Below are 72089 nucleotides of genomic sequence, written 5' to 3' on the forward strand. Positions count from 1 at the left end.
ATATAATTCTATTCTAAAAGTATAGGGCAAATTCTCCCTGAATCTTTTTCTCTAACTTGGAAAAAATTAGAACACTTTAAGACCTGTTCCATGGAATTCGAAGTCTATATAACATTTTCATGATACTTATACCGTATTCTAATATTTGTCAAATTTTCTTATATATTCACTGATATATTGCTGTTAACGAAAATATTGCAAATTTTAAATTTTGCATTGAAGGAAGGCTATATGTAATTACTTCCAATGGTTAAGAAAATCCCTCTCGCCACTTTAAGATAATTGCTCAAAGGAGTAGGCCCAGTAAGACCCCTTTTTGGCCCCGAAATATAGCAGTTTTACAAAATTGTTAAAATGTAAATTTTTAGCTATTTATTGGAAAGAAGAATACTTCTGTTACATAAATGTGGGCTGTTTTTGACAATACAATGCACATGTATCGGGTACTAGCATCATTAAGTCATGCTAAATTACTGAAATCTTCGAAATTTTAGCATTTTGGTTAATTTTTAGACGGTTTCCGTCTGAAATGGAAGTGGCCGCATTTGTGTTCATTCTTAATATTTAAATGTAAGTTGTATTTGATGATAAAACATAACATATATAAAGGTTGAGAATGAACACGGATGCGGCCACTTTCATTTTTGACAAAAACCATCTGAAAAGTGACATATTATGGCATATTTGATAGATTTTTCATATTTAAGCTTGAATTTGAGCGTCTTTATTGACTAAATCAGTTCAAATCTTTTACATAAACTAATTGAATCGACTAAAGTAGACACTTAAGTGTTTAAAAAGTGTCCAACATCTTTCATCAGATGAACCTGAATTTTGAGGCCAAAATCGACCCTTACCGGACCTACTCCTTTGTCTAAAATCTAGCAATAATTCATGCATTTTTGAGTCGTTTTTAGGCATTGATAACTTTTTAGTAAAATATTCTAAAATATGCTTAGATTTTGATAAAACCTTACAGTAAACATATGAATCTAATAATGAGTTTCAGTAAAGATGAAGGACTTTTGAAAAATTCTCCTGTTTTGATATGAATTGATGGAAAATTGATCCTACCCCTTTTTTATTGATGTAAAAGGGAAGTGACAAAACAGTGTATGCATGTTAAATAATTGATTTTTCAAGAATCTTTATCGTGTTTTGTTAGATTAAAAAATATATTGTTGTCTAAAGAAATTAAGCATGCCCCTCCATCTAGCAACATCCATGAAAGATGAATGGACATTGCCTTAGAGAAAGAACAAATCTGGTTAATAAATACGATGACTTGGAACTTTTTAAATTAAGATTTTACTAACATATACCATTATCAAGCTGGATGATATGCTACAAGATAATGTCTAGTATCCATTTAGCGACTACTCGTGTGATTGAAGTTTTGTTTGCTATAATAAAAAAGTTTCTAGTGGATAATTTCGATATATTTTGATATTTTACATTTATCATGCCATTCATAAGTTATCCCACTTCTTTTTGATCTCTTAAGAATCTCTCCTCATGGAATTTTCTGTACTTATTATATTGTTATGTATTTGTTATTTCCTTCCATCCCCTCCCAAACGGTTACTGGCGAATAGAAATAAGATCACTTTGGTCTATTTCCGACCGGCAGTAAGAACCCTTTCCAAAGCGAGGCGTCCGTTTGGCTGTGCGGGATGTATAAGTACGCAACCACGTCCGGTCAGAATGGTGACGTTAAATCCGATGCCTGGCGTAGAGAGAGGGCCACATACTCTGCACATTAGGAACACATGCAACAACTCTTTGGGGTCCGAAGGTAGCCTGTAGCAAGGCGAAATTCATGTCCCAATCCACTATACCTTCATTTTCTAGTGGCAGTCCAAGTTTCCCCGACCTGCATCACGGACAACATCTATTACAGGATCCTCCTATTGTATTTATTGTAAATTTGTTCTCGTCCTGAACATGCATGAGATATTTGCCACTGGACGTTAAACAAACATCAATATATCAATTAATTCCCTTCCAAGCCCCTTTCATCTCTTCTTTAGTAACAGTAGGGGGAGTTTTGCATTACACATATTTTTTTTCTTCCCAATGCTCGTCAATCACAAAACAACTTTTTCTCGTATGCACCAATTTGTCATTTACTTGGAGATTTTAGTTGGTTACGTATTTTTTTTTTTTACATTCAAACATCAATTCAACCCCAGCTCTTAATTAAAGTATGTATTGTTAATGGAAATGATCAAAACAAACTTTTACACGGACGAGCACAAGTGATGAGCTAGCATATATCATACGGTAATTAGAGAAACGTTCCGATTTAAGTATAATTCCTTAGTTAAGCAAAGACTTAAGTAATTCTATGCATACGACTAAAGAGTTTTACTTAACTAAGGGAATTCTTTGTGAAATCTAAGTTCAAGGAACACTTAAGTTGGGATAGTTTATGCATACGGGCCCTGGCTTTTAAAAAAAATATACCTATATGCATGTAGATATATTTACCTTTGTTAAAAGACAATATTAAGTGCCTGTGGATTGCATTACAATTAGCAGAAAGAATGAATGGATTTATTTGCAAAAATCATATGTTTATATGCTTATGCAGTCAAAGCATGTTCGTTTACAAATATAACACAATGATAAACAGAAGAGAACAATAGGTTTTAATATTTTCAAGATCATTATACAGAAACATTTAACCATCATAGACAACACTTGCTTTTTTTTTTCAATAAACGAAACCAAAATTGCAAAATTCAAATACGCCTTCAAATATATGAAGGTGCAGATTGGGGAAAGGGTCTTCATTTCTGTATTCTTTAATTTTTAAGCCATTTTCTCTATTCTCTATTTATTTTGCTAATCATTCTCTTATCTTTATATTTTAGCTCCTCTTTATTGACCCCCCCCCTTTATTATCTCTTCTATTTTGTCTATTTTTGTCTATTCTTAATTTTCTATCTTTCATTCCGTATTTTTCCCCATTATTCTCTTTTCTGTAACCCCACCAAGACCCTCATATATCCGACAGGCAATTCCCCAGTACATGCTTACCCTCTATTAAAAAGTAGAATTTTCCTCCATGATTAATTATTTATCTTATTGCCAAAAGATCAGTCGGTGACAATATAATTAAAATTCATATCCATATTAACTCGCTGAAGAAGAAATGTACTATTATTTCTTTTCACCACTGTCTTCTCTGTGTTCTCCTCTTTTATAGAAAGGATGCGGCTACCAAACATTTTTCAATTTGAGAAGTTTTTAGAACTTTAAACAAAAACAAAGCTTGTATGGTTCCTGTTACACTTAACAATTCAAAATTTTAAATTGCGAATAAAAAGGAATCGGGATGTTCGCTTTTTGTATTAAGGGATATTTCAGTATTTGCTATTTGCACTACGTACAAGTCATCATACGACAATCAATTTTGAGCAAACTTAAGTACAAGTACGCAGCCACGTCCGGTCAGAATGGGGCGTGTATAGAGAGTGCCACACTCGCTGCACGTTAAGAAGCCTTGCACCAAGTCTTTGAGGGGTTTAATGGTAGCCTGTTGCAAGGTAAAATTTCAGGCAAAGTTGAACTTAGATGGATTTTGTTATTTTTATGTCCCTTTTGGTCATATAGCTCTTCCAATTGTTTCGGTTCTTATACATCCTTGGCTTTCAAATACTCAGTTTTGAGCGTTCCGGATGTAGGTAAATACAAAAAAAAAAAAAGCGCTTCGGACGTATGCAATCAAGTGTTGTTTTCATTTTTTATTGGATATTCCATTCAATTCAAATGTTATTGTCAATGAGAAATAGTACATGGGCGGATAAAGGTTTTTTGTTATTGTAATTTTATTTTTTGCGGGGAGATCTCTTTTAGTAAAATTGAGAATGGAAATGGGGAATATTTGTGTTTTTATTGATTTTTTCTCATTTTTCACTGCCATTCCTTAGTTTTCTTACCCCTATTTTTAAAACTCAGGGGTTCACCACTGTAATATATATCAATCATAAAATATTATTGACTGTAAAAACAAAGGTAGAATGAAGTGAAATGGAAAAGATTATGAGTCCCCTGTACTCGGTTCTAAACACCGTTTTAAAAAGCACCCCAAGGAATGCGTCTATATCGTAATACTGCAAGGTTATTGTAAAATGTTTTCAGTACAGAAAATTAGCATTAAATCGAAAAAGGTTAAATTTGATCAATATATGTTTTGGAACTTATTTGGAATATGTAATATTGTTCTTCACTAAATAACAGATATAATCTAGAAAAAAATCATTCTTGAATGCCAAGAATGCCTTCTTCATTATTCACATTTTCTTTAAAAAAAAACAAAATAAACCGGCCCAGTTGTTTAAAACCAGGACGTTTTAAATGTTGCTCCCGAAAAAACCCGGACAATGTAAAACGCTGAATTTTAAGTGAAATTCAAGGAAATTATGCGTAGTTTTTGCCTAAAATATGTATAGAGTACAGAATAAGATGAACTGTCATGAATAAAACCATTATACTTGCGAAATAGCAGTAAATCGATCTGATGGCATTTAATATCACTTGAAAATCATGATCTCAGGTGGACACTATACCTACCGTGTTACATAAAATGAGACCACCATGCAACGACCTAAATTATGCTTAAACAATAAACGAAAAGTAAATATGTCAAAAAGCAACCAAAATAGTTACCATTAAGATTGGATACTTCAACTTACTAATATGTTTATCGGTGATGTGAACTTTTACAACATTCTATCAATTAAATAACGTTTTTGTTTAACAATGTGTTTTTCTTTTCAAAATATATTAAATTGGATTGAGCAACAGGATTGGCATTTGCAAGCCTCTCCTAGAGAGAGAATACATCGCATACACAAACGTATGACAACACAAAAAAATATTTCATTATCAAAACTATCTTACACCTGAATCGTTAAAATAATTAACATGGTGTTGCTCATGTAATTAAAACTGATTGAACCGCATTAATCAAAATTCACACAAGAGAAGACAATTCTATACTTTAAAACTACTGTATACACATTGGTACAAAGAATGAAATAATAATATATAGTATACAAAATAAATTGTGCACATGACAAGATAAAAATGTTACAATTACTATACAAGATCATTTAGTTATTATAATAGAAAAACAGATTGACAAAGGCTAACCAGGAATACCTACACAGCTACCTATGAATAGAATGGCATTTAATGTACCGCGGCAACTATTACATGGATATTCAGGCTGAAAAAATGTTTATGTGATATGTTTACGTGGTGTGGATGTATTTATCTTTCACAAGACTATCACGCTGAGTTGGACATTTATGGTCTACCTCTTAACATGGTTTATTCCCGATTGTCCCACTTTTTTAAAATTTTAGAGTTCTGATTGTCCCACATGAAAAGTTCTGATTGTCCCACATTATTTTTATATCTTAAATGTTCTTAGATAAACAATGTAATCGTTGTTTGTTTTGCAATATCTAATTAAAAGTAAATATTGCATGAGCATACTAGTAGTTGATATCCATTTTATAAATTTTATAAATGTAAATATGAATTTTTGAATAAAATCATCAGTTGAAATGAACTTTTGATGAAACAATATACCATATATCATGTTTATGTATTGTATATGTATAATAAACGATATCTATAATGTTAGGTTATTTATAAATATAATATCAATATTTTTTTTATTTTAAAATTGTTATTTAAATTTTGAACACATAGACGCAATTTTGACTTCTTTTCACTTTTAAGAGCGCTCAGACTGAAAGGTCTAGAGACTTATTTAAGAAACAATCAATTACAATCACAATGTAACATAAGCATGCACAAGCTATTTTGTTACCTAATAATTAGAATTGATATCATCAATTTGATAAAATAGTTGGCAAGGTCTCAACCTATATTCTCACTTAGGGAAAAGAGATAAACGTGCCCCATTAATGTCATCAGAGTCATTTGAACATATACACTGTTTAACGTCCAGTGGCAAGTTAAAAGCAGGACGAGAACATGTTGGTGTTAGATGAATATGAAACTCTCTTTGAAAATAACTAGACCGACACAGTCATCAACCTGAATTTTTAACATGCTAGTTCACAAGATAACAGTCCGCAGGAAGACATGTCACCCTGCACAGACACATCATTCTAAGTAAGGACTGACCAGTCTTTGCTCTTAGTCCAAAATTCAGCGTGCTTTGAGGAGAAGCAGCAAATTCCAACTTTCTGTTCTTTGGTTGGAACCAGATGGGGATCAATTTCTTTTTATTATTTAAAATAGACCAGATATCTATACAATCAACATATCTGTACATTATATCGTTTTATGTTCAAGGATTTTCTTATTAATATTTAAAAAAAAACTTTCTCCATTTTTGTTCGCTTGAATTGAATGCTTACTTAAACAATATTATGATCAGACTAATTATGGAGAATATCTTTTAATTTAGTTTTATTTTATCCTTGATACTTCTCAATATTTCAATTTACAGTTTATGTTATAAGAGTCTATTCAATATTTTATTAAGTTAAAATATATCTGTTTTTTTTCTATAATTGTTCTTTATTTGGACAGTCAGTAGTTTAACAAAATATCACAGAATAAGATGTTTATTTTCTTTTGTTTCCTATTCTGACATCGGACTCGGACTTCTGTTAAACTGAGTTTTACTGTGCGTACTGTTGTACGTTTGTTTTTTCTACATTGGCTAGAGGTATAGGGGGAGGGTTGAGATCTCAAAAAACATGTTTAACCCCCCCCCCCCCCCCCGCATGTTTGCGCCTGTCCCAAGTCAGGAGCCTCTGGCCTTTGTTAGTCTTGTATCATTTTTAATTTTAGTTTCTTGTGTATAATTTGGAGTTTAGTATGACGTCCATTATCACTGAAACTAGTATACATATTTGTTTAGGGGTCAGCTGAAGAACGCCTCCGTGTTCGGGAGTTTCTCGCTGCATTGAAGGCCCATTGGTGGCCTTCGGTTGTTGTCTGCTCTATGGTCGGGTTGTTGTCTCTTTGACACATTCCCCATTTCCATTCCCAATTTTACCATCTTTTCTCCAGGTGTATTTAAAATTTTATGAGTTACATAAATACCTGTAATTACCTGCAACACTCTTTAAAATCAAAGTAATCACTATCAAAACAATTCTCAAATGTCCCACATTTAAACTTCCCAATTGTCCCACAAAATTTCATTACTTTTTACCTGTAATTTCAAAAAGTGGGTAAATCGGGAAGACACCCTCAACATTATTGTGGCTCCAAGATACTTATATTTGGTCTAACTTTTAAAGGTAGTGTGTATCGATACTCATATAAAAAAATGATTAAATCCGACTGGAATCCAATCCATAACCTCCTTCATTCGAGCCAAGCACAACGTTCATTGCATGCGGCACCACTGATTCAGTATCTCACCTACCGTACCAATACTTGGACTTGAAATCAATGATAAAAGGCAATTTATGATCGCCATGAAATCGGTAAAAGACTAGAGGTGATCGAAATGTACGTTCAATGATTCCATCTGCCGACATGGATACAGATAGTGAGATTGATTGATTGAATGATTGGTGTTTATCACCACTTTCAACACTCTAGTCAATTAAGATTGGAGTTGAGTGCACCTGTCCCGTACGGGAATCGAACTCACAACCTCAGTGTTGACAGGCTAGTAGTTCGACTACTTAGACCACTTGGACACCGAGGCCCCTCAGATAGGAAGAAACCGAAAAGCAAAATAAAAAAATCGGAATTCAAATTTACGGGAATACACGTGTATTGGACCATTTTGTTTGATTGAGTATTGCTTAAAGTATAGTAGCGATATTTACATACTTCATATTACCACGTTATTCGGCTTACTGCGAGTTGGTCAGTTTTTACTGTTCTTCTAAATGATGGGCGCTTTATCAAGCAAATGAAGTTTCGGCAAAAGTGTAGAACAAACACAATTATAAAATGGGAGTAAACTATCCATTCTAGAATTCCCTTTGTTCATTACGACCAATAAATTCGAAATTCGCTGTTATCTTTTGATTAAATGTGAAAACCAAATAGTTATGAATAAATTACCGGAAACGCTTAAATATTTTTTTTTTCAATTGAAAATGATTCTATTCATTTTGGTCTTTTTACTTACTTCAGAATGATCATAATCAAAGTGATTCTTTTTTTAAAATTAAGTCTCCGTTTTTGAGAAATATTTATTTTCTTATACAATTTTTCTCCGCTTTTAATTATTTGGTGAAATTTTCAAAATTTCAAAAATTTCAAAAATTTGGAATGTTGGTATTTTAAAACTTTGATAAAAAATCAAAAATACTAAAATCTCAAAACTTTTTAAAATTTTGAATTGTTAATTAAAAGTGTTACACGGACCTTGTATACATGAGGGTAGGAATACCCTTAACCGTCAGGCGTCAAACGGTCATTTTCGGCTACCGTTAGCGTCAAATTGGTTAAAATTTTATCGTGATTCGTCAAAATATTCTTAACGTGAGTCGTCAGAGGTCTCAAATAATTTACCGTTACCTTTATTTTTGGAAAGAATTTAACGTGATTCGTCAAAATCAGTCGATTATTTTACAGTCATAAAGAAAGCGTTCATTTTATCGTCATGCACCAAAACTTACCGTTTACGTCATTTGGCCAGATTTTTTTTTGCGTTATTCGTCAAGAAGGTACCCCCATTACGACCCTCATACATCAGCTTGGGGATCGGCTTGTACACTGAGTTGTGTATGTAACTATTTGTTATTACACCCATTAAAAGACTTGTCAAGATCACAGTCAATTGAAAAAATGCCAATTACTGCTGACTCGTTAATGTCGATGGTACTAAATTCTGTTATATATGTTTTTATTATAATTATGCATACCCAATAGTCTTGCAAACTCAGTTGTAATAAAAACATAATCAACATAATTGTTTTATACTGCATAATCATCCGTATTCATTTAAAGTGATAATTTGATTTGAATTCAACATTTTATATTAAAAATAATATTATATTTCTATATGAAATCTTAATATAAATTCAAAAAAAATATTCAAATAAATGTCTCATCTTATGAAAATTTGATATTAAAATATTCGTCAAAGGCCAACTTTTTTACCGCCCATCTTTTATATATTATTATAAAATTCATGAACATTTATGAATTGCACTGAATTCATATATATCTTTATCTTTATTCTTTATAAATATTTTTTAATATGGGACCGGATCGACTTGGGTCCGCATCGTCATGAAAGCGAATAAATATACGTAAATTTTAACGAGTATCTTTTAAAAAGATTTTCAGCAATACATCTCAGTGATCACGGGTAGTCAAGTCTGTAGCTAATTTGTTTTAGAGTTTAGGTTTTAAACGAACCGGAAGTAACTATTCCGCGCGAAAATGAGGCAATGGACAGCGTGAAAAAATGTAAACAGAGCAAAAATCAAATGCTACAAAATAAGTTTGCATTGTCTGTTTCCATCCATTTTTCAAAAGTACATCCTAACAGTAAAACTGTGTTAAATTTTAATGTGAAGGAAATTTAGTTACAAATAATTTCGAGCCAGAGGCTTGTAAGTTGTCTCACATTTTTATGGTTCATCATAACAAACGAGCAATATGTGCCTGTCCCAAGTCAGGAGCCTGTAGTTCGTTGGTTCATTTCTGTCATAATTTTTTTTTTCTTAAATTGTTCAGTGAAAAATAAGGCTGCTAGTTTTCTCAATTGAAATGTTTCATGATTTTCATGCTTGTTATGCATCGTTACCACAATATCTTGAGAATACCCCTAAATTGAGTGAATGTCAACCCGAGAACCGATAGATGGCACCCAAAACTTTATTTTTTATGGTATTATGCATTATGTGTGAATAAGGATGTTGGACGTGATTTAATTTTTCATTTAAAAAGGAAAAGAAAGATGTCCCGTGCTATATTTCACTTCTTTATTTCATCTGTTGACATTACGTTTCAGTACCCAATTAGTAAACAGAGATGCAAACAGTTTTTTTTTTTCTGTCAGACATTGGGCCTACAGGGTAGTAAGTTTTGCCAGACCCATCAAATTTTTGCCAGACCTATATTTTCACTCAAAAATAAAATGAGACGCTTTTGAATAATTAATTTTTATTTTTGTTGTATATTATTGTAATCTGCGATTCATATTCATAAACATTGAAGTTTATTCAATATATTATTACATAAATGGTGACCCAAGAGTTATTCCTCACAGGAGTACTTTGACACAAGATAATCTAATTGTTCTTACGCCAATAATTGGCATAAGAACAATTAGATAGAAAAAAAAAGACAGTGGCAAGCTACATTTGTACGTCAAAACAAATAAATATGTTCATACATTAACTAAAATGAAGAAAAAAACACTCTTAGAAAACTAAAATAATACTTGTTTTTGTTTAATTTTATAATTTACTTAAATCTGGTCATTACAACATTAGTTGTCCCTTAAAAGAACTTTTGATTTTCAGTGCTTTTCAACTACATAATTGAGTTGGCCATCTATTGTTCCAACTATTCATGCACCACTGTTGTGTCATATGGAGATGAAACTCGTTTTTTCATACTAACAATGTTCTCGCTGTGGCGATTTATTTGCGCCATGGACGCATGGTTTTCTGTCTGGACGCGCCATTGCATGAACCGTGCGTACTAGGAACTCGTCTTATAACACTTGCTGAGTCTTGTAACTAATCGTCTGAATTATCCCTCAGCTATCAAAAAGAAGATGAAACATGCTTCTACTCAATATTTTTACCGGAAATTTACTTTCTTTTTCATTGCTATGTGTAATAATAAATCCCAAGAAATACGAAAATAATTATGATCACATGACTTAAGCTAATTGGATAAATGCAAAGAAGATCGAAATATGTTTACATCAGCACGTTTACCTATTACCGGCAATAAATGTGTCATTAGAACTTTCAGTTTTCATTGCCTTTCAACTACATTATTAATTTGGAAGCCAAGGTTACAAGAACCAACAGAAATTTCAATTTTGACGGCCCCAAACAGTAAAAATATTTGCCGGTCATTGGGTCTGACACAAAGACGTCATTTGCTGGACCCTCTAAAATTCTGCCCCCCAGGTCCGACAATTAGTTCCATCACTGAGTAAAAATAATAGCAGAAATATTACAAGTGTTCTTAGAGCCTTACCATTTGTATTTTAATTATTCGATATTATACACGTCTTTCAACATAGCTAGATATATTTAAATATACTCAAAACGTTCACAGTATATTTTAACAGATGAAGTATTCACTGGAAAAAGTATATTCTATGGAAAAAAAAGTCATCTTTTAAAAATGGGCAATTAGAATATGTTACCATGGTTGCAGGCATCCTTTTCTTAAAAACTGAGTAGTAAGCATTGACTTTTGTCAAATTGTTCTAAATATTTGAAGAAATAAATCAAAACATCAGTTTTTTTTTAATTTTTACCCATGTGAATTTAAGCATGGATGCAATTTGGATACTCCTCATTACAGAATCATAGATTTTTTTTTTATCTTTTATTTGTTTTTCAATAGTCTGGATTTAACATACATGTACCCCTACATTACCACCTGACAAGGATATCAAGGGGTTACATATAAAAAATAGTTCACATGGTTCAGTATACAATATATATCACTGACAAGTTGATTTTTATAATTATACATTTAGTATTTAAGGTTACATATAGAATCATAGATTGATTGTAGGTCGGTTCAAATCCATTTTTCTATGATTCAATATGGATGCAAAATTAAATTGGTGGAAGTATATAGCAAATAAGGATATATCTACAAAATAAACACAGCATGGAATCTTTTGTCTGGGTCATAAACTTAGGTGACAAAACTGTCAGAATAAATGCAATTTGGGTACCCTCACGTTATACATGTACAGTCAGGGGTACTACTTGTACAAGCAGGGGTTTATTTGGGTATTTTGGGGAAAAGGACCCTGGTCAGTTTTGGGAATTTTTTAACACGATTATCAATGAAATTGGGAAAAACAACCAATATACCAGATGTTAGTTTTAGTGTATTTAGTTCATTAACAATTTTCTTTTTTGGTGAAAATAAAGTAAGAAAATCCATGACAAGTAATCTTTATTTACTTGAAGAAGTAAAAAAATACACTTATATAAGTTAATTATAATGTTTGAATAATCTCCCCTTAATTTTTTCAAAAATTCACTTGTATAAGTAAATTTTTTTTACAATCCCACAAAAATTCTCAAGTTTTGAGATGTAAAAACATGCCTTTAATGATTTTTCCCAGGTAAGCTTATAATTCTTTATTACAGTTCAATGTTTCATCTCATTAATTCAACAAAGAAACTGATTGTGCAAAGATCTTAAGTATTTGCGCAAGGCCTTCAAAAATTGCTCCTTGGGGGCTTGTAAATTAGCAGTGTTCTGAAGATAACAGACAAATGAGATTTTCATTGTCCATGAAATTACATTTAAATGATTAGTTAAGACATCTGCAAAGGACAGACAATTTAAAATTCTATAAGACATTTGTAAGAGCAAAGAAGTCCTAAGAATTCAAGAAAAGAAGATAGGATGACTTTTTCACTTATATAAGTAAAAAAATCTGAATGTCAAAGGGACATAACTAAGCCAATTTTTAGCTCACCTGGCCCGAAGGGCCAAGTGAGCTTTTCTCATCACTTGGTGTCTGTCGTTGTCATCCGTCCTCGTTAGCTTTTTACAAAAATCTTCTTCTCTGAAACCATTGGGCCAAATTTAACCAAACTTGGCCACAATCATCATTAGGGTATCTAGTTTAAAAAATGTGTCTGATGACCCCGCCAACCAACCAAGATCGCCGCAATGGCTAAAAATAGAACATAGGGGTAAAATGTAGATTTTGGCTTTTATCTCTGAAACCAAAGCATTTAGGGTAAAACTGATTATCAGGTCAAGATCTATCTGCCCTGAAAATTTCAGACAAATCTGACAACCTGTTGCAGGGGTTCAAATTAACATTTGGTACTTGAAGGTCCGGGACCTTTGACACTCCAAACTGAAAGGTCCACAACCTAAATCCCAGGTCCTACTTTTACATGAAATATTTTTCATTAAGATACAAAATTAATGTGCTTTTGGTGCTAAGTTACATGTAGCTTGTTTCATCATACATTTGTATTTAACAAGTTTACAAATAATATATTGCCATGCAACCATATAGACCAAACTGTCAGTGTCGCTGTGGTATTACATGTATAACAATAAATGTAATTGTCTTGTATATTATAAATTCCAACAAATTTTTTTTTTTTTTGGTGCTGGGAAGGGTGTCACTGTGCGTGTGTGTGTTGTCTCAATCATTGACAATTATACCATAATCTGTTATTGATGTAAAAGTGGCAACACCAACACCATTTTTGCTCTGGATTTCAAGAATAAATTCGTAGTCAGTGAAGGGTTTCCCTTTTTTTGCAACACTATGCAGTGTTGGAGAAAACCTTACATCTATTTAACTGATCAGGCTTACATTGCTGCTTGTGAATACATTAGTGTCTGACAATAAATCTTTAGACTTAAAATTGGGTCACTTTCATGTATCCACTGCTTTAAACAAAATAAATGCTGGGGTGTCACTTCGTGTATTTTTATTGGGTCTACTTTTAGATTTTGTGTTCCCCTTACTAGTGAACTTTCTTTTTTTGAATGGGTAGGGAATTTCTAGCAGTATATAAACAACATTGGACCAGTTGATTCGATCATCAAAATATAGCCACAGTCGATAGATTTTCAGTTGAGCTTAAATTTCCGTTCCCGTTTTCACGATCGTATTTTTGGTCTTTAATGAGATCTTCATTTGATTTCTTTTGTTTTGTTCCCAAGGTTGACGTTGAAGCCCACCGTTCATCATCTTCAGGCTTTCCCTCAAAGACCTGACACAAATGAGACACAAACTCATTTTGTTAGAAAATGTCTAAATGATTTGTCAAGTGACCTATCGCAACTATTTATAACCTTGTGTATGGTCGGCAAGGTCAGGAATGAAACATTTTATCTTAATTTCAATAATAATATGGCTTTGAAATGACGATACTAATGGTGAAAAAGGTCGGCAAAGTTAATTTTTATTTTCTTTCAAATTGAAGGTCTGTCGGGCAATACATTTTTTGTACTAGTAACCAAAACGAAAGTCGGATTGCAGCAGTGGAAAGTCACGGACCTCGGACCACCACTAATTTGAACCCCTGCTGTTGTTGGGTTGCTGCCCCTGAATTGGTAATTTTAAGGAAATTTTGCAGTTTTTGGTTATTATCTTGAATATTATTATAGATAGAGATAAACTGTAAACAGCAATAATGTTCAGCAAAGTAAGATCTACAAACAAGTTACAGTGTATCATGACCAAAATTGTCAGCCAGCCCCTTTAGGAGTTATTGTCCTTAATAGTCAATTTTTAACAATTTTGGTAAATTTTTGTAATCTTTTACAAAAATCTTCTTCTCTGAAACTACTGAGACAAATTTAACCATACTTGGCCATAATCATTATTAGGGTATCTAGTTTAAAAAATTTGTCTGATGACCCCGCCTTCCAACCATCATGGCCAACTTGGTTACAAATAGAACATAGGGGTAAAATGCAGTTTTTGGTTTATATCTCTGAAACTAAAGCATTTAGATCAAATCTGACAGGTGGCAAAAATGTTCATCAGATTTAGATTTATCTGCCCTGAAATTTTGAGACGAATCCGACAACCCGTTGTTGGGTTGCTGCCCCTGAGTTAGTAATTTCACAAAAATTTTGCAGTTTTTTGTTATTATCTTAGATATCATTATGATATCTAATATCTAATACTATTAATTATGATTATAACCTTATTTAACATGATTTCCAAAGCATCAGTAAATACAGGTGAGCGACACCGGCTCTTGAGAGCCTCTAGTTTTTTTACCTATACAAGCAAATAAAATACATTTGTATAAGTATCCTACAAATTTACTTATACATGTTATATAAGTATGTTAATATTACTTCTTCAAGTAAATAAAAATTACTTGTACAAGTAGTACCCCTGACTGCTGTACATGTAAGGTAACTGTTTTGTGTATATTGAAGAATATTATAGGCTGTGTTGAAAGACGTTCATAATGGCAAATAATTAAAATGCAAATTGTTTAGTCTCTAAGAAAACCTATAAGACTTCGTCTGTTTTTTTTTTTGCAAAATGGATTTGGTTCAATTTGGGTTCCGTGGGGGATGTAATTTACAATTTGTATACCTTTTTACATACCGATTGCTACACTAGATTTTCAAAAATATCACAATTGCCACAAGTATTGACATTTCAGAAAGAATAGTGTGAATTATATATATAAAAAAAAGTTGGAAGTTCTTATAATTGGCTTTGTATGAACAAATAATGCAATATATCACAATAAATGCATCTTACAAGCCAAGATCAGCCAACACATGTTGTAAACATCCTCATCAAAGCTGTACAATATTTTGTTTAAGACAACCATTCATGCTGCATCATAAGTGCTAAAGCTAGTGAATTCAAAAATGGCTAACTCTTTTTATATGTTTTATTACAGAGTGAAAGAAAGAAATGCTATTTAGATGAGAGAAGATTATGGCTTCTGATTCCTCAAGGTATATATTTAAGAACAATTCGGAATATTAACTGGTTAATGATGTTCAAAATATACATTTTTGAATGAATTTGGTTATCCACAAATTTCTTTTTTATGATATACATGATATACATGTTAAATAAAAGTTCTTTTTAGTGCTAGATATTTAGTTGGCAGTTTCTGACAAGAGGAAAAATATAATTGTGTAACTATAAAAAATTACCTTAATTAAAATTGAGAATGGAAACGGGGAATGCATCAAAGAATAACCCGACCAAAGAGCAGAATAGTCTTCTTACATGTAGGTATAAATGAACAATATAAAGATTAATTAAAATTTTGTTTTAATAGACACACAAGAAAAATATTGGAATATTGGTCTTCGGACTAGTAGTTGAAAAAATTTTTGGTGCAGACTGACATATATACTATATTGCATGTGTAAGGTATTTCTTCAACATTTACTCTGAACCCACCCCAACCCAATATTTATACTGTTTCAAAGCAAAGTACTGTTAATGTTGAAAAAATGTCTTGACACATGTATTGAACAACAACGTTATATTTATACCCTTAATCAGTAAGTCAATTAAACCAAAACAAAAGATTTAAATGGTACTCTTTGTTTAGGAGGCCTTCCAAAAGAAAGTCAACAGCTCCAGGCGATGCTGATAGTTCATCAGCCAAACATGTGAGAAAGTGTGAACGTACAGGATGTCCAGCTAAAGCTCCAATATGTTTTGCTTCAGCTTCAGAAAGGTATGTTGATTTTTCAGAATTTTGTCTATAAGAAGAGTCTGAAAGAAATTCCTTTTCTTTTTATGACAAAAGGCAGGAAACAGATATATATATAAACAAATTTTTGGCCTTTTGATTTTATAAGTCTTTCACCGTTGAAAATTGAGTGTTGGTTTCCCCTAAGAAATGGAACTTTTCATAGGTCTGCAGGCAAGAACAAATTTTTTTTTTTTACTATTTTTTTTGGCAAAAAAATCAATTGAGGCACAGCAGTTATTCTCTTTAGATATTATTTTCTTAATCTACTGACGGGACATTCTGAAGAAAAAAATTGGTTTGACCTTTTATCTTGATCTATATTGTGATATAAGGCAGATTTTACAATAAAAAGGAAGTATTGCTTTTTTGTATCCATCAAAAAAGGTATTGCTGAAACTGTGAAACAGAGTGTGAAATGAAGTAATGCATTATTTTATTTAATAAAAGGTGTCTTTCTGAGTAAATAAAAATAAAAATCACCCTGTGTTTATGTTTTTTGTTAGAATTAGTGGGTTTTCAATTTCAAAATATTGGACATTGAATAGACATTGTGACCTACTTGACTGACATCTAGCTTATTTGGAGTGGAATTTTAAAGTATTATTTTTAAGTGGAGCCTAATAACATGGACTAATATTTTAATAAAAAGTATTCTTTTGTGTTTTAATTATAATTCTAAGGCACATTTTTATTGGTAAAGGCTAAAAAAGGTAATTTAATAATATTATTGCGAACGTCACATCTTTTTCGTCCATTGTGGTATGTTACGATCGCAATTTATTTGTTGGTTCTCAGACGGCCCGTTGTTATTTTTAACTCGGGTTTTATAAATAATTGATATAAATAGCAATCACATTAAATTTTGATGACGAAAGGGGGTCAAAGGACTTTCGGAATCAATATCATTGGCTGTTTTAGTTTTTGCGAACGTTACTGCTCTACGTTTCCGTCCAAATCAATGTCACGTGAGCAATATATATTTAGATATGTAACTCTCCTGTATAGGAGTTACGATATCGCCCTTTGCAGAAATGGATGCGGAGCCGGTTCCCTCACATAATGGGAAAGCAAAGAAGGTAAGTTGTCTGTTATATCGTTACACAAGGTCCTTTATTGTATTCCGTCCATCAAAAAGACATTCGCAACAAAACGTTGAATCAAGTAATGTCATTTAAATGTCACATTAAGAAACTTTTGTTTTGGTTTTTCATCTCCCAACGAGATTTGACCATATTTTACGTACAGTTGAGTCTTCTAGTTCATCAAAATACATTTCTTTTAATAATTTGATGCGAACGGTATAACATGGACAGATTTTTATGTAGCGATCGTTACTTTGGGACAGTATATTGTTGATGTGATGTTATATAAGAAAATTAAAACAGTCTAATATAGTAATGAAGGGGCGCTCATTACTATATATATTTGAAGGTAATAGTCTTTCCTTTTCGAAGAGCTTCATACCACATCTTCTATTTTTATAATAACAACTTAGTTCATAAATTGCCAAAATTAGTCCAGTTCTTAAAATTGTCAAAATTGGCATAAAAGTCATTGCTCACAGACAAATTTACCAAATGGTAAACATACATTTGATTTTTTAGGGGTATCTTAGCATAATCTCGGGTAATCATTAAAAGAAGATGGTAACTTGAACTGTTCTAGCTATAATTAATGATGACAACATATCTTTAATTACCATATGTACTGAAAGCATTCGGCAAAAAACTATGTCTTGATTGAAGTAAATTTGAAGGCAGTACTTCAATACATTTTAAAAATTTTAATAGTTCATTTTTTAAATTGTATTCATATACCAGTAATATTTTCAATTTATTTTCTTTCAGATGCAGTCCTCCAGAACTAACAGAGACGATAAATTTTTCAAACATTAAAATATTTTTAAGCTTCTTAGTCTAGGCAGTATTTTCGACTTTTGAATGCAAATGCATCATGAATTAAATGGGCAAAGCAAGGTGTTCTGAAGACTACAAAAGACTTTCTTTACCAAAATCCATGGTGAAAGTCATTGAGGCATTGATCACTATGGTATTTCCATCTTCACTGCGAATTGATTTGAGATTGTTCATTCTTTTGTTGTTTGATGTTTCTTGGTAGACATTACATGGGCATTTTGGCTTGTGCTTCATAAATAATCCATATCCCCCTTCTGTTTTGAGTGCCAAAGGTTGCAGGTTAAATTCGTAGCCAGATAAAATAAGACATTAAAATTGGGTCTTTGCTGCTTCTCATCCAAGCCAAAAGCATCTAGGAGTAAAAGCAAAGGTCAGCTTACAGAGGCAACAGAGTCTGTATAATGTGTCTTTGTGGAAAATCCATCTAAGCGTGTCGGTCTAGTACAAAGCAGAGATCATATTACATCAACTTGTTCTCGTCCTGATGTGCACATACTAGGTTGACACTGGACGTTAAACAATAATTAATCCATCCATCCATAAAATCTGGTGTGTCAGTCTGGTACAAAGAACAGTTCTTATTGCATTTGGTACTCATATCATATCAACATCTCAGTTCACGACTAAAGATATGAACAGATCTAGAAGAATCATTCAGTTACATCTGAAAACTTTTTCGATAAAGATATCATGAATCTTATTTTTCACCTCCTGTAACAATTTTGGCCCTATTTAGTGCGACCCATCTAGATAGCAAATTTTCTTAATGTATTACTGAAGAAGATGTTGCTAATGTTACTATTACAAATTGGTTTCTTGTGTATTCATTTGATACAAAGTACACCTGCCAATGACATTCTGTATATTTAGATATTCTAAACCAAACTGTACAATTTAATTACTCAAAGCATTTATAAAGCACGACTGTGTGCATACATTTTATTTTTTAAAGATGCTGTTGCTAATGTGACATGTCCAAATGTCGCTAACGTTACTCACTTTTGTCTCCGTCACATTAGCAACAGCCTTAATTCAAAACATGTTTTCTTTTAAGAATCTGGCACAAATTAAACTAGTAAAAAGTAAATATTGGCAACACATGCAACTTTATACTTATTCAATTCTCTTTACTGTGTATTAGATGTCATTTACTTTGAAAAACATAAACTTTTGTCCCATTTTCCATATGTCACATGTCCATCATCTTAAACATATTTTTTTCCCACTAATATATTAGAAATAGTAATGTGAAAGATGCTGAATATCTTCCTAAACCCTTTACCTTTCAGAATTTATTTTGGTTTTATTGCTGGTTAAAGGCTTTAAACCAAAATTAATGAAATTTTGGACCAGGGTGCAAAAGGAGAAAATGTGGGTATCCTGTTTCCTTGGCAACCATTCAATAATCTCTTACATTATTTACTCCTTTTTTGAAGAATTATGATCTACTGATAATAAATTTTCAGAAAATATAATTTTTTTTCGTGTAATGCCTTCTTTAATTATTTATCATGGAAGTAGGAGGCAGAACACAATACTGTAAAATCTGCCATAAGCTATTTTAAAGTTTGAAAATGATATGTGAAACTTCTTTTTTTTTGAAATTATTAGACAACTAAAGCATTATTGATAATTATCTTAAAATAGAGTTTTGGTCTTTTTTTTTCATCTTTAAAAAAGAAAGATATGACCTGAGTCTAAAAAAGTGTTGGAAATTAAAATAAAACTATAAAAATTTGCCATAAACACCAACATGACCAAATCCTTAAAATAAAAAATATTTGTTTTCAGATGTGTTGGGAATGGTTACACATCACGTTGGTATCACATGTCTCAGTCAGAACATTACTGTAACGAATGCTTTGATCATTACTACAGAAGGTATTTATTGTATAAAACAGACATTTGATCATAATTTTTACATTAACATGTTTTATCTAAATGCATTTTGTTTATGTTGTACACTTGAATTTGGAGGCTAAAAAGAGTCATACTTTGCTATAATTTTAATATAGCATATGGGTGACGGAGAAAATGTGCAAGAAAATATGGAAAGGAACATTTTCAACCATTTTTTTTTCGCCGATCTTGCTGAAGGACAAGTATGAGCTTCTTGCTTCAGTTTGGGATCTATTTTCTATAGTAAAGTTATATATCTTCTCTAAAACTTAAGGCCAACAGGAATCTAACTTGGCAGGCTTCATACTTAGAGCAATCTTTAAAAGTTATGTTGGGTGACCCTGATGTGATCACTAATGCTTAAAACAGAACGAAAGGGGTAAAATTGATAAAAAAAAATCTTCAAAATACTTTAATGAATCAATTACCATCAACCTCTTAAGAAATGTACATCTGGTTAACCCCAAAAATAGATCTATTTGGGAAAAAGAAAATTAGACATTAAAAAAATCCAAAAAAACATTTGAAGAATCTATTGCTACGAAAATTTGGTTGAATAGTAATAATTCTGATCTGCATTACATTAGATAACCCACTTTGCCTCAGAAATGGTTGTTGCTGCTACTCAAAATAGATCATATGAAAAAAAATACATTATTTAAATATTCTTTTTAAAATCTGATGATGAACCAATTGCTAACCAACTTTGCTTAAATGATACAAATTAAAAAAAAAATCTAAACATAAGAAATCTCAAAATTTGTGTATTGAGTTGCAAATAAAAGATAAAGTCCTTATCCATGTTCATGTATTTTTTAGTTTTTCAGTTGCCATTTCAACATTTAGATATTTCTAATTTTAGCCACAAGGATGGGTATGCTGTTTTTGCATTATGGAAGAGAAAATGGAGTACTTACGGGACCACAGATCCTAATATTAAAGCATTCATGATGGACACTATGTTACCGTACTGGGTTCAGTGTACACAGTGTGAGAAATGGCGACAGATGACCAAAGATTCTAACATATCACCAGATTTCCTTAAAAAATATGTTTGTGGAATGTCTACCAGTGGTTTTACGGTACATTATAATAGTAAACTGTTCCATGTTTATCAGAATACATAGGATCACCCTTAAGAAATTCATTGTTTGATGTTGCGTACCACATGCCTTGGGTTGGGTAGGTAGGTAGGGATTTAATTTTTTATGGCCAACCATATAAGTTACATGTTTTAGACAAGAAAACAACATAAAAGCAGGAAAAAATCTTTGAAAAAAAAAATATGAAATGATTTGTGTCATAAATTTTTTTTGGTAGGCTGCTTTTTCATGTTTTTAGATGGGTAGGTAAGCAACATTTAACAATTTAATTTTTTTTTTTGGCCCAGTAGTGGAAAAATCTCTTTATTGAAAAGGGATTTGATCAACAATTAAATAGCATAGACAAGTTATAAATGGAATAGGGTGTTTAATATTCAGTTTAGCAACAACGTTATGTGTGTTTTACATTTTGATAATAAATTAAAAAGATAACAGGTATTATTGATATATACAGACCACACCAACCACTAACATCCAACTCCTCTGAAAAGGGACGTCAAACAAAGACAACAACAAGCAAACAAAAATCACATGGTCCAGATAACAAATCTTGTTGGTACAGACACGACATTTTGTCATGTTTGTGGGGTTAAAAGCAGTTATATGGTGCCCAAACCTCCCCCTTTCAGTCATGGTAATACTTGTTTAAGTAATTTTCCTTAAAAATATACGTAGGCCACAGGGAAGGCAATTCCATATCTCAAGTATGGGAGGGTGTCAAGCACAGTGAAAATTTAAGTGAAATTCTAAAATAGCCTTTAAGGGTGGCTACCCATTTTGAAAATGTGCATAGTAAATTTATTGTTTAAATTCTTCTGACAGATAAAAGATTGAACTTTAATTAAAAAAAAGATTTTAGTTGTTTTAGCTTTAGTTTCTTAAGTTTGAGAATTTCAAGAATCGTAAAGTGTGTTTTTTTTTAGAGAAGCATAAGGGGAGATATTACTTATATCTTCAATATGAAAATAAGAAGATGTGGTATGATTGCCAATGAGACAACTCTCCACAAGAGACCAAATGACACAGATATTAACTACTATAGGTCACCATACGGCCTTAAACAATGAGCAAAGCCCATACCGCATATATAGTTGGCTATAAAAATATTAGTTGTATAAGTACTACCCCTGACTGCCTTCCCCTATCTAGACCATATTGTATAAGTAAAACTAACTCTACACAAAGCTCTCAAATTCTTCTTTTTTTTTTATATTTTTACACAATACTAATTACATGAATTATATATTTAAATTATGACAAGACTAAAATTTATGTGTGTTCAAACAGCTCTTCAACTTCGTACTTTATTTGGCCTTTTTAATTTATTTTATTTCGAGTGTTACTGATGAGTCTTTTGTAGACATAAAGAAATTGTGTCTGGCGTTCTTAATTTTAATACCGGTACATGTATCTATGAAGATTTTATATAGAAAATAAAAGGATATGGAGTAAATGTACATGGGACAAAATCGCACACAATACATAGAAAAAATAAAAAATTATCAATGAACAGGGCTTTTATTCCTGTTCTTCAATAGAATATAGTTTGAAGGTAATAGTACTTTAAATTGTGAATATAGAAAATGATTATAATGACTTATTACAATGATTAATAATCCATGAGACAATAGTATTGAACAAGAATTGAAGTTGGTTTTTTAAAAACTTATATCTTGCAGAAGTCCAGCATAGCAAATGCCTGTGACAGCCCAGAGGATTATGTAAGTAAATTGTTTGTATGAAAATCTTGCTATTCCTACCAAAGGTGTGTGGTTCTCTTCAGGCACAAAATATTTCCCTACCGAAGGTCAGTTGCACTCTGGCTTCCGCCATCGATAAAAACTGGCGGCCACGATATAGCCGATAGTGCTGATAGTACCTTTAAACACCAAAAAATCAATTGATCATAATCTTGCATACAGAAACTAGTGATGAGATAGATTTCATTTTAAATTTGGATAGAATTATTTGTATATTTAGTGAAATCTAAATGATGAATCTCACAGTTTTTCACCATTGTTCATCAGCACTCACAATAATAAAAACATGCAGACATTTCCAAATTTACTGTAAATTGTCTCTGAATCAAAAACAGAAAGAACATTATTTAAGAAATAATTCATGGGGGCTTGAATATATCGTGATTTTACCACGGGTTGGCCCTTTATGACAAATATTTTACCCTGAGCGATAGCGAGGGGTAAAATATCGGCATAAAGGGACAACCCGTGGTAAAATCACGATATATTCAAGCCCCCATGAATTATTTCGATTCTAATAGGACAAATACGGCAATTGTTTTGGATCGAAGCGCTCTAGATGAAGACATTATTTGCCGTTCCCATAAATAAACGCACTATTAAATTGACGTAAAAGACCGGAGCAAACTGAATAAATGACATGCTTGAACTAGTTACAATAACATATTTAGATAGGTTTGGATGAATCTAAATGATAATTGTACTTATATGTCTTATATGTATACAAAAAATGGCTTATATAACACATTTTTGCATCGTTTGTTTACGTTTCCTTGTTGTGATGATTTTCGGTTTCACAAGCGTGTATTTTCCCGTAAAATGTTTATATTCTTACGTCAATGTTCTATGACGTCGGGTAGGTCATTCATAAAAAAACATATGACGCGGGAGTACGATTGGAACAGCCCAAACAATATATTCATATTTTACCACGGGTGTGTACTCAAAGCGTTTGAAGAACGTCATGTTAGAATATGATATATTTGACTTGGTTAATTAATTCATGGGTTTATGCATTAGTATTTCTCCCAGATTGTAAAATGGCATGGTACTTTCCAAAAAATTGGTAGTTATAGGGCAAGGGTAAGAATTGTACAGCTATCATGGCTATGAAAGAAACACATGCCATTGAAAATACTATACACTCTTCACTGAAAAATCAATTACAATTTGGTGAACGTGTAGGATTTTAATATAGTGGGAAGTTTATAATGGGCAAGCAACACATAACCACTTAAAGCAACAGTTTTCCTATTTATTATTATTCCTAAAGATTTGCAATGGATATTATAACTAAAACTTCTTCATTTACAACAATTTTTATACGCCCGTCAAATTTTTGACGGGACGTATTATGTTATACAAATGTCCGGCGTCCGTCCGTCTGTCTGTCCGTCTGTCTGTCCGGCGTAAACATGTCGCACCGTAACTTGAGAATGACTTATCCAAATTTCATGAAACTTAACATAGTTGTTTCTTATGATGGTCAAACGATCTGTATACTTTTTGGTGAAAATAAGATTAAAACTTTTTGAGTTACGGGACTTAGTAACTAAAACAGGTGTGTGTTTTTTATTTTCACATGTCGCGCCGTATCTCAAAAACAATTTATGATTATTGCTTAAAACTTTACACACTTCTTAGTTATATTAATCTTAAGATCTGTATACTTTTTGGTGATGATTCAAAATTTTATTTTTGAGTTATTGAGTATTTTGTTAAAAAGGGGGAGGGGTTTTTCACATGTCGCGCCGTATCTCAAAAACAATTTATGATTATTGCTTAAAACTTTACACACTTCTTAGTTATATTAACCTTAAGATCTGTATACTTTTTGGTTTTGATTCAAAATTTTATTTTTGAGTTATTGAGTATTTTGTAAAAAAAGGGGGAGGGGTTTTTCACATGTCGCGCCATATCTCAAAAATGATTTATGATTATTGCTTAAAATTTTACACACTTCTTAGTTATATTAATCTAAAGATCTGTATACTTTTTGGTTTTGATTCAAAATTTTATTTTTGAGATATTGATTTTTTTTTTTAAAAGGGGTGTTTTCACATGTCGCGCCGTATCTCAAAAACGATTTATGATTATTGCTTAAAATTTTACACACTTCTTAGTTATATTAATCTAAAGATCTGTATACTTTTTGGTTTTGATTCAAAATTTTATTTTATAGATATTGAGTTTTTTGTAAAAAAAAAAAAGGGGGTTTTCGCATGTCACGCCGTATGTCAGAAACTATTTATGCTTATTGCATAAAAATTCACACACAAGACGACGGGCGTATCATGCGCTCATGGCGCAGCTGTTTATTTAAAATTACAAAGAGGGCAATTAAAAAAAAGACAAATTAAACAACAGTCAAAAATGGTTTTCCTGTATATTGGGAATCAGAATAAGGCATCTATAACAGTTTTGTTCCTAGACTACTTTTTTTTTATTTTACAACAATTTTATTGTGTATGTCATACCATATGTCAGTTCAGGGAACAAGGTTGATCTGGCTAACTTTCTCTTGTTTATTTTAGAGAGTAGAGTACACCAAAGACTATAATTGGATGACACAGTTGATAGCGCCACCATATTTGAAGAATTCGCCAGCTTTCCCATTCCTGTCCTCCTATTTTCCTGATTGTGTTGGAATGTCTGCCACAGACATGGAAGTCTTCAACCAATCTAAATCTCCAGGTTAAATACTAATTAAGATTCTTTAGTCAACCATGATTAAAAAAAAAGCAATAAATAGTTTCAATTCAATATTGTTTAATGATTAAATTAAATTGACATATTTTGATTTTGTTACTAGATGAAGACACGTATGTAGGGTTTTACTATTTGTAATTACAAATATGAATGACTTTTTTGATAAATCAAATACATCATTGAAATTATCTCCCTTACACTGCTTTTAAATTATGTATAAAGTAATGGTTAATGAACAATTAAGATAATTTAAAACAGTGTAAGGGAGGTAATCCAAATACAACGTTTTGGTTACTTCCCTTACACTGCTTTTAAATTTTGTTTAAAGAAATGCATATTTATAAAGGAAGACCAGTAAAAATATCTGCAAATGTTGCATCTTTTTTTTTACAACAAAATCCATATGAAAGATTTGACACTATGTTTTAAATTCTATTATAAAATAGATTAAGTTAGCACTATGGTAAATTTAAATGGGTAATTATGGTTGCAAACTCCATTGGAAATTTGAATTGAGATTATGACCATATCTTGAGGGAAAGAATTTTTTGGGGAAAAAAAAGGGGGGGGGGGTGTTTAAAGAAATTGTGGGGGGTCAATTTTTTCTCATTTCAGATTTCAGAAATTAAAAAGAATTATTCTTCAAATATTTTTTTTTTTTCAAATTTCAAATATTGAAAAATTTCAAGAAGTAATCTTTAATTGGACAGTATGGCGCATTATATTTGTAAAATCTTTGACCACATTTATTTATTTGTTATGCCGAATCTAACCGTGTATTTAGATTTTTAATTTTTGGTCCAGTTTTCAAATTGGTCTACATTAAGGTCCAAAGGGTCCAAAATTAAACTTTGTTTGATTTTAACAAAAATTGAATATATGGGGTTCTTTGATATGCTGAATCTAACCATGTATATAGATTTTTTATTTGTGGCCCAGTTTTCAAGTTGGTCCAAATTGGGGTCCAAAATTAAACTTTGTTTGATTTCAACAAAAATTGAATATATGGGGTTCTTTGATATGCTGAATCTAACCATGTATTTAGATTTTTTATTTGTGGCCCAGTTTTCAAGTTGGTCCAAATTGGGGTCCAAAATTAAACTTTGTTTGATTTCAACAAAAATTGAATATATGGGGTTCTTTGATATGCTGAATCTAACCATGTATATAGATTTTTTATTTGTGGCCCAGTTTTCAAGTTGGTCCAAATTGGGGTCCAAAATTAAACTTTGTTTGATTTCAACAAAAATTGAATATATGGGGTTCTTTGATATGCTGAATCTAACCATGTATTTAGATTTTTTATTTGTGGCCCTGTTTTCAAGTTGGTCCAAATTGGGGTCCAAAATTAAACTTTGTTTGATTTCAACAAAAATTGAATATATGGGGTTCTTTGATATGCTGAATCTAACCATGTATTTAGATTTTTTATTTGTGGACCCTGCTATCAAATTGGTTCATATTGAGGTCAAAAGGGTCCAAAATTAAACTTTGTTTGATTTCAACAAAAATTGAATATATGGGGTTCTTTGATATGCTGAATCTAACCATGTAGTTAGATTTTTGATTTTTGGGCCCCGTTATCAACTTTGTCCACATTGAGGTCAAAAGGGTCCAAAATTAAACTTAGTTTGATTTTAACAAAAATTGAATTCTTGGGGTTCTTTGATATGCTGAATCTAAACATGTGTTTAGATTTTTTATTTGTGGCCCAGTTTTCAAGTTGGTCCAAATTGGGGTCCAAAATTAAACTTTGTTTGATTTCAACAAAAATTGAATATATGGGGTTCTTTGATATGCTGAATCTAACCATGTATTTAGATTTTTTATTTGTGGCCCAGTTTTCAAGTTGGTCCAAATTGGGGTCCAAAATTAAACTTTGTTTGATTTCAACAAAAATTGAATATATGGGGTTCTTTGATATGCTGAATCTAACCATGTATTTAGATTTTGTATTTGTGGCCCAGTTTTCAAGTTGGTCCAAATTGGGGTCCAAAATTAAACTTTGTTTGATTTCAACAAAAATTGAATATATGGGGTTCTTTGATATGCTGAATCTAACCATGTATTTAGATTTTTTATTTGTGGACCCTGCTATCAAATTGGTTCATATTGAGGTCAAAAGGGTCCAAAATTAAACTTAGTTTGATTTTAACAAAAATTGAATTCTTGGGGTTCTTTGATATGCTGAATCTAAACATGTGTTTAGATTTTTGATAATGGGCCCAGTTTTCAAGTTGGTCCAAATTGGGGTCCAAAATTAAACTTTGTTTGATTTCAACAAAAATTGAATATATGGGGTTCTTTGATATGCTGAATCTAACCATGTATTTAGATTTTTTATTTGTGGCCCAGTTTTCAAGTTGGTCCAAATTGGGGTCCAAAATTAAACTTTGTTTGATTTCAACAAAAATTGAATATATGGGGTTCTTTGATATGCTGAATCTAACCATGTATTTAGATTTTGTATTTGTGGCCCAGTTTTCAAGTTGGTCCAAATTGGGGTCCAAAATTTAACTTTGTTTGATTTCAACAAAAATTGAATATATGGGGTTCTTTGATATGCTGAATCTAACCATGTATTTAGATTTTTGATTTTTGGGCCCCGTTATCAACTTTGTCCACATTGAGGTCATAAGGGTCCAAAATTAAACTTAGTTTGATTTTAACAAAAATTGAATTCTTGGGGTTCTTTGATATGCTGAATCTAAACATGTATTTAGATTTTAGATTTTTGGCCCAGTTTTCAAGTTGGTCCAAATTGGGGTCCAAAATTAAACTTTGTTTGATTTCAACAAAAATTGAATATATGGGGTTCTTTGATATGCTGAATCTAACCATGTATTTAGATTTTTTATTTGTGGCCCAGTTTTCAAGTTGGTCCAAATTGGGGTCCAAAATTAAACTTTGTTTGATTTCAACAAAAATTGAATATATGGGGTTCTTTGATATGCTGAATCTAACCATGTATATAGATTTTTTATTTGTGGCCCAGTTTTCAAGTTGGTCCAAATTGGGGTCCAAAATTAAACTTTGTTTGATTTCAACAAAAATTGAATATATGGGGTTCTTTGATATGCTGAATCTAACCATGTATTTAGATTTTTTATTTGTGGCCCTGTTTTCAAGTTGGTCCAAATTGGGGTCCAAAATGAAACTTTGTTTGATTTCAACAAAAATTGAATATATGGGGTTCTTTGATATGCTGAATCTAACCATGTATTTAGATTTTTTATTTGTGGACCCTGCTATCAAATTGGTTCATATTGAGGTCAAAAGGGTCCAAAATTAAACTTTGTTTGATTTCAACAAAAATTGAATATATGGGGTTCTTTGATATGCTGAATCTAACCATGTATTTAGATTTTTGATTTTTGGGCCCCGTTATCAACTTTGTCCACATTGAGGTCAAAAGGGTCCAAAATTAAACTTAGTTTGATTTTAACAAAAATTGAATTCTTGGGGTTCTTTGATATGCTGAATCTAAACATGTGTTTAGATTTTTTATTTGTGGCCCAGTTTTCAAGTTGGTCCAAATTGGGGTCCAAAATTAAACTTTGTTTGATTTCAACAAAAATTGAATATATGGGGTTCTTTGATATGCTGAATCTAACCATGTATTTAGATTTTTTATTTGTGGCCCAGTTTTCAAGTTGGTCCAAATTGGGGTCCAAAATTAAACTTTGTTTGATTTCAACAAAAATTGAATATATGGGGTTCTTTGATATGCTGAATCTAACCATGTATTTAGATTTTGTATTTGTGGCCCAGTTTTCAAGTTGGTCCAAATTGGGGTCCAAAATTAAACTTTGTTTGATTTCAACAAAAATTGAATATATGGGGTTCTTTGATATGCTGAATCTAACCATGTATTTAGATTTTTTATTTGTGGACCCTGCTATCAAATTGGTTCATATTGAGGTCAAAAGGGTCCAAAATTAAACTTAGTTTGATTTTAACAAAAATTGAATTCTTGGGGTTCTTTGATATGCTGAATCTAAACATGTGTTTAGATTTTTGATAATGGGCCCAGTTTTCAAGTTGGTCCAAATTGGGGTCCAAAATTAAACTTTGTTTGATTTCAACAAAAATTGAATATATGGGGTTCTTTGATATGCTGAATCTAACCATGTATTTAGATTTTTTATTTGTGGCCCAGTTTTCAAGTTGGTCCAAATTGGGGTCCAAAATTAAACTTTGTTTGATTTCAACAAAAATTGAATATATGGGGTTCTTTGATATGCTGAATCTAACCATGTATTTAGATTTTGTATTTGTGGCCCAGTTTTCAAGTTGGTCCAAATTGGGGTCCAAAATTTAACTTTGTTTGATTTCAACAAAAATTGAATATATGGGGTTCTTTGATATGCTGAATCTAACCATGTATTTAGATTTTTGATTTTTGGGCCCCGTTATCAACTTTGTCCACATTGAGGTCAAAAGGGTCCAAAATTAAACTTAGTTTGATTTTAACAAAAATTGAATTCTTGGGGTTCTTTGATATGCTGAATCTAAACATGTATTTAGATTTTAGATTTTTGGCCCAGTTTTCAAGTTGGTCCAAATTGGGGTCCAAAATTAAACTTTGTTTGATTTCAACAAAAATTGAATATATGGGGTTCTTTGATATGCTGAATCTAACCATGTATTTAGATTTTTTATTTGTGGCCCAGTTTTCAAGTTGGTCCAAATTGGGGTCCAAAATTAAACTTTGTTTGATTTCAACAAAAATTGAATATATGGGGTTCTTTGATATGCTGAATCTAACCATGTATTTAGATTTTTTATTTGTAGCCCAGTTTTCAAGTTGGTCCAAATTGGGGTCCAAAATTAAACTTTGTTTGATTTCAACAAAAATTGAATATATGGGGTTCTTTGATATGCTGAATCTAACCATGTATTTAGATTTTTTATTTGTGGACCCAGCTGCTATCAAATTGGTTCATATTGAGGTCAAAAGGGTCCAAAATTAAACTTTGTTTGATTTCAACAAAAATTGAATATATGGGGTTCTTTGATATGCTGAATCTAACCATGTATTTAGATTTTTGATTTTTGGGCCCCGTTATCAACTTTGTCCACATTGAGGTCAAAAGGGTCCAAAATTAAACTTGGTTTGATTTTAACAAAAATTGAATTCTTGGGGTTCTTTGATATGCTGAATCTAAACATGTGTTTAGATTTTTGATAATGGGCCCAGTTTTCAAGTTGGTCCAAATTGGGGTCCAAAATTAAACTTTGTTTGATTTCAACAAAAATTGAATATATGGGGTTCTTTGATATGCTGAATCTAACCATGTATTTAGATTTTTTATTTGTGGACCCTGCTATCAAATTGGTTCATATTGAGGTCAAAAGGGTCCAAAATTAAACTTAGTTTGATTTTAACAAAAATTGAATTCTTGGGGTTCTTTGATATGCTGAATCTAAACATGTGTTTAGATTTTTGATAATGGGCCCAGTTTTCAAGTTGGTCCAAATTGGGGTCCAAAATTAAACTTTGTTTGATTTCAACAAAAATTGAATATATGGGGTTCTTTGATATGCTGAATCTAACCATGTATTTAGATTTTTTATTTGTGGCCCAGTTTTCAAGTTGGTCCAAATTGGGGTCCAAAATTAAACTTTGTTTGATTTCAACAAAAATTGAATATATGGGGTTCTTTGATATGCTGAATCTAACCATGTATTTAGATTTTTTATTTGTAGCCCAGTTTTCAAGTTGGTCCAAATTGGGGTCCAAAATTAAACTTTGTTTGATTTCAACAAAAATTGAATATATGGGGTTCTTTGATATGCTGAATCTAACCATGTATTTAGATTTTTTATTTGTGGACCCAGCTGCTATCAAATTGGTTCATATTGAGGTCAAAAGGGTCCAAAATTAAACTTTGTTTGATTTCAACAAAAATTGAATATATGGGGTTCTTTGATATGCTGAATCTAACCATGTATTTAGATTTTTGATTTTTGGGCCCCGTTATCAACTTTGTCCACATTGAGGTCAAAAGGGTCCAAAATTAAAATTAGTTTGATTTTAACAAAAATTGAATTCTTGGGGTTCTTTGATATGCTGAATCTAAACATGTGTTTAGATTTTTGATAATGGGCCCAGTTTTCAAGTTGGTCCAAATTGGGGTCCAAAATTAAACTTTGTTTGATTTCAACAAAAATTGAATATATGGGGTTCTTTGATATGCTGAATCTAACCATGTATTTAGATTTTTTATTTGTGGACCCTGCTATCAAATTGGTTCATATTGAGGTCAAAAGGGTCCAAAATTAAACTTAGTTTGATTTTAACAAAAATTGAATTCTTGGGGTTCTTTGATATGCTGAATCTAAACATGTGTTTAGATTTTTGATAATGGGCCCAGTTTTCAAGTTGGTCCAAATTGGGGTCCAAAATTAAACTTTGTTTGATTTCAACAAAAATTGAATATATGGGGTTCTTTGATATGCTGAATCTAACCATGTATTTAGATTTTTTATTTGTGGACCCTGCTATCAAATTGGTTCATATTGAGGTCAAAAGGGTCCAAAATTAAACTTTGTTTGATTTCAACAAAAATTGAATATATGGGGTTCTTTGATATGCTGAATCTAACCATGTATTTAGATTTTTGATTTTTGGGCCCCGTTATCAACTTTGTCCACATTGAGGTCAAAAGGGTCCAAAATTAAACTTAGTTTGATTTTAACAAAAATTGAATTCTTGGGGTTCTTTGATATGCTGAATCTAAACATGTGTTTAGATTTTTGATAATGGGCCCAGTTTTCAAGTTGGTCCAAATTGGGGTCCAAAATTAAACTTTGTTTGATTTCAACAAAAATTGAATATATGGGGTTCTTTGATATGCTGAATCTAACCATGTATTTAGATTTTTTATTTGTGGCCCAGTTTTCAAGTTGGTCCAAATTGGGGTCCAAAATTAAACTTTGTTTGATTTCAACAAAAATTGAATATAAGGGGTTCTTTGATATGCTGAATCTAACCATGTATTTAGATTTTGTATTTGTGGCCCAGTTTTCAAGTTGGTCCAAATTGGGGTCCAAAATTAAACTTTGTTTGATTTCAACAAAAATTGAATATATGGGGTTCTTTGATATGCTGAATCTAACCATGTATTTAGATTTTTTATTTGTGGACCCTGCTATCAAATTGGTTCATATTGAGGTCAAAAGGGTCCAAAATTAAACTTAGTTTGATTTTAACAAAAATTGAATTCTTGGGGTTCTTTGATATGCTGAATCTAAACATGTGTTTAGATTTTTGATAATGGGCCCAGTTTTCAAGTTGGTCCAAATTGGGGTCCAAAATTAAACTTTGTTTGATTTCAACAAAAATTGAATATATGGGGTTCTTTGATATGCTGAATCTAACCATGTATTTAGATTTTTTATTTGTGGCCCAGTTTTCAAGTTGGTCCAAATTGGGGTCCAAAATTAAACTTTGTTTGATTTCAACAAAAATTGAATATATGGGGTTCTTTGATATGCTGAATCTAACCATGTATTTAGATTTTGTATTTGTGGCCCAGTTTTCAAGTTGGTCCAAATTGGGGTCCAAAATTTAACTTTGTTTGATTTCAACAAAAATTGAATATATGGGGTTCTTTGATATGCTGAATCTAACCATGTATTTAGATTTTTGATTTTTGGGCCCCGTTATCAACTTTGTCCACATTGAGGTCAAAAGGGTCCAAAATTAAACTTAGTTTGATTTTAACAAAAATTGAATTCTTGGGGTTCTTTGATATGCTGAATCTAAACATGTATTTAGATTTTAGATTTTTGGCCCAGTTTTCAAGTTGGTCCAAATTGGGGTCCAAAATTAAACTTTGTTTGATTTCAACAAAAATTGAATATATGGGGTTCTTTGATATGCTGAATCTAACCATGTATTTAGATTTTTTATTTGTGGCCCAGTTTTCAAGTTGGTCCAAATTGGGGTCCAAAATTAAACTTTGTTTGATTTCAACAAAAATTGAATATATGGGGTTCTTTGATATGCTGAATCTAACCATGTATTTAGATTTTTTATTTGTAGCCCAGTTTTCAAGTTGGTCCAAATTGGGGTCCAAAATTAAACTTTGTTTGATTTCAACAAAAATTGAATATATGGGGTTCTTTGATATGCTGAATCTAACCATGTATTTAGATTTTTTATTTGTGGACCCAGCTGCTATCAAATTGGTTCATATTGAGGTCAAAAGGGTCCAAAATTAAACTTTGTTTGATTTCAACAAAAATTGAATATATGGGGTTCTTTGATATGCTGAATCTAACCATGTATTTAGATTTTTGATTTTTGGGCCCCGTTATCAACTTTGTCCACATTGAGGTCAAAAGGGTCCAAAATTAAACTTAGTTTGATTTTAACAAAAATTGAATTCTTGGGGTTCTTTGATATGCTGAATCTAAACATGTGTTTAGATTTTTGATAATGGGCCCAGTTTTCAAGTTGGTCCAAATTGGGGTCCAAAATTAAACTTTGTTTGATTTCAACAAAAATTGAATATATGGGGTTCTTTGATATGCTGAATCTAACCATGTATTTAGATTTTTTATTTGTGGACCCTGCTATCAAATTGGTTCATATTGAGGTCAAAAGGGTCCAAAATTAAACTTAGTTTGATTTTAACAAAAATTGAATTCTTGGGGTTCTTTGATATGCTGAATCTAAACATGTGTTTAGATTTTTGATAATGGGCCCAGTTTTCAAGTTGGTCCAAATTGGGGTCCAAAATTAAACTTTGTTTGATTTCAACAAAAATTGAATATATGGGGTTCTTTGATATGCTGAATCTAACCATGTATTTAGATTTTTTATTTGTGGCCCAGTTTTCAAGTTGGTCCAAATTGGGGTCCAAAATTAAACTTTGTTTGATTTCAACAAAAATTGAATATATGGGGTTCTTTGATATGCTGAATCTAACCATGTATTTAGATTTTGTATTTGTGCCCCAGTTTTCAAGTTGGTCCAAATTGGGGTCCAAAATTTAACTTTGTTTGATTTCAACAAAAATTGAATATATGGGGTTCTTTGATATGCTGAATCTAACCATGTATTTAGATTTTTGATTTTTGGGCCCCGTTATCAACTTTGTCCACATTGAGGTCAAAAGGGTCCAAAATTAAACTTAGTTTGATTTTAACAAAAATTGAATTCTTGGGGTTCTTTGATATGCTGAATCTAAACATGTATTTAGATTTTAGATTTTTGGCCCAGTTTTCAAGTTGGTCCAAATTGGGGTCCAAAATTAAACTTTGTTTGATTTCAACAAAAATTGAATATATGGGGTTCTTTGATATGCTGAATCTAACCATGTATTTAGATTTTTTATTTGTGGCCCAGTTTTCAAGTTGGTCCAAATTGGGGTCCAAAATTAAACTTTGTTTGATTTCAACAAAAATTGAAAATATGGGGTTCTTTGATATGCTGAATCTAACCATGTATTTAGATTTTTTATTTGTGGCCCAGTTTTCAAGTTGGTCCAAATTGGGGTCCAAAATTAAACTTTGTTTGATTTCAACAAAAATTGAATATATGGGGTTCTTTGATATGCTGAATCTAACCATGTATTTAGATTTTTTATTTGTGGACCCAGCTGCTATCAAATTGGTTCATATTGAGGTCAAAAGGGTCCAAAATTAAACTTTGTTTGATTTCAACAAAAATTGAATATATGGGGTTCTTTGATATGCTGAATCTAACCATGTATTTAGATTTTTGATTTTTGGGCCCCGTTATCAACTTTGTCCACATTGAGGTCAAAAGGGTCCAAAATTAAACTTAGTTTGATTTTAACAAAAATTGAATTCTTGGGGTTCTTTGATATGCTGAATCTAAACATGTGTTTAGATTTTTGATAATGGGCCCAGTTTTCAAGTTGGTCCAAATTGGGGTCCAAAATTAAACTTTGTTTGATTTCAACAAAAATTGAATATATGGGGTTCTTTGATATGCTGAATCTAACCATGTATTTAGATTTTTTATTTGTGGCCCAGTTTTCAAGTTGGTCCAAATTGGGGTCCAAAATTAAACTTTGTTTGATTTCAACAAAAATTGAATATATGGGGTTCTTTGATATGCTGAATCTAACCATGTATTTAGATTTTGTATTTGTGGCCCAGTTTTCAAGTTGGTCCAAATTGGGGTCCAAAATTTAACTTTGTTTGATTTCAACAAAAATTGAATATATGGGGTTCTTTGATATGCTGAATCTAACCATGTATTTAGATTTTTGATTTTTGGGCCCCGTTATCAACTTTGTCCACATTGAGGTCAAAAGGGTCCAAAATTAAACTTAGTTTGATTTTAACAAAAATTGAATTCTTGGGGTTCTTTGATATGCTGAATCTAAACATGTATTTAGATTTTAGATTTTTGGCCCAGTTTTCAAGTTGGTCCAAATTGGGGTCCAAAATTAAACTTTGTTTGATTTCAACAAAAATTGAATATATGGGGTTCTTTGATATGCTGAATCTTACCATGTATTTAGATTTTTTATTTGTGGGCCCGCTATCAAATTGGTTCATATTGAGTTCAAAAGGGTCCAAAATTAAACTTTGTTTGATTTCATCAAAAATTGAATTATTGGGGTTCTTTGATATGCCAAATCTAACCGTGATTTTAGATTTTTAATTTTGGGTCCCATTTTTAAATTGGTCTACATTAAGGTCCAAAGGGTCCAAAATTAAACTTAGTTTGATTTTAACAAAAATTGAATTCTTGGGGTACTTTGATATGCTGAATCTAAACATGTGTTAAGATTTTTGATTATGGGACCAGTTTTCAAGTTTGTCCAATTTGGGGATCCAAAATTAAACTTAGTTTTGATTTCAACAAAAATTGAATTCTTGGGGTACTTTGATATGCTGAATCTAAACATGTATTTTGATTTTGGACATTGGACCATAATAGGTAAATTAAAAAAATTGAAGTTCTTAGACCACATTCTTTCTGTGTCAGAAACCTATGCTGTGTCAAATATTTAATCACAATCCAAATTCAGAGCTGTATCAAGCTTGAATGTTGTGTCCATACTTGCCCCAACTGTTCAGGGTTCGACCTCTGCGGTCGTATCAAGCTGCGCCCAGCGAAGCATTTTATTAAGTCTTGTTTTCATGGAGATTCTATAGCCCCACCCCCTCATCATGGTTCATTGACTTTGAAACTTTTACATAGTTTACAAGTTAATGTTTGTGTTTAGGTTTGTTTAAAGGGAACGACTTATGGTAAGTCAATGGTATTTGGTTTGCAGTTGTATTAGCATTGGCACATCTCATTTCCATGGAGATTGTTTAGCCATGTACCTTCAGTCATGGTTCATTGACTTTGAATATTTAGTTAAAGAATTGCTATTTTAATTTCAACATTTGCATTATCAGAATTACAAAAAGGCGAGACATATCTCTGTGATAACAGTTTATGTGGATCGAATCAGTCAATCAAATGGTTTACCCTTGTTTCACTTTCAATGTTGACATTCTTTTCATTTTAATAACTGAACACGCCTACTTCATGCGTAACCAATCTCTAGCTAATGGGTTAAATTGAAGGTCACATGAATAAGGATTCAATAAGGTAAAATTATTCACTTGCAAGTGAATAATACATCAGCGATGTTTATTTGCTTATTTTGACAAATTTGAACCAAATTGGCTGCTAAAAGCCAATTATTATTTCATTATTTCTCTTTTATTAATGATTGAAACAAACTAAATCATATTCTAATTTTTTTCATATCTCGTAGCTAATGCCCCTTTAAGATTGTAACGTTTGTATTTATATGAATTAAATTCCAGATATGCCAGCCTATTTATCCCCCTTTGTAACAAGTGACCAGTCCGAACCAGCTCGATGTTTTCAGCCAGGGGCAATGGATGAATTAGAATTAACAGAATTTCCTGAGTTTGCCAAAATTCCCACACTATATTTAGCTATCAGGAATGTTTGTGTGACTTTGTGGAATTTGAATCCAAAGGTGAGAATACCTATTGTGAAACCTAACTTTTATTTTATTTCTGCTTTATAAAGATATGTCACTGCATATATCCATTTGAACATGAATGTAATTCAAATAAAGCAGTTCAACGGTTTTGTAGGCTTGTTTCTTAATTTAAGGTAGCAAATGTACCAGAGCAAAACAGCTCTTGAATTTAACATTTTTTCATGTGAAAAAATATTTAATGCAACTTGCATTAAATTCTCTTTACGTCAATCCATTTTAAAGCTTTCATAAAACTTGAACTTTAATACTAAAATAAAAGGCAGGTTATAAACAAAAAAAGTAATCATTTTGTCCTTGTGACTCACAAAATTATGATATATATAGAGTTTGAGTACAGAAATTTTTGCTTGCATATATTATTGTGATTGTTGACCAACCAATACAAATTCAATATTTATTTTTGTGATTTCAGGAAATGTTGGATACCAAAAATGTTAAGTCTTTTTGAAGATCTGCGACTCTTTTCACAAAAAATCTTAAAAGTAAAAATAGTCGTATTAAAGTCATACACATTTCAGTATAACTTACGATCAATTTTGATCGTGATCAATTTTGATCGTAAGATATTTTGTGAAAAGAGTCGCAGGGTTCTTAACACTTGCTTTAAACAAACATGTTTTGTATGCTTTGTATGTTTACAGAAATGGTTATCTCATGAGAGATGCGGTCCATTTATCATTTGCCGTGGAATGACACGTATCTGGTGTATAAACAGCCTTCAGAGTATATTGTGGCATCTGACAAGACGAGGCCTCATCAACTTTGGACTGTTGTCATTGCCAAAGGAAATAGACTTTATGCCGAAAGATATTCTACCTCAGGTTTGATTTAAGAAATTAGACTGCAGAAAAATATTTTTGCCTCGCCTGCGACGAAAGTGGCAGTATGCAAGACATAGGTATTACTATCCGGTGGCGTAAACTATTTGTATAAAGCTTTATATATCAGAAGGTAGAAGACCTGGAATCTTCATACCTTGTATGCAGATACCTTATGTAACGAAGTTTTCATCTGTCATATGCCCATTGTCCTTGACCTCATTTTCATGGTTCAGCAACTGCTTGAAAAAAAATTACAGTTTTTTTGTCATGTGAATTTCTTGATTGTTATGAGTAATAGGATAAATATATTTGGTATATGGGTTCCTTGCAATGTCTACATGTCCATCTGACAGGATTAACCTGACCCCGACCTAAATTCATGGATCAGTGATCAAGGTTAAAACTACATGATTAGGTCCATTTCTCAGATACTACAAGCAGCAGGTCAACTATATGTGGTGTATGGAATGATTATAAGGGGTACGTGTCAGAATGGCAGGTTTCATCTGACCTTGACCTTATTTTCATGGTTCATTGGTCATTGTTAATTTTTTTTAGTTTTGGTCTGTTTTTCAAGTACTGTAAGCAATAGGTCAACAGTATTTGGTGTATGGAATGATTGTAAGGTTTACATGTCAGTCTAGCTGGTGTCATCTGACTTTGACCTCATTTTCATGGTTCATTGGTCAATGTTAAGTTTTTGTGTTTTGGTCTGTTTTTCAAGTATTATAAGCAATAGGTCAACTATATTTGGTTTATATATGGAATGATTGTAAGGTGTACATGTCTGTCAAGCCAGTGTCATCTGACCTTGACCTCATTTTCATGGTTCATTGGTCAATGTTAAGTTTTTGTGTTTAAGTCTGTTTTTCAAATACTAATAGCAATTAGTTAACTATAATTGGTGTATGGAATGATTGTAATTTGTACATGTCTGTCTAGCCAGTATCATCTGACCTTGACCCCATATTCATATTTCATTGGTTAACATTAAGTTTTTGTGTTTTGGTCTGTTTTTCAATTACCATAAGCAATGGGTCAACTATATTTGGTGTATGGAATAATTGTAAGGTGTACATGTCTGTGTGACAGTTTTATCTGACCTTGACCTCATTGTCATGGATCTTTAAAAATGTAAAGTTTATGTGATATGTGTAATAAAACCTTTATCTTTAAGACTTTCAACATAAAATCAATGGTTAGTAAAACAGGCGAGACATTTCAGCGTGTGCACTCTTGTAAACTTTCTTTGCACTTTTGTCTGATTTTTCATTTCTAACCAGTCATATTGGTCATTTTTATTTCAACTAAATCATAGAATTACTGTTAATTCAGAAATTTTTACGTTCACTTTTAATGGGATTGTTGAGGATTGCAATTTCAGGAAATACTGCAAACAATAATGCTATCAAAATAATGTAAACTGTGAGTTTATTTATGCAAAACCTATCCCGTCACTTTTTTTCAATGATAAAACATCTCAATTTTTTTTGAATTAACAGTAGCTGTAAATGTTGTACATAGATTAATTAGCATAATAAGACAGAAACCCAATGACACAAAAAAACAATGGACATCAAAAAGTCAAAATAGGGTCTTCAACAATAAATATGTTTATCTATAATTGCTTTAGCCTTAAAAAGTTTTGAAAAAAAAATGAACAGAGAATAGCCCAGATCTGGCAATAACACCATGAATTCTAGATCTTTACAACAAAAAGACGACAACCTCTGACCATCATATTTTCTAACACATTTAAATAATAATAAAACTTTTAATACATTTGTGAGAAAGGGAATGGTATTCTTTAAAGTTGTACTAATGGTTTTCAGACATGGGTTAGAAGCTGTGAAAACATTTCCACTTACTGTTGGAATCTGAAACATACATACTTTATTCATTAACTTGAGATATAATGAAAACTTATAAGCTTTCTATCTATTGTAAATTTTTAATATATCATTATATTTTGAAGGACAATCATGTGTTAATTATATGAGGTTATATTTTTAAGTAAACCTTGTGTTAATTATAGGAGGTTATATTTTTAAGGACAACCATGTGTTAATTATAGGAGGTTATATTTTTAAGGACAACCATGTGTTAATTATAGGAGGTTATATTTTTAAGAACAACCATGTGTTAATTATAGGTTATATTTTTAAGAACAACCATGTGTTAATTATAGGAGGTTATATTTTTAAGGACAATCATGTGTTAATTATAGGAGCAGGAGTTTCTGGCTTGTCAGCTGCACATCAACTTAATCATTTCGGTGTTAAGGTAAGAATACAAATATATTTGGCCTTATGTATGATATCAATGTTCAGTGGTGAAAGGTCTTGCTAATTTCATGAATTGTAATATATTACAGTCAGGGGTAATAACTATTTAAACTATTAAAGTAATATTAACTTGTAATACATATTCAAGTCATGCTTATACACTTGAAGTTGTACGTAATATATTCTTCAATTTTACTCATTGTTGAAGGCCGTACAGTGACCTATAGTTTTTAATTTCTATGTCCTTGATCTCTTGTTGAGAGTTGTCTCATTGGCAATCATACCACATCTTCTTATTTTTATATTGTATAAAAAATTTATTGGGTTTTGATTTTTCACTATATTTGAAAAGTCACGGAAGACAAGACATATTTGTTGCTTTTCTGGCGGCGGTGAGGGAGTCAACAACTGTTAAGTTTTCTACTTAAGTTAGTTTGGTAGGAACAAATAGTGAAAGATCAGTGATATTTTCTATAAGTTGCATTTATATCACTACTTATCAGTTTGAAGACTTTTTTGTAGCCCTGCCCCCTAGGTCAATGTTCAATGACTTTGAATTAATTAGCAATTTTAGATGTTAAGCTTTCTGCTTTAGTTAGTTTGATAGGAACAACTTGAAATTGTCTTTTTCTGAGTTTTCTGCCAACAGGCTAGACATATCTCTGTGTCAACAGTTTATTAATGATTGAATGGAATAAAACAGGTTTTAAATTTCAAAGAATTAAACAAAACAACATTTATATCTTTTTGGTAGTTTTGGGGAAAATTTATTGAAAAAACAACATCCTGGGATTCCCAGTAGGTATTAAATTATGTTCATCATAGTGCAGTCTTCACGATTGGCTACAGGACCACTAGCCCAGGCTTGTAAAATATCTTGTCAAGCCTGTAAGAATTTCTACTACAGGACTAAGATTTTAACAAAATTTTCCATGAAATGAGTGCAGGATTGTAGCTGCAAAAGTTTATTTGGAGGCTGAAAGTGGTGGCTTAAACCATAGTATTCATCATGGAAAGTTTACTCTTTCCTCTATAAATTCAATATAAATATATACACTTGTTGGTAAATTAATTTGTGTTTAGGAATCACCACAATGTTTCACAGTATTCTCTGAACAACCAAATGATATTAGATGTTAATTGAATCTTCTTATTGTTCAGTATATTTATTAACTTGTTCACTTTTGAATGTTTTAATGTGATTAAAACTTCAAAAGAAAATTTATATGAAGTAAAAAAATCTTTACTATATTTCAGACCACAATATTAGAAGCTAAGGACAGAATTGGAGGTAGAATCCATGACGACTGTTCCTTAGGTTTGACTGTAGGAAAAGGTGCTCAGATCATAAATGGTTGTGATAATAATCCACTGATTGTACTCAGTCATCAGGTAATTTTTATTATGTTTTGGATTTACAATTATTTTGGCCTCGAGCATCACTGAAGAGACATTAATTGTTGAAATGTGATTCTGGTGCAGTAAAATTGGTACCGTTAATGTTATTTGTATTTATACTGAAAACATGTCAAAAGACTTTCTATTATTTTATTATAAATTAAAGGTTTTAATCCTAATCCACTCTCAATTTTCAGTAATTAAGTTATAGTTTTTGGGAGATAGTCATGGCACATGACTTTAGGTTTTACTGTAAATAAAAAGAGTTTAATGTTAATTAGGGCCCTGCCTAGTGGCGGGTCGCCCTATAGTGATCAGTCCGTCAGTCTATAACAAATTGTGTCCACTCTATATCTAGAGAACCGTTATAATTTGATACTTTATACTTGACATGTATATTAACCAACACCAGAGGGTGTGTCATAATGTTTGTACAACTTCCTAGGTCAAAGTTCAAGGTCAAAACTTAATAAAGTGCTTCATACCAGCTTACCCATACAATTTTTTTACCACACGTTATTTACAGCAGGGCCCACAGAGATGGCTACCATCTCAATGATGTCTAGTTATTTTAGATAAGTAATTGAGATATGATCAAAATATACCCAGCTTAGTACTATATGAACACAGTAAGTCAGATTTTAACACGCTAGCTTAATAGCAACTGGCTGGAGGAAGAAATGTTACTCTACCAAAGAGCATTATGCTGACTCTTAGTTGAGTAGTTTTGGTTCGTGCTCCCAAATGCCTCATGCCTCTTACAAATCTTTAGTTCAATTTAATTTTCACAATTTCCAATAAGATATTTTGAGTAATTGGTTGAAAAAGAGGCTTAGTAAAGAAACAGTTTTATTGGTTTATCTTGAATGGTGATATACACTGTAGATTCATTTATTTGTGGGTTGCCAATTTTTTCGTGTGTATCGTGGGTATAGATACACATGTAAACCAGGAATTTAAATGTTCAACTAAGTATAGATTTTCTATAGGCTTGTGTGTAGACTTTTTTCAAAACCATGAATTCAAATATCCACAAAACTACAATTTTTCCTTAATGAACGAAAAATGGTATTTACGAAAATAGATGAATCCACAGTAACTATAGATATGGCAATATTTAAAAAAGAAAATGAAATCTTAAAGTAACTATAAGGGAGGCATCTCATTGAGACATTGGCTATCCTTTAGATTGAACTTGTGTACATTTTTTTCAAAGTTGAGATGTTTAAATTTCTTCTTAAACAAAGTGTTATATTATATGGATAGCCCTCTTATCATTTTGTATATGGCACAAAATTTTCCCTTAATATTGTGCCTTTTATACAGTAAACCAACTAATTGTCGTGAGTTTATTTATTCACAACGCTTTACACAACATGGAAAATAACATGAACATAGATCATTGTGAATTTATCGAACTTTGATTTTCTCTATCCATTGAAATGGATGTGATAGGATAGGAAGGAAGTTTTATTTTGGACATTGGTTATTGTGTGTGTATTAGTCCTTTTGATGTATGCAAAATTGTTTAAAGAAAGTAAGTTGGTTGAGGATAATTGGAAAGTCCCTTCCTATCCTCGTGCCTCCTTTTTAATGTGATAGATCTAGATCTTACATGAATACATCAACTAAGTTAAAAAATTGCAATAAGTCAGCTATGGCTTAACACAAAAAAAGTATATGCAAAGATATTAAAGATATTAGGGTAACAGTGTTAGACTTTGTTTCCTATTGTAGACTGGTGTCCATATCAAGGAGCTAAGTGAAAAGTGTTGTCTTCTGCAGAAAGGTGGAGTAAAAGTGGAGGAAAAAACTGACAGTCAGATGGACTTTCATTTCAATGCTATTCTAGACATTATTGCAGACTGGCGTAGAAACAAAGAAATTCTTCAAGATTTAAGTCTAATGGATAAATTTCGAGAGACACATCAGCACTTTATGGACGAGTCACAATTAACTTTCACAAAACAACAAGAAACTTTACTTAATTTTCATTTTGGAAATCTGGAATATGCTTGTGGAACAAGTTTATCAAATATTTCAACGATGAACTGGGATCAAAATGAAGATTACCCACAATTCTCAGGAAGAAATGTTTTGCTGGCCGATGGATTTTCACCCATTTTGGATAAGATAACAGAAAATTTAGACATTGTCTACAATACAGAGGTAGAATTCTATTTATGTGATTACCTGATTATTTACTGTATAATAAGTAAAATTTCAGGATTTCTAGAGAAAAAACTTGGACTTGGTTGTTAGCATTTTTTCACATTTTTAGCTGGCCAAGTCATTGCCATCACTTGGTGGTGTGTTGTCATTGTAAACTTTAGAAAAAATCTTATCATCTGAAACTACTTGGCTAAATGTTAATAAACTTAACCCAGAATGTGCCTTAAGTAATCTAGTATAAAAATTTAAGTGGTGATTTGATCCCTCAACAAACACATGACTGCTGTTGCTAAAAATAGAACATATTGGTAAAACGTAGATTTTGACTTGTATCTCAAAAACTACAGCAGTTAGAACAAAACTAAGGAGTTAAAATCATGAGCAGGTTAAGGTCTATTTCCTACTGAATTTTCATAATCAGATAATTCTGAAACCTGTGATGGAAATCATTGGACCACTTCTATTAATTTCGTGGTTTTGCCATAGTCAAGTTGAACATTTATATTTGTGCTTTATCTGTACCAAGGAAATCCACTAAAATTGGTACCCCATGAATAATAATGAATCCACAGTATTATGAAATGCCATTATGTGACATTAATAGTCAGATTTAAGGCAGTTTTTCACATATCACACAAAAACTACAGAACACTTTGATAAAATTCCCTGAAACTAAATCCCCTCCTTATCTTGTAGATTTCATCAATAGATTACAGTGATAAAGTTGTAGTGAAATCATCAGATGGACAAAGCTGGACAGGCGATAAGGTAGGTGTGAAATCATCTGATGGACAAAGCTGGACAGGCCATAAGGTAGGTGTGAAATCATCAGATGGACAAAGCTGGACAGGCGATAAGGTAGGTGTGAAATCATCAGATGGACAAAGCTGGACAGGCGATAAGGTAGGTGTGAAATACAGATGATTCTCATTATCTCGAAGTCAGTCGGACCAGAGAAATAATTCAAGATACCTGTAGTTCGACTCAAACCAAATACAGGAAGTTTGACAGACCAAGGGACACAACTCTTGCTCAGCTTGGAAAGGCTAAAATAAATGCAGATGAATATGGGTAAGGGATCGATAGGTCTAAGATTGGTGTATCTGTACACATATATTATGGTCCTTTATTGTTATAATGAAATTATTTTTTTTTGTCTCTAAATTATTTCGTTGTACAGTCACAATTTGTCCTGTGGTTTTTAGCCAGGAGAACAATTTTCAATCGATCTTGGCTTGATTTTTATTTGACAAATTTGTTCTATTAATTACAGGTGTAGTAATTCTCAGAATAACTCGTCAATCCAATTTAATCCCTAAGGTCTTGTTTTGACATGTGTATTTTTTCAAGATAAAAATTCAATTTAAATATTTTTGTTAACCTTGGGACTGTAAATTTGGTTCAAGTCAACCGAAATTTTGTCTCATCCAATTCAGACATATCAGGAGGCGAAATACATGTATTTATATAGAACAAAGACCACAGGAAAATTTCGACTCATCCGAAATTTCAAGTCAACAGAGTTAGAGACAACGAGAGTTGACTGTACTACTATATTTGTGATTATAATTAATCACTGGACACAAAGCTGGACTGGCAATATGGTAGGTATGAAATACTGATATATCTATGAGATATACAGATCTTTTCATATAGATATAAGCTTCTGAACATTTCATCAGACTATTGAAAACCAGGTAAAGGTATGCTTACATAGCAAACAAAAGAATAAAAACTTTATCACGAAAAGATGAATAAATAGCATTAATGGTAAAATTAATTATTTATTGAAGGTAGCATTGCAACATTGTTATGTTTAACCATATTTCCAAAAATTGGTTAAGATTCTTAATAGTATTATTTTTAAGTATTATTTGTTATTTCTTGGGTAAAGATTGCATATGGTACTGACTTGATATTTAAATCTTCCAAGGTTTATCACTACCTTTGATAGTTCACACAAAATAGTGCTGTGAAGTGATCATTATTTAGATCCTATTCAGTCAATTTCAGGCAATTTATTAATGAAATGTATACTTACATGTAGATATTCAAGTTACAATATGATGTGTATATGAATTACCATGCTTGTCAAGAAAACTTTTCTTTATTGAAAATTACATAAGTAACTCATGGTGTATGAATCTGTTACAAAAAAGACTCATCTACAAATGTACAATCATGAAAGGAAGATAACTCCAATTTAATGCTTTATTTATAACAAAATTGCAAAATGAAAGCAATTTTTACCCTTCAGTGCTCACAAGCACTTTGATTAAAAGCAATGGTGTCATTATCTACTTGACATCAATATCCACGATACCTTTGGCTCGTGAATCTTGTTGTTAAAACCTATTGCTGATAACCTGACTGAGCTTGGCTCAACAGGAAGTGTCCTTACATTAGGTCATCAGGACTGTGGTCAAATAAAGGAACAGGTTATACTAAAGAACAAAAACTTCTACCACTACTGTTGTAAGAGAATAAGTTGACAGATCCATAACACTTATTATTAATATGTTATTGTCTTTTACAAGTAAACATTGATTTTCTTTTTAGGTCATTGTGACCCTACCTTTAGCAGTATTCACAAGTAAACATTGATTTTCTTTTTAGGTCATTGTGACCCTGCCTTTAGCAGTATTGAAGAATGGAATAGTCCAATTTAATCCTCCTCTACCACAGAATAAAGTAATGGCAATTCAACAGTTAGGTGTAGGATACATGGAAAAGGTAATCTCAACAACCATTATAGATATGATGATTGAGACTACTTTCTTCCTTTAATGAAGAATTTTGCACGGAACCCTCATTTTATTGTTGTATACAAACGAACAATAGTGATGCTATATATCAGGGAAGAAATTTATATGGAAACTACAGACATTTTTGAAAACATGGAATACACGTTATTTGTTGCAGTTATATTGAGGGACTGATGTAATAGAGAGGCGATTTAACAAGGAAACATTGTACTTATCTCTTGATTTTCTGGATTTAGACTGTTTGATCAAATTTATCAATTTGTACAAGAAAACATGCACTGTTTTCAAGCTTCAGATCTTTTAAGGAAAAGAAACTGCTATGAAACCAGATGTACCATCTTCTTGACCACATTCCAATCTAAAAAAAAAATTAGTTGCAATGATTTAAGGCATGTTTATAATTTAAGTTCATAAAACCACAGCTTTATATGCATTTTGAAAACAAACCCGTAGTTGCTATACTTATTGTCCCCCTCACAATGTGATCCGTCCATCTGTGTGTCTGTCTTTCCAGTCTTGTTAACGCTCTCACATGTACAATTCTTGCCAGATTTTTGTAAAACATATACCATAGATTTATATATATCATCAATGTCTCAGACAAGTTCGAAAGTCAGTGCCGATCAATCATTTTTAAAAGAGTTATGCCCCTGGGAAATATTAATTATATGAAAAATTACATTGTGAGTGCTCTCATGTGTACAATTCTTGTCAGATTGTTGTTGTCCCCTGCGGAACGCATTGAGGGGGACATGGAAATACCAGGCATCCGTCCGGTCTTGTTAGCGCGCTCACGTGTACAGTTCATGCCAGATTTTTATGCAAGTTATATCATAGGTTTATATTGGCAATATCTTGGACGAGTTCGAAAATCAGTGCCAATCAATTATTTTTAAAAGAGTTATGCCCTTTGAACGCATTAATTTTATGGAAAATTGCATCCTTAGCACTCTCATGTGTACAATTCTTGCCAGAATTTTATGAAACTTATATCATAGGTTTATATTAGCAATGTCTTGGACAAGTTCAAAAATCAGTGCTGATCAATTATTTTAAAAAGAGTTATGCCCCTTTGAAACATTAATAATATTGAAAATTGCATCGTTAGCGCTCTCATTTGTACAATTCTTGCCAGATTTTTATGAAACTTATATCATAGGTTTATATTAGCAATGTTCTGGAGGAGTTCGAAAATCAGTGCTGATCAATTATTTGGCCCTTGGAAACATTAATTTTATTGAAAATTGCATCGTTAGCGCTCTCATGTGTACAATTCTTGCCAGATTTTTATGAAACTTATATCATTCGTTTATATCAGCAATGTCTCTAGATCTGACTTTTTTGAAAATAAGTGCCGATCAAATATTTTTAACTAGTTATGCCCCTTGGAAATATTAATTATATCAGAAATTGCATTGCATTTAATTTGCTCTCAAGCCTTCATTTCTCTGAGATATTTAAAAAAAATAATTTTAAGAACAAAAAAAAGTGGATTTTTTTATAGTTATTGCCCTTGCCCTTGGACAAATAAAATATGTGCAACGCGGGAGACATTGGAAATCCGTTCTTTTATCTAAACTAGACAAAGAAGGATTTTGAAGAGGCTAATAGTTGTCAAAAAAACAAATTTCTGTATGTGAAGTTTAACAACACAATTAATGTGCTGGTCATTAATTGTTTTTATTTAAACATGATGAAATTCACTCCCCATCATTTCATTTTAACAAGCAATTGTTAGTACAATTTATTATGCAGACACTGACAATATGTATTTAACAAGGATTTTCAAACAGATATTGACATGTAAAATCCCTTTGTTCACCATTATGTTCACAATTGCAAATTAAGACAATATATAACTTCATATAATTCCAGGTTGTTCTACAGTTTAAAGAAAGGTTTTGGTCAGATATAAGCTCGCCTGCAGAGGTCTTTGGGAGAGTAGAAACTGAATTTAGCCGGAGAGGATTGTTCGGAATATTTCATGATCTATCCAAAGAAATTGTAAGTAATAAAGTCTATTAAAAAATGTTGGAAATTTGTATAAAAACAAAAATGACATTATTCTATATACTGTTAATTCAGAAATTATTGCGAAGTTTTAATTAATGTGAAAAATGTGACTGGGGGGAGAACCACAATAATAAGAACTCGCAGTCTGATATCTGTTTGCAGATTTTCCTGAAATTGCAATAATTCTTCTAAAATCGCAATTATAAAAGTATGCAATAATATCTGAGTTTACAGTACTTAAAAATGGATTGACTTTTTTCTTGGGGAAAACTTGCATACTGTATCCTTATAATCATATTGTCAATGTATTTGACTCTATAAACATGTTATGTTCAGTCACTAACAGAAGGACATACTGTATCCTTATAATCATATTATCAATGTATTTGACACTATAAACACGTGATGTTCAGTCACTAACAGAAGGAAATCTTGGTTGTATTTTTAAGTATGACTTTTCTTAAAACATTTTCATGACATTATGGAAGAATACAAGTTTGTGAAATTTCACTTTTTATCTAAAATTTAAAAAAATTTGGACGGTTCAAGTGTTACAGTACTAGCATTATTAAAGGGAATTATCATTGTTTATATGAATATTAATTATACTTGACACAAAACAGAAAAAAATGCTCAATGAGTCAGAAATTACTACTTGTAAAAAAACTTTTATTAATAATATATGAGCTGCATCAGATAGATATCGACCTTATGCAAATGAATAGCAATACATCAGTTAACCTATTTCGGGTCAGAAAAATCTCTATGGAGAGTCTGTAACTGTTTGAAAATTGAACTGTTATAAGAAAATCTACAAAACAGACCAAAATTCATTTTTGGAAAATGATGCTATCAGCGGCATGTTTCCGATACCATTGACCAGAACTTACGGAAGTCGAGTATTGCCTCCGCCTACCGCACTCGGTTTCATATTTACTATTTTACATACTAACTGGAATCTGCTTGTATTACCCTACAATCGAACAAAGTGTTGTATTCGGATGGGAACCTGTTTACATACTTTATTTTATTTAACCAAAAAGATATCTTGACCTGTCCATATGTTTTTTGTTATTAAAGGGTATTTGGAGCTATCCCTTTGTTAAATTTTTCATATTTATTCGAACTTTCACTTTTAAGCACATGTCTTACAATCGTAAACAATCGGTATGTATACATGATAAATAGATCCGTTTTGTTACGGTGTTGGACTTTTTACCCTCCAATGATCAGCAATCGCTAGACAAAATAGTTCTCCTAAATAATGTCAGCCTTTCATGCCATTTCAACTTTACAATCATTAAAAAAAGTGAAAATCGGAATCATTTTGATATCCATTGGATACAAACTGGTCTTTATCCAGATTTACGAAGATTTTAAAAATCGGAAATTAGTAATACAGTTTTACCCACGCTCTTTGTTTCTTTGTTTACAAAACAGGATTTCGGAACGTCTCTAGTTTTTAGATCGTAAGTCACGATAAACTCAAACTGAAAGTAAACAGTTGTTTGTAAGACGCAGGTTTACTCACCATAAACAAGCTAAAACGTTCAGTATGGCATATATTTTAGGTTAAAGACGGTCCCATTCATTTAAAAAGCATTTTTAAAGTAGACGATCGGATTATTTCAGGTTTGGGGAACGAGTAAATTATCACAAAGTTCATTTCTTGACGACCTCATAATTTCATCATGTCGATGCCGATGGTACAAATCGATTTTTACTGTTTACTGTCGCTTCTCATGTTTTTTATTTAAACGGTCGTTTATTTTTAAACCCGAACCAGGCATATGCATTCTGTAATTGTGCAAATCTTCGTTCTTTGGTCAATTGGCTTATGGATAGTTGTATCAATTTCAACTCTTACATTAATTTTTTTTTAATATATTACACATGCATGGCAGTACCTTTCCAATTACTATTTATGTGTTGTGTCTAAATTAAAGTTGTAACACTTTATAGTGACTGGAAAGGGTAGAAAAATTCATCAGATGAGAAAAGGCTGAAGATACTTCAAACGGCACCGAATCATTAGATATTGCATCTTATAAAAAGAAACTGAGATTTGGATAGTTCCACTTCAAGGTAAAAATGTTTATCTCTTGTGAAATGAAATAAAAAAAATATTGTAACACTGTAGTTAATTAATAAAGATACTATTACGTGTATTTCTGTATTGGCCTTATTATTGGTTCTCGGCCAGTAGTCAAACGGCACCGAATCATTAGATATTGCATCTTATAAAAGGAAACTGAGATTTGGATAGTTCCACTTCAAGGTAAAAATGTTTATCTCTTGTGAAATGAAATAAAAAAAATATTGTAACACTGTAGTTAATTGATAAAGATACTATTACGTGTATTTCTGTATTGGCCTTATTATTGGTCCTCGGCCAGCACTGAGTATTGGCCTTCCGCTTCGCCTCAGACCAATACACCCAAGACATGGACCAATAACAAGGCCAATACAGAAATACTTACGCAATGATATTATAGAATGACAGTATGGTTCAATAGCGGGAATCAGCCCCTTAACTACTTTTTACATAAATATTAACTTCTGGCTTCAACGCTTTGTTCGTCTTGTCTGGAGATCTTGCTGTAGTTCCAGTTCAGCAAGCATTTTAGAGACGTATCCCGTCCATCCTCTTTTGACTTGTAATCTCTGGTGATAGATTTTGCCGCTTGACATTGTATCCTTTCAAGCTTGTTTTTATTTTGTTACCGTGTAGGGGTCCCATACTATGGCTCCATATTAAATTATAAGATCCATTCCTAAAGATCTAGATCATTGTTCTAATCTGACATAAATTTCAATAACTGGAATGCTACCCAAGTTGAATATATGGTGAACCACGAGAACAGCATTATCACTATTGAAATTGTGTTTAATACCATGATTGTTCAATGTCATTAACTTAAATGGAGACAGACATTTGACCTGAAAGACATGAAAGGTGGTGTGGGAGTGCAAAATCAAAAACTAACTGACTATGATATATGGTTAAAGAATGAATATCAATTACATGGGTCAACATGGTCAAGGGCAGAGTTGTTATAAAATAACAATATGGCAGAGAAGTGGTTTCAAGCTTCATATAAAGCGACCTGACTGACATGAAATAAAAATTCGAAGGAGTATCCCTATTTGTCTAATCTTCAAGGTGAAATAAAACTAGTAAAACAATATTATACTATTGTCTAAATATACAGAAATATAATTTGCTTCAAGTAACAGAAATAACTAGGTCACTAGTAACTTATTTAATGAGTATGTGGGGTATAAGAGCTTGCTAACAACAGGCTCTTCATAATCATTTGGTTTGAAATGGATACTAGTAGTCTATATTCTTGATTTAGAAAAATGTAATTGCAAGAAAAAAATCACATTACTTAGAATACTTTAGATCATTCAGGTAGTCTTTTTTTATATGTACAAAAGAACAGCCAGTAGTCATTTGATATTGTAGATCATTCAAATAGTCTTGACCTTTTTATTAGTACAAAAGAACAGCCAGTAGTCATTGGATATTGTAGATCATTCCGGTAGTCTTGACCTATTTATTTATACAAAAAAACAGCCAGTAGTAATTGGATACTGTAGATCATTCAGGTAGTCTTGACCTATTCATTTGTCACATATACGAATATCAATTATATGCTTACGAGACATGTTGCAATGTTTAACTTATTACGACATGTGAAAATCAAGACTTGCATAAAAAAAATCTCAATATTAGAGACAGTGGCGTCATTTTTCCTCAGAGCTTTCAGCTCTTTGATTAATTTTGTATTTGAATGTTCCAAAATCAATCAAGGTCTTATACATGTACATGTTTATGTGCACTTGCATAAGGTTGATTTCTATCCGACACAGCTCATATATAGCCATATATATTGGAGTAAATGACCAGTGAATTTTCTGATCAGTTAAACTTAATTGCACTTTTTATATTCATGATATATGTCCATTTTGTATTTGTAGGCTAGTGGGAAAAGTTGTTATATTTTATCAACACATATATGTGGGGATAGTGTAGAAATTCTGAAACAGAAATCAGATGAAGAGATAGTAGCAATGTGTATAGAAACGCTCTCAGAACTCTTCCCTAAGAAGGTAGGCTTAGTAAATTTCTCATGGAAATGAGGTACAAAAGAAATAGAAATTATTCTGAAATATTTCTCAAAATATTGGCATACATGACATTTAGCTATCTTATTTATTTAAGGTTAGCATACACAAATTTTCAAAGAAGCTTTAAGTTTCACCCACACAGTTTAAAATATAATGAGAACATTTGCTTGCACATGTCCTAAGGCAGGAACCTGATGTTCAGTGGTTGTCATTTGTTGATGTGGTTCATAAGTGTTTCTCGTTTCTCGTTTTTTATATAGATTAGACCGTTGGTTTTCCTGTTTGAATGGTTTTACACTAGTCATTTTTGGGCCCTTTATAGCTTGCTGTTCGGTGTGAGCCAAGGCTCCGTGTTGAAGGCCGTACTTTGACCTATAATGGTTTTACTTTTATATATTGTGACTACGATGGAGAGTTGTCTCATTGGCACTCATACCACATCTTCTTATATCTATATATAGCAGAGATTGAAAAAGATTGTGAAACATGCAATGTTAGCTGAGGTGACACCTTTCTGACTTCATGTTGGTGCTGTGTAAAATTTAGGGATAATGTGAATAACTATATCCCTCAAAAGTGCAGTTATTTAAAGAAAAACGCGTAACAAAATCATGTAATTTCAGAAAGTGCAGTTATGTCCTGAAATACTTGTATATCAAAACATGTATTTTCAAAAAATGCACCTATGTCTTGAATTACACATCAAATTCATGTTATTCAGAAAGTGCAGCTATATGTCTTGAATTATAAATATTAAAATCATGTATTTTCAGAAAGTGCAGTTATGTCTTGAATTACATTTGTCAAAATTAATGTATTTTTTTATGCCCCACCTAGGGGCATTATGTTTTTTGGTCTTTGCGTCCGTTCGTCCGTCTGTCTGTCCCACTTCAGGTTAAAGTTTTTGGTCAAGGTAGTTTTTGATGAAGTTGAAGTCCAATCAACTTGAAACTTAGTACACATGTTCCCTATGATATGATCTTTCTAATTTTAATGCAAAATTAGAGTTTTGACCCCAATTTCATGGTCCACGGAACATAGAAAATGATAGTGTGAGTGGGGCATCCGTGTACTATGTTTAGAAAGTGTAGATATGTCTTAAATTACACATAACAAAATAATGTACTTTCAGAGAGTCAGGTTATCATGGTTTTGTATCAAAATCCTATATTTTCAGAAAGTTCCAAATCCACAGAAGTACTTAGTAACCAGGTGGTACAAAGACAAATATGTACAGATGGCTTATAGCCACATCCCAGTAGGAGCTAGTGGAGATCTGTATGACGATATAGCGGAAGACGTTCAAGGCAAAATTTTCTTTGCCGGAGAAGCAACAAATCGTCAGCATCCTCAATCTGTTACTGGAGCATATATCAGTGGTATGAGGGAAGCAGAAAAAGTGTTCACGTCAATGGCAGTCAGTTGATGGTGTATGGTGATAGGAAGAATTTTTTGCTGTTTGAATTCTATTGATTATTATGAGTAATAAGACTTTTTCCGTCTTCAATAAGCAGAAATAACTGCATGTTATTTTTTTCAGTTTACAAAGACAAAAGTTGTAGACTCCTGTTTTCGTACTTTATTATCATTTAAAACAAAAATATTTATATTCTGTTTTGATGAAATACCATTTAAAGCATTTCCTGAGATAATATTAAATCTGTTAATATTGATAGATGTAATTCTTTTTACAGTTTTGTAGAATAAGACTGACACATATCTATCACCAGAATCTGATCACATCAATTTCTTATTTATAAATATATATATATATATCAACAGAACAGGAAAAGAATACCAAAGATTGGAGACCAGGTTTCATGAAATATAATTTTAAATATTTTGATATCAGAATGACTCGATGCTTTTCTACCAATGAAGATTGTAGGCTGATCCTTAGGGTTTCTATTTCTAGTTGGATAATATTGTTGGGTTGCTGTTAAATTGCGGTAAAACCTATTATAATTATTTTTGATACAAGTTTGTAGTTTGGTACTGGGTTCTTTGTGTGCTTCATAATGTAAAGTATAAGTTCTAACAAATACAGACCATCAACTATTTTTTTTAATATTTATGGTCAGTAAAATGATACATGATTTTTTTAATGAAATTGATATAAAGTTGATTTGAATATATTTGATTTTTTAATGAAATTCATACAACGTTGATTTGAATTTTAAAGAAATTGATTAATTAGATTTTTATAAAAAATAAATTTTGACAATTTTGAATGATTTTTTTAGTATTTTGACAAAAAATATTTATAATTTTTGATTGATTTTTGTATTTGTTTAAAAGTAGATTTAGTATTGTTGTTTTCTATTTTAATTACATAATATTACACAGTTCACAAAGCAAAATTTTACAAAATAGGCCACTCACAATAATAATTTGTTTTTCAAACCTCTGTCTAATATTTACATCAGCAATCTCGTATGGATTTTTTTAATGGTTTGAGGATGCTATATGTCACTTTTAGAAATAGTAAATATACCTAAGGGCTGTTCCATAAAAACATACATGGTACCCAGGTAATGCACTTTAAAAATGGTGTAACCCACCTAAAGAGGCAAATTTAAGATAACGCTTACATTTCCACTTCTGAAAAGTACTTTATACCTCCCCTAGATGAGATTTCTTAGTGCCTTTTCTGGGTCCCATGTATGTTTATATGGAATAGACTTTATACTGAAAAGACCATTAAGTTTTATTATACGTCATGTCAAATGCCAGATTTTGATTGGTTAATATGAGGGTGTTAATTTACTCTATTCTATGGTAAATACTCTATTACCCTTCACAGAGACGCTTGATCAAGTGTGCACTTTATTAAATACGGATGGATGTTATGTACAAGACGTCAAAGTTTATTACTTTGAATTTGAAATTTAATCGACAGTAATAACAGAACATTCAGTATAATAAATTAAATAACACATATCTGAGAGGGTGATAGAGCAGATTGTTACCCCTTGAAAAGACATTGTCAACCTTGGCTTTGCCTCAGTTGACAATGTTTTCTCGGGGTAACAATCTGCTCTATCACCCTCTCAGCTATGTGTTATTTATATAATGTCTTAACAACAGAGTTCAATCTACACACTTTCGGTTTATGCAGCTTTTGGTGTAGATAGGTTTTACTGTATTCTGCTTTAAATACTAATTTAGGAATAAAAGACCTCTGAAACATACTGCTTATCTTGAGCTTATTTGAATTTTGTCATTTGATAATTATATATTATTTGTATTTATTTAAATAAGACCATAGGCCACAGATTTATTGTTATATTTTCATATTTTTTCCGAAATTTTTTATAGCTGAAGAACAAAATAAGTCTTTATTTGACATGTATGCTTTCAATTTATTCAGAGTTTTTAACATGTCTGAACTTTCTGCTCTTTATCAAACACTTGTAATGTTGTAAAATGAGAATTTGAGAAATTAAAATAATGATGAACCAAAATGAAAGTCACATATATTCATCATCATAAAAGATTAATAATTTCAGTGAAATGATTTCTTGATGATTGTACATTTAAAGCTGATAAAACGTAATTAAACCAAAAACAAATATAGTTTCCTGCCTCCTTAATTACTTTACATGTTCATGCCTACCACAACACATTTTTGTTTTAGCACTGTTAAAGTCCAGAACATATCCCTATATAGTTAATGTTAAATATTTAAAAAAATGAATTATTTTACCTACCTACCAGGTTACAAGTTCATATATTTTTTGGCCTAAGGCAATTCATTTTAACATATATTGAAATATACTCTAGAATGGAACTCAAAATCTGAAATGGCATGTATGGATGGGTGAAAAAAACCACTGTTCAGACCAAAATACTGTTTTACGTGTATGTAAATGTTGAAATTGCTTCTGTAGATGGATACCCAAATTTGTGATTATATTTCCATAGTTCTGCAAATGTTAAAAGAGAGCAACCAATACAACAGCTAATATGTATATTTTTTTTATCTTTTATTTATTTAAAGTTATTTTTTTCATGTCACAAATTTTTAATGCCTTTTGCTGCTTCTGTCCCCATTTTTTTAACTTTAAACTTTTTGATGATAATATGTAAGAGATGTAAAGTGTGGATTCACTTAATTTCATTGGTATCAATTTTCGTGGTTGGAGAAAAAATGCTATTTTGACAGTTCTTTATTTCATGGTTTCATCATTTGCTCCCATCATAGAAATTAAATATTTGTATTTTGTCAAGCATTTTAATTCATGGTTTTCCTCTGCCCATGTTATCCACGAAAAAATTGGTATCTCACAAACATTTATAATGAATTCACATGTACAGTATGAGAAAATAAGAATCTTGCATTTTCCAGTCATTGGGTGTGTGTTTTTTCTGAGTTACATGTAATTGTCATATCATATCTTTGTAATAGTGGGGCTTTTGTGTTAAGTTAAATATGTTGTATTTAATTCCTAGTAGATTTATACTTTACTTGAATAAGGTTAGTATAGTTGTTTTGCCTCTTTCCACCGACAATGGTGTTTCAACCACACAATAGTGGGAGGGAGAAGGTGGTCTTTTATTATTACCCATGTCCATCTTTCTTTATTATGAAATCTAACCATTTTGATTTTTTTTCATTATGATTGTAGATATTTTGAATATTATGTATATAAAGTCTTCAATATGATATGGTCATGAACACTTGTAAATTTTTACATAATTAGTATAAGCAAGTAAAGGCTCAAGCAAAATTATTGTTGAATAGAATGAAATATTGTTAGGGCATTATTGAGATGTGTAGTTTATTTGGTAGTAGTTTAAAGGTTACATGAGTTTGATAAATACCATTGAATATAAAAATAAGAAGATGTGGTATAATTGCCAACAAGACAACTCTCCACCAGAGACCAAATGACAGAAGTTTCCAACTATAGGTCACAGTATGGCCTTCAACAATGAGCAAACCTCATACTGCATAGTCAGCTATAATAAGATCAAAGTTCTTGTTGACAAGGAGACAACTATCCAACAGAGTCCTAATGAAACGGATTTAAGTTACTTCAATATTAATGATTTTTACTTTTACTGGTCAGGAGTTATGGATCTCAATTGATAGGAAAATGGCATTTTACATGGTTTCCTTGCAATAAACTGTTTGACCAATGCTTTTCAAATTTTAAGATCATGTTGTTACTGATGACAAAAAGAAGTCAAGTTTGATATTGATGATTTTCACGATTGCTGATGAAGAGTTGTGGCCCCTGTTGCTTTCACTATGACACTAATACCTGGTTTGCTGTCATTTTGAAAGATTCTGGTAACAATTTTATACATGTAATCAGATTATAAATATTCAGTGGTATTTTCAAACATGGTGTATATGTTGTTTATGTTTTACTTTTTAGAAAGTTTTAGACAGATTTATTTAAATTGTTAAAATTTTTGTAAAAGTTAAAATTATTTTTGTACTAATTTAACTATTTTTGTAGCAGTTGAAATAATTATTAAATATTGAATTGTTTGATATTTGTTTTGCAGTTTTATTTATAGATTAGAAATACAACATTCTGTAATTAATGTTAGATGGATAGTTTTAAAAATATATGGCTTTCTTCAAATTTTAAAATGTTCACACTCCTTAATATTGAATTGAAGTGCAGGTGCTCCCTTAAAGACGTTCCTGACCATACCCTTTTCTTGAAATATTGTGTAAACATATATATCAATATTTTGTGTTATCTATTTTCTGATGGAATCAATATGACCAGTACTCTTTCTCTTGATAATTGAAATATTAAGTCTTTCAAGAAATATTCTCTTTATAGACTTTTAAACGTTTTTTTTTGGAGGAAAACTGCAAAAATTGAAAAATGACACTCACAAAAACTTAAGAAATTGTGCAGACTGGTACATGAATATTAGATAGATTTGTATTTAACAATTGGTTTTTTTTTTTGCACTTTTTAAAATATTTTTGTTACCATTCTAAGGAGCTTTTATGGTTTTAAGAGAAATTAAGGAAAGGTCATTAAGATAATTGCCCTAAAACATTAGCAAAGGATAAAACTTTTAATTTCCAATGCAGTATTTCAGAATGTATGAGCAATTGTATTGTTTGTACACCCAAATGAAAATGACACATAATTTTGAATATAAAGTTTGCTATTGTTAAAATCTTAGTGTTTTGATATAAATTTTCTGATCATATTACCTAGAATCCTTTACAATTTTTGCTACATGTTTTTACAGAAATATAACTTATTGAATGTGTTTATTTGTGAAATTACTTATAGTTTCTCATTATAGATTCTTGTAATTATTTGTAGGAACTTATCAACACATTAATGAACATGCTGTATAAAATGTTTACAATAAATCTGTGAAATTTCTTGTTTTCCCTCTAATGCTGTATAACATCCATTTTGAATTTGTCCACCATTGAAGAAAATTACAAGTTTTCCCATAAAATCTAGCGTCCGAGAAATCATTTGATTGATTGATTGATTACTAAACAATAAGTGGCAATTATTTCATGCATAATCAGGGCCAGCAAGTATCAACAATTTATTACAATAGGCAGCTCTCGAAGGTGAGACGGCAGGGATGAAGTGCAGGAAATATGTACTGCTACTTTAAACAATGGTATAGGCAAACATTTGAAGTTGCAGAACAATAATGATAGTTTTGCAAAAGTCATTAGGTGAATTTGGGCAAAACTGATGTAACTCCAAGGAAATTTCCAGAACTAGAAAATGGTGAATAAGTATAACAAAATCTAACCAGAATAAATAGTTAAAACAGTTCACAAATCTCATAGATAAAATATCCTGAGGTGATATCATTATTTAAATGATAGGTTAGAGTATTAAGGACTTGTATACAAAGTTTATGTGTGAATTGGTTCAGTTTACTTCTTAATAATAGAAAACCATAAAGTGTGTGTGCTCTTTACACATCTGTAAACTCTGGGAAAATATGTTTAATTCTTTAATATAAAAATAAGATGCGGTATGATTGCCAATGAGACAATTCGCCACCAGAGCCAAATGAGGTAGAAGTTAAAAACTATAGATCACAGTTGCTTCTTCAACTACTGCAATGAAAGTAACTGAAGCAAGACAGCAATTCTAAATTCTGTTGTTGTTGTTGTCAACATGTAGGTTCAGTCTGTGGTTAAAGTTTTTGTCTGGCCTGTTACAAAAGTTAAGAATGTGCGACATATGGATGCTAATGCAGTGGCAGCGACAGCCAAAGCAATATGTATAAAGCTTTATATTTCAGAAGGTAAAAGACCTGGATGATTTATACGAAGTTTCTGTTTGTCAAATATTCATTTCATGGTTCAGAGATTGCTTAAAAAAAGGTATCTCAGATACTACAAACAATAGGTCATGACCTTACATATTAACCTTACTTTCATGGTTCATTGGTCCTTGTCATATTTTGAAGTATGGTCTGTTTCTCAGATACTACAAGCAATAGGTAAACTATGTTTGATATATGGAATGATTTTAATCGGTGCATGTCTGTCTGGTAGGTTTCATCAGACCTTGACCTAATTTTTATGGTTAATTGGTCAATGTTAACCTGTCATAATGAGGTCTTTCTCGTATACTATAAGCAATAGTTCAATTATATTTGGTGTATGGAATGATTGTAAGATGTAATTTTCCGTCTGACCCTGTGCTATATATTTCCCTTTACGATATGATAGTAGTCTGAAGAGCACCATTTATCCTGCTGGGAGATAAGTGGACACAGTGTTAAGTTATCGTATCTTAGAGAGACGCTGTTAAAAAAGCAAAACTGATCCGCAAACTAAGATCTAGACACTAAAAAAGCAAAAATTATCCGCAAACAACTAAGATCTATAAATAAGCCAACATGGCCAAAATGTGAGTTGACTCTCTATAGGAGTTTTTGCCCTTTCATGATAACGTTGAAAATGTTTTGTGTTTACCTAGCTAATACATTGAAACCTGTTGTTGAAATTGTTGACCCCTTTCAGGAGTTTTGTTGCCACCAAAATCACAATTTAATTTTTTGCATTTTTGCTTATTGTCTTAAAGCTTATGAATACACAGACATTCAGTTCAGTAAAAAAATATCAGATAAGATTTTTGTCCACACATATTCCATTCAACACATAAATTATACCCATTCTTTGTTGGATAACTACTTCCTGTTTGTCGATATTTTGAATGAATTTGTTCAAATGCTACTGAACAAAATGACGATATCAGATCAGCAGCTTATCAGTGGTGAGCTTTAACGTGTGGTGTTTTCGGACCTGTTAGACGCTAACATCCTGTTTTCCTATACTTTAAATCAAAGAGTGTAGAAATATAAAAATAAGAAGATGTGGTATGATTGCCAATGAGACAACTTTCCACAAGAGACCAAATGACACAGAAATTAACAACTATAGGTCACCGTACGGCCTTCAACAATGAGCAAAACCAATACCGCATAGTCAGCTATAAAAGGCACCGAAATGACAAATGTAAAACAATTCAAACGAGAAAACTAACGGCCTAATTTATGTACAAAATGATGAACGAAAAACAAATATGTTACACAGCAACAAACGACAACCACTGAATTACAGGTTCCTGACTAGGTATGTTTATCACGACAATACGTGCGTTCTTGTTGCATTTTATCAATCTTATAAAAAAAATATCAGATGAGCTATACAGAAGTCATGGGGCCTAAACTTAATATGTTGTTTTTCATTTCATAAAAATGAGATAAAATTTCGAATTTTGACCATTTTCACTTTTTCGTTCAGGATTTAAGGTCTTGATTGATTTTATAAATGCTGCTGCATGTCAAATAACCTCAGAACTTTTCAACGTCTTGTCAGCCATACATGGTCATCTGACCAAATGACATCATTTTCAAGTGGTCATCTAAAACTTGTAGTGAGGTAAAGTCTGCTCCATGTTGAAAGCCTCACTGTGCATTGTATGAACATGTTGCAGGTTTTTAGGAAAATTTCGAGTGTCTAGTGGAGCGAAATATATGGAGTCATGCACAGTCATGATTTGTCGATTATTTAAGGACAATGAACAGTAAATGGGCTGTCACAGATTTTGCTAAAATTTTGCATACAACTTTTGCTATAGTTGAACTATAACTGAAAATCGAAAAAATAATGCATTTATCTCTTTTATCATCTGAAATTTTACTGATTGAATTCTTTCAAAATAGGTGAACATTTGTATAGAAAGCACATAAAATCGGCGAAAAACCTTCTTAAATTTGTCTTAAAATCATCAAATCTCTAATTTCTAATACATAGATTTTTCTTGAAAAAACTATGTGTAACAGTTGTTGATACATAAATTTCCGAATTAATGATATAAAATAATCATGACGTTACGATTATTTCGACGTTTTGTGGTATTTTTTCATAAAGAACACCACTTTGAATGATGCATGAATACCATAAAATATATAGTTTTTCAAGAGAAATCTATGTATTAAATATTAGAGATTTGATGATTCGAAGTCAAATTTAAGAAGTTTTTCGCCGATTTTATGTGCTTTCTATACAAATGTTCACCCATTTTGATAGAATTCAATCAGAAATATTTCAGATGATAATAGAGATAAATGCATTATTTTTTCGATTTTCAGTTATAGTTCAACGAGCCAAAGTTGTATGCTTAATTTTAGCAAAATCTGTGACATAGCCCATTTACTGTTCATTGACCTTAAAAATATCTCAAATGGGCCAATTATTGTCTCTTTTCTAATTTACTTTGGCAATCTCAACTGCATTGCCAGTGACAATGTATGTAAGGTTCTTATAAGAATGATATTTCCACCAACTGGAGATTAGAAGTATTGCTTGAGAAAGTTCTTGATCCAACGTAGTAAAGTTTTCAAGGTTCTGGTTTGCTGAAAATAAAAACGTTAAATCACAGGGCAAAAAGCAACGCGGCCTGTTTCACGTACGTTTCTTACCACAATGAAAATCGCACGTTTAAAGGCGGAAATTTAACGCATGGTAAAGATCCATAAAACATGCGTAAAAATGTGTTTTCATGCTTGGGCCTTTCACAGCTTTCTTTTCGGTTATGGTTTTTACTCCTCGTTGAAAGTCGTATGGTTACCTGTAGTTGCTTACATCTACGTCATATGATTTTTGGTGGAGAGTTGTCTCATTGGCAATCATTCCACTTCTTCTTATTTTCATTTTGAACGTACGTTAATTATATGCTTTGCGTACGTAAAACATATGATTGCATACGTAAGTTTAAGTGTTGTTTTTCTTAGGCTTTTATACGGTGACATTTGGAGACCCTTCTTTGAAATTAATTATTTTCTGGTGATTATGTTGCTGTTAATATTGCCCTTTTTCATAATGAATGAAGATGGAAGGTATCCATATCAGTATTTTAAATCAAATTATTGAGAAGTAGGTCTCATGGCAAACATATCAATCGAAATCAACGAATTACACATCGTATAAATTATACACTTGATGATCTATCTATATTTAAAAACAATGGTAGGCATCAATTATATATATATACTATGTAAACTGGGTCAAATACCAATTAGTAAATTACATGATATTTTCAAGGTGTGTGACACAATCATGGCTCGTTCTTCAGCCCACTTTATGAATATTCGCGTATAATTTACAGCTTTTTGCCACCATAGGCTGTTCCCGCGTATCGATAAACCTGAAGATCATAAACGGCATTTTCTAAAATTTCATCAACTTATCGAATATATTTAATGACGCTACCATTCAAAACTTTTTATCTCCTTTTTTTTTTATAACACAGAACCACCTATTATTTCGTATACATACAAAAAACACAGCAGAAGTTTAATTTTTAATTAAAAAATAATACCCCTCTAACTTGAGATTGTGAATCGTCGAATTTTAAATATGATTCCTTTGGCCATGTTAAAACGGGGGACCTCAATATCGTTCAAGACCGAAACTTTTGGAAAAAAGGACCAAAATATCGTCCTCCGTCTAAAATAGATTGGAAACAGTGTCGTCGGGTCATAAAGGACGCTCTTTCGGCGTATTGTAAAAATCTGTGTAAACGGGAAAAATCTGATAAAAAATCTCTTGATTCTTATTTCAATAAATGTATGAATGTTGTGGATATTCAAATATCACATTTTGAAAATAATTTATAAATGAATAAAAGAGTACATAATACGCATATTTCTAGAATAAGAAACAAACTTCAAGTACACACAAAGCGGTTTGTGTTTGTACCGGCCGACAAAGCAACCAACAATGTGGTGGTGGTATGCCGTAAATACTATACGGACGTTCTTAAGAATGAAATTTTAAATTCTTCTACATTCAAGTCCGTGCGCTCCATAGAGAGTCATATAGTAAACAATCATATCATAACCACATCACAGCTTAAGGCCTCTTCTGAACATCTGAAGGTCCCTACTATGCATTGGTTACCCAAACTACAAAAAAAAAAACAGTAAAATATTGTTTCATCTCTGCCTCTAGTAAGTGTTCTACAACTAATCTTTCAGTGCTTTTAACTAGTTCCTTAACTACTATCAAAGAACTTATCATTAACTTTTGCAATAAAACGTATGAAAGTAGTGGAATTAACTATTTTTGGATTGTAAAAAATTGTTTGGATGTTTTAGATAAATTACGCGCCTTTGATGGTCCTTTTTCTCTGTTGACAGTTTTGACTTTTCAACTATTTACACTACACTTCCACACAGTCTTATCAAACAAAAGTTTTCCTATTTAATTAAATGGTCTTTTGGTAAATCTGAATGCAAATATATTTGATGCAACTCATTTGAAGCCCTCTTCTCTAATGAGAATGGTAAATATGCTAGATATACTTACAAGAGGTGTGATGAGATGATTGAAGCTGTTAATTGTCTCCTTGATAATATTTATGTTTCGGCAATAAAGTTTATCGACAGGTTGCAGGTATTCCTATTGCCACCAATTGCACCCCTTTAATAGCAGTCTTGTTCTTGTACTGGTTATGAATCACAGTTTATGGCTAAACTCAGTAAAGGCCCGTCAAAGTTGCATTTAATTGATAAATTCAACAACACTTATCGTTATCTTGATGATATGTTTTCGTTAAATAATATACTGCCGAAATTAAGCAAAAGGAACTTTAAATAAATCAAATATAAACGGTAATATCTGTCCTTTCCTAGATTTAGATATTTCAGTTTTACACGGGAAACTCTATACTAAAATTTACGACAAAAGGGACGATTTTTCGTTCCCTATTGTTAAATTTCCTTTTTTGGACGGTGATGTTCCTTTGGCACCATCTTACGGTGTTTATATATCACAACTCGTTCGCTATGCCCGTGTCTGTTGTGACGTTTTGGATTTCAATGAACGTAATCTATGTATTACTGGTAAATAATTAAGTCAGAAATTTCGTTACCATAAATTACTTAAAACCTTTACTAAATTCTTCCATAGATATAGAGATCTGGTTTGGAAGTTTGGTTGTACCTGTAGGAAACGGGATAGCACATTCTAATTTTTACGGAGATGTTGTTTAACGAGCCCGGAAATTTAGATACGATCCGGGTAAACTTATCGATCCTTTAAATACACTTATTCTAAAGGTGGCACGGTAGTATTTCCTGGCCCATAAGGGATAATGATAGCCTTTTTAGAATCTTCACCACTTTCTAACACTGCTAAAAATTCTACATTCACAGTTAACTGAAGTACTTTCATTTTACTATTCAGAAATGAATTTGAATATGTATCATGACCGTTTACTTTTTTTGCTATCTTTAAGAACCTAAGGCCACTAGTGCTTTTCGGTCTTTTATCGTGCAGTGAATACAAAATTTAAAAAAATTCTCAAAAATTCATTTTCATCTGTATGTAAAATTATTTCATATTTTTCTACACCTGATTCATCCCTCATTTTGGGAAAGTATGTTCAGTTGATACTGCATTTTTTGTCCAATCATAATGTTCAGATACATTAACTTAAGTAGGGTACACAAAAGAGCAACCTAAATTCTGGAATGCAAATACTACCGTGCTACCTTAACCAAGACATTTCAAACTTGAAATCAGTCATGACACCTATGATGCATAGCCTTCTTACTATGTAACATATTACAATAAAGAATACTAGTCTGCACTTATTTCTTACCAAAAAAAAATGAAAGATAACACCCCTACCCAGCTGGCAGATTTTCATTTTCTTATCATCTTACCATTTTTACTTAAGGAGTGAACAAAATCCAAATATATGATGTTTCAAATCAACACAGAAGTCAAACATGGTGATTCAGGAGGAATTATTGGATTGCCAACTCTATTTATAGTTAATCTGACTGAAAGAAACAGTTTAAGCACCAAATCATGAAAAATGATATTAAAGTCCATTCCACATTTTACAGCATGCCTTACATTACTTTAAGCATTTCCAGATTATGAAGGCAACACAACAAGATTCTTTAGATGGCATTTAACTATCATTCTAAAATCTTTTTGACAATATATGTACTAGAATATATCTCTAAGTTGACTGTTTGTCTATTTCTCATGTATGCATTAAGTTAAATTATGTCCCCTTACATAATCATTTTACCTTTATTGTGCTTTTCATTGTCAGAAAATCAAAACAATTAATGACATTTGCATGGAAAATGAATAAACTAGTTAATCTTGCTGATAAACAGTCATAATTACATTCTTTGTCAAAAAAAATGTCTTGTCAGTGTAAAGAAACCCCTATTGCTATCTCTATTTCAGTCAAATATGAGGGCTAAATGAATAAGTAAGGACCCCCTAACCACTTGCTGGTTCCAAAAAAGCTCATACTGGTGTCATGTTACCACACAACTACAAATTAAACCTAAACAAAACTAGTAAAGCTGTACTTGTGTGAAAAAAAATAACAAATTATGCAATTTATTTATTTCGGTCAAAATAATAGGATGTACAGGCAAATAAAATATGTCGCATCTCAAATTCCAGTGGTTGCACATGTGTCAGACACTGCGAAAAGTTAAAGCGAGCATTTATTATTAAAAATGTATTGCAAGTTACATAAAAATAATGAAGTTCTACTTTCTAGGTAAATTTTTACTTTATTACCCACAGATCAGGCAAAATTTGCTGAATCAGCAATTTTCACTCCCAGGGGTGGAATTTAAGGGCTGTTTTTATCATAGTTGCCCTTAATCAACTTTTTATTGATAAACTTACAAATTGCATAGGTAAAAAAAAATCCTTCATTGATTTAGTGTAAACATGTATATCCCCCTTAACCAAGACATTTCAAACTTGAAATCAGTCATGACACCTATGATGCATAGCCTTCTTACTATGTAACATATTACAATAAAGAATACTAGTCTGCACTTATTTCTTACCAAAAAAAAATGAAAGATTACACCCCTACCCCAGCTGGCAGATTTTCATTTTCTTATCATCTTACCATTTTTACTTAAGGAGTGAACAAAATCCAAATATATGATGTTTCAAATCAACACAGAAGTCAAACATGGTGATTCAGGAGGAATTATTGGATTGCCAACTCTATTTATAGTTAATCTGACTGAAAGAAACAGTTTAAGCACCAAATCATGAAAAATGATATTAAAGTCCATTCCACATTTTACAGCATGCCTTACATTACTTTAAGCATTTCCAGATTATGAAGGCAACACAACAAGATTCTTTAGATGGCATTTAACTATCATTCTAAAATCTTTTTGACAATATATGTACTAGAATATATCTCTAAGTTGACTGTTTGTCTATTTCTCATGTATGCATTAAGTTAAATTATGTCCCCTTACATAATCATTTTACCTTTATTGTGCTTTTCATTGTCAGAAAATCAAAACAATTAATGACATTTGCATGGAAAATGAATAAACTAGTTAATCTTGCTGATAAACAGTCATAATTACATTCTTTGTCAAAAAAAATGTCTTGTCAGTGTAAAGAAACCCCTATTGCTATCTCTATTTCAGTCAAATATGAGGGCTAAATGAATAAGTAAGGACCCCCTAACCACTTGCTGGTTCCAAAAAAGCTCATACTGGTGTCATGTTACCACACAACTACAAATTAAACCTAAACAAAACTAGTAAAGCTGTACTTGTGTGAAAAAAAATAACAAATTATGCAATTTATTTATTTCGGTCAAAATAATAGGATGTACAGGCAAATAAAATATGTCGCGTCTCAAATTCCAGTGGTTGCACATGTGTCAGACACTGCGAAAAGTTAAAGCGAGCATTTATAATTAAAAATGTATTGCAAGTTACATAAAAATAATGAAGTTCTACTTTCTAGGTAAATTTTTACTTTATTACCCACAGATCAGGCAAAATTTGCTGAATCAGCAATTTTCACTCCCAGGGGTGGATTTAAAGGACTGTTTTTATCATAGTTGCCCTTAATCAACTTTTTATTGATAAACTTACAAATTGCATAGGTAAAAAAAAATCCTTCATTGATTTAGTGTAAACATGTATATCCCCCTTAACCAAGACATTTCAAACTTGAAATCAGTCATGACACCTATGATGCATAGCCTTCTTACTATGTAACATATTACAATAAAGAATACTAGTCTGCACTTATTTCTTACCAAAAAAAAATGAAAGATTACACCCCTACCCCAGCTGGCAGATTTTCATTTTCTTATCATCTTACCATTTTTACTTAAGGAGTGAACAAAATCCAAATATATGATGTTTCAAATCAACACAGAAGTTAAACATGGTGATTCAGGAGGAATTATTGGATTGCCAACTCTATTTATAGTTAATCTGACTGAAAGAAACAGTTTAAGCACCAAATCATGAAAAATGATATTAAAGTCCATTCCACATTTTACAGCATGCCTTACATTACTTTAAGCATTTCCAGATTATGAAGGCAACACAACAAGATTCTTTAGATGGCATTTAACTATCATTCTAAAATCTTTTTGACAATATATGTACTAGAATATATCTTTAAGTTGACTGTTTGTCTATTTCTCATGTATTCATTAAGTTAAATTATGTCCCCTTACATAATCATTTTACCTTTATTGTGCTTTTCATTGTCAGAAAATCAAAACAATTAATGACATTTGCATGGAAAATGAATAAACTATTTAATCTTGCTGATAAACAGTCATAATTACATTCTTTGTCAAAAAAAATGTCTTGTCAGTGTAAAGAAACCCCTATTGCTATCTCTATTTCAGTCAAATATGAGGGCTAAATGAATAAGTAAGGACCCCCTAACCACTTGCTGGTTCCAAAAAAGCTCATACTGGTGTCATGTTACCACACAACTACAAATTAAACCTAAACAAAACTAGTAAAGCTGTACTTGTGTGAAAAAAAATAACAAATTATGCAATTTATTTATTTCGGTCAAAATAATAGGATGTACAGGCAAATAAAATATGTCGCGTCTCAAATTCCAGTGGTTGCACATGTGTCAGACACTGCGAAAAGTTAAAGCGAGCATTTATAATTAAAAATGTATTGCAAGTTACATAAAAATAATGAAGTTCTACTTTCTAGGTAAATTTTTACTTTATTACCCACAGATCAGGCAAAATTTGCTGAAGCAGCAATTTTCACTCCCAGGGGTGGAATTTAAGGGCTGTTTTTATCATAGTTGCCCTTAATCAACTTTTTATTGATAAACTTACAAATTGCATTGGTAAAAAAAAAATCCTTCATTGATTTAGTGTAAACATGTATATCCCCCTTAAGGTGGCACGGTAGTATTTCCTGGCCCATAAGGAATAATGATAGCCTTTTTAGAATTTTCACCACTTTCTAACACTGCTAAAAATTCTACATTCACACTTAACTGAAGTACTTTCATTTTACTATTCAGAAATGAATTTGAATATGCATCATGACCGTTTACTTTTTTTGCTATCTTTAAGAACCTAAGGCCACTAGTGCTTTTAGGTCTTTTATCGTGCAGTGAATACAAAATTTAAAAAAATTCTCAAAAATTCATTTTCATCTGTATGTAAAATTATTTCATATTTTTCTACACCTGATTCATCCCTCAGTTTGGGAAAGTATGTTCAGTTGATACTGCATTTTTTGTCCAATCATAATGTTCAGATACATTGACTTAAGTAGGGTACACAAAAGAGCAACTTAAATTCTGGAATGCAAATACTACCGTGCTACCTTAACCAAGACATTTCAAACTTGAAATCAGTCATGACACCTATGATGCATAGCCTTCTTACTATGTAACATATTACAATAAAGAATACTAGTCTGCACTTATTTCTTACCAAAAAAAAATGAAAGATAACACCCCTACCCAGCTGGCAGATTTTCATTTTCTTATCATCTTACCATTTTTACTTAAGGAGTGAACAAAATCCAAATATATGATGTTTCAAATCAACACAGAAGTCAAACATGGTGATTCAGGAGGAATTATTGGATTGCCAACTCTATTTATAGTTAATCTGACTGAAAGAAACAGTTTAAGCACCAAATCATGAAAAATGATATTAAAGTCCATTCCACATTTTACAGCATGCCTTACATTACTTTAAGCATTTCCAGATTATGAAGGCAACACAACAAAATTCTTTAGATGGCATTTAACTATCATTCTAAAATCTTTTTGACAATATATGTACTAGAATATATCTCTAAGTTGACTGTTTGTCTATTTCTCATGTATGCATTAAGTTAAATTATGTCCCCTTACATAATCATTTTACCTTTATTGTGCTTTTCATTGTCAGAAAATCAAAACAATTAATGACATTTGCATGGAAAATGAATAAACTATTTAATCTTGCTGATAAACAGTCATAATTACATTCTTTGTCAAAAAAAATGTCTTGTCAGTGTAAAGAAACCCCTATTGCTATCTCTATTTCTGTCAAATATGAGGGCTAAATGAATAAGTAAGGACCCCCTAACCACTTGCTGGTTCCAAAAAAGCTCATACTGGTGTCATGTTACCACACAACTACAAATTAAACCTAAACAAAACTAGTAAAGCTGTACTTGTGTGAAAAAAAATAACAAATTATGCAATTTATTTATTTCGGTCAAAATAATAGGATGTACAGGCAAATAAAATATGTCGCGTCTCAAATTCCAGTGGTTGCACATGTGTCAGACACTGCGAAAAGTTAAAGCGAGCATTTATAATTAAAAATGTATTGCAAGTTACATAAAAATAATGAAGTTCTACTTTCTAGGTAAATTTTTACTTTATTACCCACAGATCAGGCAAAATTTGCTGAATCAGCAATTTTCACTCCCAGGGTTGGAATTTAAGGGCTGTTTTTATCATAGTTGCCCTTAATCAACTTTTTATTGATAAACTTACAAATTGCATAGGTAAAAAAAAATCCTTCATTGATTTAGTGTAAACATGTATATCCCCCTTAACCAAGACATTTCAAACTTGAAATCAGTCATGACACCTATGATGCATAGCCTTCTTACTATGTAACATATTACAATAAAGAATACTAGTCTGCACTTATTTCTTACCAAAAAAAAATGAAAGATTACACCCCTACCCCAGCTGGCAGATTTTCATTTTCTTATCATCTTACCATTTTTACTTAAGGAGTGAACAAAATCCAAATATATGATGTTTCAAATCAACACAGAAGTCAAACATGGTGATTCAGGAGGAATTATTGGATTGCCAACTCTATTTATAGTTAATCTGACTGAAAGAAACAGTTTA

At 31.6% G+C, this 72089-nt stretch overlaps 1 protein-coding gene and 2 long non-coding RNA genes across 9 annotated transcripts; all 3 read left to right on the plus strand.

Annotated features, from left to right (window-relative positions):
• The first annotated feature begins 9412 nt into the window (after positions 1 to 9412).
• LOC127723246 (lysine-specific histone demethylase 2-like) lies at positions 9413 to 56211 on the plus strand. The gene is made up of 17 exons (XM_052229809.1): positions 9413 to 9581; positions 15588 to 15645; positions 16257 to 16385; positions 20111 to 20200; positions 21081 to 21300; positions 23001 to 23042; positions 25616 to 25775; positions 37602 to 37780; positions 38449 to 38628; positions 40834 to 40911; positions 42171 to 42305; positions 44049 to 44480; positions 45180 to 45251; positions 47100 to 47216; positions 49124 to 49252; positions 53246 to 53377; positions 54573 to 56211. The coding sequence occupies exons 2-17, from the start codon at positions 15626 to 15628 to the stop codon at positions 54819 to 54821; spliced, it is 2364 nt and encodes a 787-aa protein (XP_052085769.1). The 5' UTR covers positions 9413 to 9581; positions 15588 to 15625; the 3' UTR covers positions 54822 to 56211.
• On the plus strand, positions 16735 to 18452 carry LOC127723250 (uncharacterized). Its single transcript, XR_007991962.1, has 2 exons — positions 16735 to 17479; positions 18251 to 18452. It is a non-coding gene; the product is annotated as an uncharacterized LOC127723250 (long non-coding RNA).
• Positions 26375 to 36603, plus strand: LOC127723249 (uncharacterized). Of its 7 annotated transcripts, none has more exons than XR_007991958.1 (5): positions 26375 to 27257; positions 30743 to 31140; positions 31658 to 32055; positions 33999 to 34396; positions 35428 to 36603. It is a non-coding gene; the product is annotated as an uncharacterized LOC127723249 (long non-coding RNA). The 7 variants fall into 7 exon arrangements; XR_007991957.1 differs by lacking the exon at positions 26375 to 27257 and adding an exon at positions 27743 to 27907; XR_007991956.1 differs by lacking the exon at positions 26375 to 27257 and adding an exon at positions 29547 to 29711.
• Positions 56212 to 72089: the final 15878 nt, after the last annotated feature.

This window comes from Mytilus californianus, unplaced genomic scaffold (assembly GCF_021869535.1).
Source record: "Mytilus californianus isolate M0D057914Y unplaced genomic scaffold, xbMytCali1.0.p SCAF_13, whole genome shotgun sequence".
Lineage (NCBI taxonomy): Eukaryota > Metazoa > Mollusca > Bivalvia > Mytilida > Mytilidae > Mytilus > Mytilus californianus.

What these genes read in the sequence shown, in the direction of transcription:
- LOC127723246 (XM_052229809.1), top strand. Translation starts at nt 15,626, where the DNA reads ATGGCTTCTGATTCCTCAAG. An exon ending in TTTGCTTCAGCTTCAGAAAG is followed by an intron (nt 16,386 to 20,110) that starts GTATGTTGATTT and finishes ATTTGTTTTCAG; the next exon opens with ATGTGTTGGGAATGGTTACA. An exon ending in CAGAACTCTTCCCTAAGAAG is followed by an intron (nt 53,378 to 54,572) that starts GTAGGCTTAGTA and finishes CTATATTTTCAG; the next exon opens with AAAGTTCCAAATCCACAGAA.